The sequence below is a fragment of the Chenopodium album genome, chromosome 5, assembly GCF_948465745.1.
Source record: "Chenopodium album chromosome 5, dcCheAlbu1.1, whole genome shotgun sequence".
NCBI classification, from domain to species: domain Eukaryota; kingdom Viridiplantae; phylum Streptophyta; class Magnoliopsida; order Caryophyllales; family Amaranthaceae; genus Chenopodium; species Chenopodium album.
Genome location: NC_137838.1, coordinates 33,306,282 through 33,368,578, shown reverse-complemented (window position 1 = coordinate 33,368,578; position 62,297 = coordinate 33,306,282). Strand labels below are relative to the sequence as shown.

General features: G+C 34.9%; 1 protein-coding gene and 2 long non-coding RNA genes across 8 annotated transcripts; all 3 read right to left on the bottom strand.

Annotated features, from left to right (window-relative positions):
* Window positions 1-7,615: 7,615 nt before the first annotated feature.
* LOC145632060 (uncharacterized) lies at window positions 7,616-27,500 on the bottom strand. 6 transcript variants are annotated; one of them, XR_014112463.1, is made up of 6 exons: window positions 26,998-27,500; window positions 26,733-26,911; window positions 24,774-25,978; window positions 24,595-24,681; window positions 24,330-24,392; window positions 23,322-24,150 (listed from the first exon to the last, which is right to left on the bottom strand). It is a non-coding gene; the product is annotated as an uncharacterized LOC145632060 (long non-coding RNA). The 6 variants fall into 6 exon arrangements; XR_014112462.1 differs by having other exon boundaries at window positions 24,330-24,681; XR_014112461.1 differs by lacking the exons at window positions 23,322-24,150; window positions 24,330-24,392; window positions 24,595-24,681; window positions 24,774-25,978 and adding exons at window positions 7,616-8,188; window positions 9,262-9,398.
* Window positions 27,501-28,649: 1,149 nt separating this feature from the next.
* LOC145630660 (uncharacterized) lies at window positions 28,650-30,788 on the bottom strand. Its single transcript, XR_014112160.1, has 2 exons — window positions 30,468-30,788; window positions 28,650-29,871 (listed from the first exon to the last, which is right to left on the bottom strand). It is a non-coding gene; the product is annotated as an uncharacterized LOC145630660 (long non-coding RNA).
* A 5,297-nt stretch (window positions 30,789-36,085) lies between these two features.
* Window positions 36,086-42,978, bottom strand: LOC145630659 (proteasome subunit beta type-2-A). The gene is made up of 3 exons (XM_081682870.1): window positions 42,688-42,978; window positions 42,456-42,579; window positions 36,086-36,578 (listed from the first exon to the last, which is right to left on the bottom strand). The coding sequence occupies exons 1-3, from the start codon at window positions 42,843-42,845 to the stop codon at window positions 36,219-36,221; spliced, it is 642 nt and encodes a 213-aa protein (XP_081538996.1). The 5' UTR covers window positions 42,846-42,978; the 3' UTR covers window positions 36,086-36,218.
* Window positions 42,979-62,297: the final 19,319 nt, after the last annotated feature.

Sequence of the window (62,297 nt, the reverse complement as noted above, 5' to 3'; positions counted from 1 at the left end):
TAAGGCTTTGGGCTATTAAGCTAGCCCAAAGATCAATTGTCATATCTAGCACCAAACATTGAAGACCCTATAGAATGAACTTATTATCTCCATAATAGTGATCCTTGATATATCTAGTAATTGCACTTATCGAAGACATAACTCCTTCAATCTCCCACTTGTCTGAGACAAGTGTGCAATATTCAAATTCCTTAAGTCAATGTGTGTCGATTTGATAATATGATTGCATCTCATGTCGTGATCATATTAGTCTACAAATCTTTTCTTGAAAACTGAGTGAGAATTACAAAACAAATGGTTACTATGTAATCCATTTGAGCACGGCCATGCATTGTCTGAATTCTCCCTCTTCAAGGGGCCAAGACACATTCCTAATTAAATAGGTAGACTCAATCCAATCTTGTGGCAACCAAAGCTCCCACTCAACTTCTGAAATAACCGGGAAACACCCTTTATAATCTCCAGTTACGGGTAGACGTTTGAGTGTACCACAGCCATAACATCCATTGAATGAAATCAATGTTCCACTCATGTCAAAGGAATCCACTAATATATCCGGAAGTTCTATACTTGAACTTCAAAGTAGGTCAATAGTTCGATCATGCATCATTCATGCATATCCATGTGATTGACCGAGCATCATCACTATGCTCCTATAGCCCATGAAACTGCACTATCCAATCAATCTTACATGCTAGTCCATTAATTGAAATCATTTATGTCCACTTTAATGATTTCGAACTAGGAACTTAAATAATGTATGAATTTAGTTCACCTGTGGGGTTTCATTCACCAGGTCATCAACCTGATGAGCCCATCAATTCATAATTATTTTGGACATTTTATTTAATCTTGAAATCACGATTAAATAAGATTGAAACTTTGTTTCAATTGATAAACATAATTCTGCAAATGAATGTATTACACATGTAACTTGTTTTTCCCCAAAAACAAATACAACTTCTAATTACATCATTTGCCACAATCCAGTTTCATTAGCATGTTTCTCATGCTTTGGAAATGGAAGGGGTTTAGTAAGTAGAGTTCATGAGACATTCTCATAAACATGAATTTTGCAATTTCTAAATCTTATAATCATTTTCATCTCCATACACTAAGAATTTTCCTTCGTCCTTTCACAAGGAACTTAGAAATTTCTAATTTGTATTCCAATGTAACATTGGATTTCAATTGAAATCTATCATCACTTGTTCTTAAAACATGTGAATCAAATAGACGAGTATAGTCCATGACATGCATGATGCATCCTTTGCAAACTGCATAAGGATCATCACTCAAGACCTTAATTTCATCAACCTTTCTCAAAGTATTGAATCATAAGCAATGTGCCATGTTACATGGGATTGAAACTCCTTTCAATATAACGTTGAACTTTATAAGAATCTTATCAATATAAGTTTCTTAACCAAGCTCAAACATCCATCAAAACCTATCTCTATAGATTTTGAATCCCAAATGTACTCATCATTCTTCTTCAAGATTTTCATACAAAATGCATTAGTCATCACTTGACCCTTCAAGAAATGAACAATTGCTCTCTATACTAGACCAAGAAGACTTCATAGCTCCCACTAAACATCTTGTACACACAGGACCTTTTCTTCATTTTACGAGAACATCAAACGATTTGATTTACTCACAAAATTAAGAACACTAACTCCATGATGCTATGCATCCCTAGGATTATTGGATCTTCAAACTTTTGATTGTATCATATACAAATCTTCTTTCATGAACAATTTCAAGAAAGTGTTTTGAAATCCATCTACCAAATCTTATAAGGTAGAAATCACTGAAACATCTATAATAGATCTTTGCAACGTGACTAATGTAAAGGTTTCATCGTAATCATAGTCATACTATGAATTAGTTGAATCCTTTAACAAGTCTTTGCTTACTTAGAAAACATTTTTCTTTCTTGTCTGTTTTGCTTATAATGGGTCTCACCCAATTAGGAAAATTATTCAAGTGTCATACACTTGCTTTCAGACTAGAATCTATTTCAGATTTCCTGGTTTTTAAACCACTTGGAGTCATAACTTGTCAAATCATATTTATTACTTGCATAATCATCATGTTCCAAAATGAATATTTTAGAACTCTTAATCAATATGAAATCATATTTCTTTGACTAAGTTTTACATATGCTAGTCATCCTTGTGGGTTTTTATGCAACAATTGAAACTCATACAACAACTTTGTTTAGTTTCAATGAGAAACGACAATTGAGGACGTGCACTTGGAATGTACTACCTTCGACACATGGTTATTATTCCTATTACACTTAATGAGACCATGCGTTGTCACTTGTAACATGAGGTGAATCATGCTCATATTGTTGCTTTGATTCGATTACTTCTCAAATTTCTTCAAGATTTTCGAAATCACTTTTCTTGAACTCTTTCAAGGCTCTCGAACTTTTCGAGATTCTTATACTCCCACTTGCTTTTTGAGGAGGCACATTTAGCATAGGGTGAACCAACCATGGTTTGAGCCATGTTTGTTTGTTGCTTTTCTCGAACTCTTTCGAGATTTATACTACTCCCACTTGACCTTTTGGAACAATTTCCATAAGGGCACCTACTTGAGCAACAAACATTTTGTGCTATGTATGATTTGTGTAGTAGTACCCCGTGCTCTGTATAGAAATTGATCGTGCATTAAACGATTTAATACAACTTTTATTCCTTGCTTTGTAGAAAGACTTAATAAGAACTTTTCTTATCCATATCACATATGAAGTCTTTGCTACAATTTGATTTGACTTATGTAGTTTGTTTAGTTTTGTAGCTTATCTTAAAAGTATATCCCTTGAACATTGGTTGGAAGATAGGTAATTTTCATCCATTATCAAAATATATCTCATATAGATTGATAGCTCCCTTCATAAACACTTCACAAGGTTTTCTTTCGAAGTTTGTCGTGAAACGATTTAACAAATCTTGGATGTTCATCAAGGTCTTGGCTTAAATTCTCATTATCACGATCATATCGCAATACTTTGAATGTGTTTCCAAGTATATGTCTTGACTTAAATTTTCACAATTACAATCATATTGTAATGCAATTATTATCTTGTCAAGTTGATACTGAACTTCATACTGAACATTTTGAACATTTTCAAAATTTTCGTACTTATGCTTCAACTAAGCACATGTGATCATATCACAAATGAAGTTTCATTGTCCGTCTCTAGCCTTTGAACCTTTGGTTTTCTTACATCGATATGTATTCGACCTTGAGTTCACATCATCATTTCTATTAATGGTGATTTTGTCAAAATTTCAAATTAGAATGATAATTACATATATCAATGGATTCATAATCTAATGATATTGAAAGTCCATCCCTTTGGATCTTTCGCATGCAATGTTCATTTTTGTTCGAATTATTTGACATTTTAGAGACAATTCATTTATAGAAATGGTTCAATTATTTCTATCATATAGAACTTTGAACCTATTTAGCAACTCAAAACACATTATGACTCAATGAAGCATAGAATAACATTTATTCCACGTTTTTTTTAGTCAGTACTAACATTAAATGGTGTTTTGATAATGGCAAGAGTGAATAACATTTATTTAATTCTAGCCAATAACAAGAGAAGGTGAAATATAGCTTTTACTTGTAAAGTTGCAACTTTTGCTTCTAGACTCGTAGATTCTACTTGTGAAGTAGCAACGTTTGCTTCTAAACTTGTAGATTAATTTCTCCTTTAGCCATAACTTCTTCCTTTAGTTCAACCACATTGTGCAATGAGTGATCTAAACAAGACATCATATGTCCAAGAAGTATCAATGTGCTAAATCAATTTCTATAATATACTTCTTAAATTGGAACATTTCCATTCTTTTACCTTCCAACTATATGAGGTAGTTTCTAATCAATTGGAATTGGTCCATTTAATTTGAAACACTTGTTGTTCATAACAACTTTTAGCATGTAAGTAGTTCTAGATTTGAGAAGTAGCAACTTGTTTGCATTTCTTGGCCTATAAATTCTTAATGCAATCCTCATATATTCCTAAACCTTCCCCATTTGAGCCACTTAGAACACTTCTCTCAGGTTCAAAATGATACTTTGCTTAACTACTTTAAGCACTTTTCATGATTTTGCTAAGTCTATTCAATCATCCTTCATATTAGAGTTTAATCAACTATTTAACTCTTACATAAAATGGATGAAGAATAGCGTCATTTGATCAACTTTTGATCATAGAAATTTCCAATCACTTTCTTATATTCAATCATATTGAAGATAAGAGATTTTATTGGACTTCTATACTTGTCTGTTAGAGGGTTTGTACCTCCCATCTCATTATATCCCTTGAAACACTTTTCAAAATGAAGATGTGTTAGCATTTTATTCAAACATTTTGAATAAAACCAACCTTAGACATGTGACATGGATTTCTAAAACTTGCCTTTTAGAACCATCTTAGCAAAATTGGAATATAGGTTTATGGATTATCTTTTAACCTTTTGAGAACGTTTCTCAACTTTATTTTCAATCGTGGAGATTATATTGAATAATAAAATTAGAACGACATGTTACTTGTAAGTAAACGCAAGATTCAATTATGTTTAATAAAAATTTAAAGTGCCATAAACGAATTATAAAACTGGTAACTTTAAAACATTCATTCAATTTAATTAATCCCTATTGAATAGAATGATTCCAAGATCCTTTATTTGTGCAATGATTGACCGGACTTTGGCCCTACCATCAACCATTACATTTTCAAGGTGAGTAAACTCTTTACTGATTACAACTCTTTGTAATTCTTGGTTGAATAATTAACCATCACATGTTTAATTATTACCCTTAGCTTCAAGGTTCTAAACTCTTTAGGTAACCTTGTTGAGTATAACCAATCAAAAGTGTAAAATTTGTTTTACCCCCACTCCCCTAAGATATAATATGACACCCTGCTTTGGCATGACCCATCATAAATATCAAAGGTTTCATCGGGTTTTTGATTGGAAAAGCTACCTCAATATTACTAGGACCTAGATTCATTATGTTGTGATTATTTAGTGAACTCTAGCGCATCATCAAACAACATAAATAAAATCTAACATGCATAATCTACTAATGCATAAATAAAACATGACATAGTATGGCCCCTTAATCCTAAGAAAACTAATAAAGCAAAAGCTCCCACTTGAACCTTCATGGATCTCATCCATCTTGCTCCTTTGGGCCTCCACTCCATGGATTCTTGGATTAACTGCAACCTGTAATACTATTCTATTCTATCTACTACTTAAATAAAATAAAATAAATTACAAAAATACTTAACGGTACGCAGACCGTATTTAGATTACAAAAATACGAAACGATGCGCAGATCGTATTTAGAATCTATTGGGCCATACTAGTCATTATATAGCAATAAATAACATCATATATTATAAAATTGCCACATAATAAATCACTCATCATGCTTTCCTAAACTACAACATCGAATGTTCATAATTAAGGAAACATGGCACCAAAATATCTCATATTTTAATTAATGTAATTAGATAATATCATATATTATTCATGACCATCAATAAAATATCATATATTCTAAATTAGTCATGAGATAGAATCAAATCTTATTTTAATCTTAAAAGATAAATCATATTTATCCTCAAAGATTATCCTAACAAAGTTAGGAAATTCTATCCTAATTACTAGCCAATCACAAAATTTTAAATCAATTATTATCCAAAATTAATTATGGGATAATCACATTATTTAAATCAATTATTATCCTTTTGGAATATGCTCAGAATATCCTAACAAATCTTATCCAAAATTAACCACTTTAATTATGGATAATTATCAATTTAACAACTTTAAATATGGATAATATCAAATATAACAACTTTTGAAAGATTTGATTTTATCCTAAAATAAAATATTTTATCCAAATAAAACCAATTTTATCTTTTAAAATAAAAGATCATATTTTCAAAATATTTTATCTTATCCAAAATAAAACTGAGCCGCAAGGCAGCAGCGGGCAGCTGCTCTGGCATCCGTGGCAGCAGCTGTTCAACACTTGCACGTTGCTGCCCACAGCCACCCCGACCTCCGCCCTCCCCTTCCCTCCCTCTTGGACCACCACCTGGTCGGCAGCCGCCGTGGCTGCGCCACCCAGCCGCGGTTGCCGACCAAAATAATAATTTTTTTTTGTTTTTAATTTAATTAAAATAACATTTATTAAAATTAAATTAAATCAGTCCATAAGATTAAAATTAAATCACATTCAACTTTAAAATTAGGGTTCATCATAAAATTAATCCCAATTTAATTCTAAATTTTAAAATTAAATTGATCATCATACATAAAACACTTTTATGCATAAATCAATCCGATTAAAATTATGAATCATGAAATAAATCGAATTAAATCAAAATCAAGCACAAAAATCATATTTTAGGGCTAGGATTTTCGAAAAAATTCGAAATTTAGGGTTAGGGGGTTCGAAATTTTCAAACATATTAGGGCTAAAAACGGTCATCTTCATGGCTATTTGAGCATAATTAAATCACATTTAATTGATTCCAAAAGTTTAATCACATTAAAATAATAATTGAACCATAATTAAATTAATCTCCCTCTTAATTGAATTAAAATTGTGGACTATCAAAGAATTATAGTCAATATGCGTAAATGCAATAGGCTAACTGATACCACTATAGGGAATTGTAGGTACTACGCAGCGGAAAACATGAATCATATTCATACAGTACCTAATCCCAAGATCTAATGCATAACACATAAAGAACATATAATCGTACCTTTGAAGCGTGATTCCACGTGCGATCGAGCAAGAACAATGGGAGATAAAGAACCCCAAGCGTGATTCCTCTACTTAGTCCACGAGCATGGATTAAACCTCCACTAATGCTAGTTAGTTGTGATTGAACACTTCAATCAACCTTCAACGGAGATTTGAGCCACGAACACACCACAACACCACCCACGCGCCACTACACACGCCACCCGGGGAGGAGGGCCGTACGGACAGGGAGGAGAGAGAGAGGGCCGAGTAGAGAGAGAGAGTTAGGGATTTTAGGAAAAACTGGTTGCTTGTGTGACAATTCACTGTGTGTCAATTGTTGTGTCATGCAACCCTAGGCATGGTTTATATTTATAGATCATATCTAGAAATAAAACCATGTCAAGTCCAAAACCCATCAGACTCTTCTAACTATCTAAGCCCAATTATCAATATGGTATGTCATGAACTCATGATGCCCAATAATGGGCCTCTAACTTGTTTAACCCAATACTCTTATGTGTGACCTTGTAGGATCCATTCTATAAGGATTTGGGCTATTAAGCTAGCCCAAAGATCAATTGTCAAATCTAGCACCAAACATTGACGACCCTATAGAATGAACTTATTATCTCCATAATAGTGATCCTTGATATATCTAGTAATTGCACTTATCGAAGACATAACTCCTTCAATATGTAGAATGGAGATGGTGAGGTGTTCACTCAACCTTCCACGATTCTCAATACGACAATTGAACCAGATCAACAACAGTGAGGTAAAATCTCAATACGACAACTCCAAAGTAAGGCATACAGTTTTAAACATAGTAAATCATCCTGTTATATCAACGCTACCACCTTCAGAAAGTAAAAATTTTTACTACTGCAACCAGATACCTTCAGGCAGAAGCAGAAACAGCAGCAGCATTAGCATCTGCAACGGCCTGATCTTCAATAAATCGCGCCAGGCAAGTTCACAAGCCTTTTCCATAATGCTTTCCTTCCTTTTATTTGGCTTATTTGAACAATCTTTTAACTAGTATTCTTTTGACATTCATCATTATTTATTTAATAATCTTCAAGGAAAGCCTGCAACAAAGAAAAAGGTTTGTGAAAATAACAAAAAGACTTGCTCCATTTGTGAAATTCAACTCAAAGTAACAGTAACAGCTAAAAGACTTGCTAAAAATTAGCTATAATACATCCATCTACACAAGTAAATTCACAACTTTTCTAAAAAAAAACTGTTGTGTTATATTGTCTGTCCTCTTCGTTTGACAGGATGTAATAGAATATCATACATCATCCAACCTAAAAACACCACCTCCAACATCAACAAAGTTTGTTGGATAACTATGGAAGAACGGCTGACAACAAGCAAACAACCCCTGCAGAGAAAAGGGGGAAAATTCATTGTTAGAAAGCAAAAATTGAGCGACCAGAACTTCAAGTGAAACAACATATATATGCAAATGATAACCTTTTTGTTTAGCAGCATGCTGCCTCCAGATTATATCCAGAACTCTCAGAACTTATATGCTGTTTTTTTTGGCCCCGTATAACAATGGCTTGCCAAAAGGCATTTAAAATCACATACAATCATAATTCAAATCAAAGTAAAACTAACAAGACTCGGAAGAATCTAAAGATAGATGTACAATGTTCTTACAATATAAATTAACCAAATCAAGAAAAATTCTAACACCCCTCACTCTTAGTTTGCTCAATCTTGCAAACTTATATAAGAGCTAATTTTAGCAATTTAGGTTAAAATACGCAAATAGAAATCTAATTGTAAAGCCTGAACAATTCTGGGATAAGTAATCTGATACCACAATTTGACCCAGCCACCAAGCTCCCTTTCTCCCTATAAAAGGTCAAATAAATTACCCCAGCAACTCTTTCCCCCAAAAAAAAAAAAAAAATAAATAAATAAATTTACCCCTGCAACAGTCACAAATAATGCCTTTGTTATACCTTCTTCCTCACTACCATCTCAATCCTCACCCCAACTAATCCCCAATTATTCCAAGCAATTATTCCAAATTATGACTGTTCATAATATAACTGAATTTATTAGCACACAGATCTAAAATAGACATCATCATTTCCCTAATACTTTTTTTTTAAAAAAAAGAAAAGAAAAGAAAATTGAAGAATGGGCGGGAAGGGAAAGGAATAGGAACAATAATCCCATGTTTCGATAAAGGATTTGGTAAAGGATGGGCAGGAAGAGGAAGATATCAAATTTCGCTCCAAAATCGGAGAGATTTAGAAGGAAAATGCAGCTTCAGTTCCTCTTCTCTTTCCTTTTTCCGTCCTTACCCTCCTCTTTATCTTCCCTTCTTTTTCCTTTTACCTTTTCCCAAAATTCAGAATTTTAAAACTTGGCTAAAATGCCAGTAAGTCCTATAGCATCAAATCTTTTGTTCTTTCCAAGATATTGCAAATTAAAGAGTACCTTCTTCAATGATCTAAGACACCTTGTGAGAACATATTCATCTCCGCAAGCGAAAAGTATGAGATCATCTTCACAGAGATCATGACATACAAAGCCGCTCTTGTAGCTTCTGCAGCGGTTACAACTAGAAGGTTGAGCTGAAAAGTCCAAGCTTCAGGATCAGCTATGCTAAAGATGAAAATAGTTGTTGGTTACTGAATATAATTAATCAAAAAGACGGGAATAATATTCTGAGGCATATCAAAGCTTCCTACAGAAAAACTCATACTTTCAATAAAAGATTACATCCCAAATGTTCTTCCATACAACAGTTTTAATTGAAATATAAGCTTAAAACAAAGCTAGTCTCATTAAGTTGAGATGAATTTTTAATATGAATACTATTATTCTAGAACTTCCTGCTGCGATGCTATTTAATTTCCAAGAACATGGCAATAGAATCTACTTCACCTATTATGGCACACAAGATAAAATCAAGAGTGGCTCCTGAGTTAATCAAACACACAGTTTCAAACAATGATCATACCCTTAAATTTGATTAAATTCAGGACAATTGTTTCCAATAAAAAAAGGAATTGTTGGCTTGTTACAATTATGCTTATACCACTAAATCTATCTCCTATTACACTCACATTCCATTGCATTGATAAAGTCCCCAACTTTGATGACCTAAAAGATAACACTCCTTCAAATACAGGTGTTCACCACTTCATGTGAAATCAAAGAAGCATACATCCAACAAATTCTCCACCAAAATCTACAAAAAAAAATCACACAACTCTGACGAAAAACCCTAACATAGCCAACTTCTTTTGTACTCAAATCGCAAACTTCATTGCATCCGTAACAGTTTATAACAAACAAAAAGCACAAGAAATCACAATACCTTCTAGTTTGCTTGAGCATATCAAAGACCTTAGTCTGAAAAACATGGTCAACAACTTCAAACACTAACACCAGTCCCACTTTGCAGCATAGAGAAAACATCAACCATGACAGCGTACTCATCCACAAACTCCCCAGACATCAACCCCATCACCTTCATTGGAACTCTTTCTTTTCCTGCAAATTTCCCCCAAAAAATATATAATACGTGTTACCAAATTGCATCAATAAAAAACATGAACTCACAAATGAGGGGAAATTGGAATTACCATGTTTAAACATCTTGAGAAGAGCAAGAGAAGAGATGTAGACTTGCTTGGAAGTGCCAAGAGTTGGTGAATCGGGTACTTTGTGAGGCCAAAAAAGTAGGATTTATGGGGAAGCACACGATTCAAATATAAACTAACTTCCCATCCTTGTTTTTTTATATTGCATGGATGTGATCAGCCCATTTCATTCATAAGTTGTCTTGCTTTTAGGCAATATTATAGATATGCTTACCACTTGCAGCAATGTTCGAAAGGTAGATGTCATGAATGCCTAAATCTCCCTGTTTCTTACTTGTATAACCATGTCCCAAGCAACTGGAGATGACCTAAAACAAACTGTGTTTCCAAACCATGGAAAATTCCTACATATATAAAATAAAAAGCAGGACAAAATTTACCGGTTGAGTTCGAAAGTTGCAATCTCTCCATCTATCACCCTTTTAGGAAGAATAGTAAACCAATATATAGAAGCCCAATTTATATGCATAAAGAGCAGGACAAAATTTACCAGTTGAGTTCTTCGTATGTATGAATGACTTGTAAATGTAATTAATATTATGATCTAAGCAGAAATGACAACCCCACGGGAAATACACCAAGGGAAAAAAACATATACTTCGTACTAAAATCAAAGTGACTTTATTCACTAGAGACCTAACCTAGACAACTCAACTAATCCACGTCCAATGTTATATAATTAACTAGATAATCCAGTTGGATTCAGTGCAATGCAATATTGAAGGAAAATTAATATCTTCTTTTAGGGATTCCGGCTGTTTGAAGTGGGACTTGGGTATGCAACCAGGAAAGATCATCCCTTTGGCTTGTGTATGTAACAAAATGCAAGAATTTGAGGATCCAACTGTTCTTTGAATTACAAGGCATCATGAGTTAAGGGAGAAACAAGATATGAAGAACACTTTTAATATGTCTAAAGGCTCATCATTTGTAAAAAAAGAAAGGATTGTCTCTATATTATTTTCCTGAACCCTAGGAGAATGTTTGACTTTCCCTTTTAGTGCAGATAGAGAAAAAGTTGTACAATAGACTAAAGACTGCAGCAATATTGCAATTCTAGAAACTATGGAAAAGCGATGCACATAAAAATTTCATTCAACTATCGTTCTATAACACTTTAAATCACCATCCATACCAAGGGCTAATTTCTATACTACGTGGACATACCAGTTTATGCACAAGAGACCGACACAAAATTCTAAGAACAAGTATATGACATCATATACAGCTGATATAGTATAAGTGTGTAACAGCCATATGACATCATAAGTAAAAGAAGGGGAAGATGAGTAGCCAATCAAACAGAGGCCTCAAACAAACAAATTCCATCTAGTGTTCTTTAATTCATAAGTGATGCCCCATATATATATATATATATATATATATATATATATATATATATATATATATATATATATATATATATATATATATATATATATATATATATATATATATATATATATATATATATATATATATATATATATATATATATGTATGTATGTATGTATGTATATCACTCTCAATATTTCATAAACACCAATACCATATCAAGTTTAATTCATCATAAAAATGATACTAGATCTTCCCAATTCAATTATTTGAAAATAAAAAAAAGAATACAATAGTAAGGTACAAAGTGAGTTAAGGAAAGTTGGGAACAAAATGAGAAGGTGTGCAACAGTTGTGAGCTAGGGATAATCTATTATGAAATCTCAATATTTAAGAAAGCAAATAGCAAAATTATTAAAAAAATCCTCATAACCATATAAGAGAAACGCACTACCAAATTGAAGAGCTTAGTTCCTAATAAAAAAATACATGTGATCAATAATTACATAGCATATAGCACAAAATTATGATGAGCAAGATTACTGACTCTTTTGTGATGAATAGTTATAAATTATGTGGAAGTTGAGGAATTACAGTCGGCCAAGCAGTCATCAGAAAAGAGTCAGCTGAAAAAGAGAGATGAGGCAATGTGGGGTGTTCAGGTATGTCAAAATCACCAACAACTGACTGACTCTTCATATTATAGAGCACAAACTTTCTTCTTCTACCGCAGCTGAACCATTTCATAAAAATGATCTCTCCGTTGGTTTGGCTGGAGAAGCTAGCAAGCATATTTAAAATGGGTTTTTTGACAAGAAACTTCAAATCCCACTTGCCAATGTCATAGTCTGTAAGTTCATAAACTGAATATGTCCCTCTTGGATTGCTCGAGTTCTTCAAACTATAGGAAACCATTCGGATATGCCCTTCACTTAGCTCAACACGACTACCATTATATGGTAATTCTTCAGGGGTGGGAATTGAACTACACTTGTAAGGTTCATTTAGTGGATCATATGCTATATGAACCACCATTCCAATGGAACATCCCTTTGTAGACTACAATTGTACCATAATCATATAAATAAGTATCATAATCAGTACCATACATCCCCGTCGATTCTCTCAATGGCCAACTTGGACCTGGCGGGCAAGCTACACAATATACGCTCCAACAGCCAGTCAATGAGGAAAAAACACGAGTGTAGAAAAACTCATCTTTTTTCCACCTTTTAATCTCAACCTCCAACACAACAAACTCAACCTTATGAGGAAGGCGAGTGTCCAAGGCATAGCAAGTGAACCCAACATAGCCAACTCTAAAACTCCTTCGATGATCCGACACAGGAATTCTCAACCATTGCTTTGTAAGCGGATTGCATACGTAGTATTCACTTTGAGGGTGGGATGACTGTGGAGATTATGTACGCGACTTGATCAATTCTCCCTTGCATAATAATAAGCCACGGGAATTCCTCGCTACTCCAAAGCTGGTGAAACGATCTTCCCAATTTAACGGAAAGAAACGGAAAGTGAAATCAAAGAATTTACCGGTTGGATCAGAAATTGGATATTGATCACTAATGTTGGGTGGATAAAATACGAGGGGCATTGGTAGATGACCATAATGATCTGATATACATTCATGCTCAAGATAAACCTGATATATTATAAGATTATCACGTAAAGGCAAGTTTTGGCGTCGTCCAGTCATCGCTTGGAGATGCACTTACAACGGAAGACGCATTCTAATGGAAGTCTAACCAAAATCTCAACAATTTCATCATCTTTCAGATCCTCAATTGTTGTACTACTAGTAATTGTTGTTGTTGCTGATGCAATTCTCTGTTTTTTATATGGTATTATGCCTGTAGAATCCATAGCTAGCTCCTCCTTTTCCGTCTACAGATTGATGGAAAGTTTTATTATGAGGCCAATTATTTATATATTACCTTGACGTAACAGACCATTACGATTGAGAAGGGTTTGAATTATGCGGATTAGAAGTCAATAAGAAATAAAATAACAAATAATTATGCGGATTGAGAAGTGTTTGAATTTGCAATAATAATTATTAAAAAAAATAATAATAAAAATACAAAAGTAATGTAGCAAAGAAAATAAAAATAAAAATCCAACCTAGAGATTTAGAATATCCAAATCAGACCAAATGTAGTTGTTAGTTGATTGATCATCAGATACAATTTTTAATTTAATTTCATATGTATAGTATCTGGGGTTTACAAAAATTAAAAATAAAAATAAAAGTGAGATCAAATTTACCTGTTTCTTTCAAAGTATGGCTGATGTGGGAGATCGAACGGAGTTGTCACTCGTTGGCACTGTAGCTGAGCTCCGTTTATAGGTGTTCAGTTCCCTTTCCTTTGCTGCTCTTTGTTATGTTTCCGAAGTGTTTTGGTTACCAGCGCTCAACTTTTCTAGGGTGTTGTTTGGTTGATGTGGGAATTTATTTCCCATAGGAATTTATACTTCATGGGAAGTTAATTCCTTAATGAAATTCTTAGGAATTTCTTAAATGTGTTTGGTTGGCAATAAGGGAAATTAGAATTCCCAAGAATTTTGGTTTACCTGGGGGGGCTAGGTAATTTAGTTCCCATGTTTTGTGGGAAGTTGAAATTCCCATGAATTCCCACTTCCCCCATTTTTGCTTTCTTTATGTCAACCAAACAACTCCTCATTTTCTCAATTCCCATAAATTTTCAATTCCCCCATTTTAGAATGTCAACCAAACAACTCCTAGGTGTTTAATCCCCTTTTCGTGCTTACCTCTTCTGGTTTAGTTTTCTCTTTTTGATGCTCTTGTTTTAATCTCTGCTATTACGTATGACCTACTTCTTCTGTTCTTTATTACTTGACCCGCTTTGACTTTTACACTATTCACCACCCCTTCTTTGACCGTCTTTTGTGAATAATATGTAAGGAAAAATATATTAATATATGATATTTTTGGATTCATCTCAATAAGTACTATCATAATATATAACTTTTATAATTTTTACTTATGGAGAATTTAAGTTGTTGATCGTTAAAGTTTTGCATTGGCAAGCGTGATAAAAGAAACAGGTCAAGTAAAAAAGAACAGATGAAGTATTATTTATAGGTAGACCTGTCGAATGGGTAGGGTTCGAGTTGGGTTACCTCGGGTCATGGATTATTTTTAGTCGAGTTACAAATCGAGGAATGCAATTGGTATTAGTGTATTACATGCACCAAATAGGTGCACCAGGCCCAATCTGCTGCCAGCCCAAAAGTATTTGCGCCCAACAGAAGCCCGCGCCCAATAGAAAGAAGCCCAACCTTTTTTATTTTTTTTTTCACCATTAAATTTTGATATTCTCTTTATTATTTGAAAATCTAAATTAAAACTTTAAACAACCATTTTCGATTTTAATCTCTCCTTTTTTTTTTTTGGATATTATTTTTTGTTTTCCTCATTAACAATTTTGATTCTCTTTTTTTTTTTTTTTTTTTTTTTTACCTCTAAATTACTAGAAGCTCTAAAATTTTCAACAAAAAATGGGAAAAACTCTACTTTCTCTATCCACTTTAATATAAAGCATCCTGTATTTTGTTAAAAAATGAAAATTTGCTTTTTTTTCTTTTTTTTTTAGCTTTTTAACCAATTTTGGTGGATTGTGCAATAAAATTAGCAAATCTGATGTTAATTGTTCCATATCCCTCATATTTTCATTCATATATTTCCTGTTTGATGTTCATATAAGTTGTCTTTTATGTCCATATATATGTGATGTATGAAGCAATAATTTGTGTTCATATATATTATTTGGTATGAATAATGATTTATTTATAGACGAACTACTGAACACCTTAAAGAAACTTTTGAATATCCCCTAAAAGCCCCAATAAATTTATGATAAGCTCCCAGTTTTCTGATAAGCCACTAGAAAACACTGAACCAACCTAAAAAACCTCTGAACCCCCTAGAAAAATTTCTGAACCCCAATTACAAACCACAGAACACCCTTCAAAAACATTTTAACCACCTTCAAAAACCTTTGAACTCTAACCACAAACCACTGAACACCTTACCAAAACCTATGAACCCCCTACAAAAACTTCTGAACCTCAACCACAAACAACTGAACAACCTACAAAAACTTTTGAACTCCAACCACAAACCACTAAACACCCTACAAAAACCTCTAAACCCCCTACAAAAATTTTTGAGCCCCAACCACAAACCACTGAATACCCTACAACTTCTGAACCCTAACCACAAACCACTGAACACCCTACAAAAAATTATGAACTACAACTACAAACCACTGAACACCCTATAAAAACTTTTCAACCCCAACCACAAACCACTAAACACCCTATAAAAACCTCTGAACCCTCTACAAAAACTTCTGAATCCCAATCACAAACCACTGAACACCCTACAAAAACCTCTGAACCCCGTATAAAAACTTCTGAACCCCAACCACAAGCCATTGAATACCCTACAAAAATCTCTGAACCCCCTACAAAAATTTCTGAACCCCAACCACAAACTACTGAACATCCTTCAAAAACTTCTACACGTCAAAATACTGCTCAGAATGTTGCTCGGCCTTTGGACTTTCCTTACAAACAACTTCATATGTTATAACTGCAATAAACAAACACAATTCATAATAACCATTACTGGAGTTCAAAAATAAAACAACAAAGCTCAAATACAGGAAAAAAATGTTCATAATTACGTTTACAATTATTTTCTAAAAAGCATATATACATACTCAGAGATTTATGTAAAACGGAAAGGTTCATTAAAGTAACCTAAATGTTCATAAAAATAGAAACAATGTTCATAATATGATACTGCTAATAACAATTTTGATAATATATACAATAAAAAGTGCGTTACTCGAATTATATGAACAAAATGTACAAAAACATGATATAAACAAATTATATTCGATCATAAAATACAAATTAAAACATCAATTCACCAATTAAATAATAAATGAAACTGAAAATCATTCAAAAAAAAAAAAAAAAAAAAAAAAGCAATTACAATCAAGAATCAAATTCAATACACACTTTCAGTAGCTTAATTAACATTAAATATCAAATTAATCAATTGAATAATATATATGAATATCTTTGAAATTGATCACATAAATTCTACACTAAGTAATCATATGAACCGAATGTTTAGAATCATATTAAACGAATTCTGCAGTTGTAATCAAAATCTCATCACTAATTTCAGCAACTTAATTAAAATTAATCAAACATTTGATCAATTCATCAATTAATCAATTGAATAATATGAAATTAAAACTAATTAAACCTAAAAATTATACGATCAATTCAAATCATCACTCAAAAATCAATAACAAATTGAAAAATCAATAACTAGCATCAACAACAAAAAACCTAATTAGTGATAATTATCAAATAAAATAAGAAATCTAACTTACAGTGTCGAGGTTGGCGATGAACAGCAGTGATGAACAAATTCAATAAGGAAACAGAGGAATCAACAATGGAGAAAAATTAAGGAGAGGGAAAATCAAGGAGAGAGAAATTATGGATGATGATTAAAAAAAGAAGAAGAAGAGAATTGAAGAGAGGGAATTGAGAAATTAGGAAATAATTGAAAGAGGGAAGATCAGTGAAATTAAATAGCAGAAGAAGAACATTGAGAATTTGAAAGAAGAAAACTACAACTAGCAAACACGTGGCGTTAATCTAACGGTAGACCACATAGAGTAAGGTGGACTATGGTCCAACTTATAATTTGCGCGAGGAATGCTCAACTCTAACCCAAAGTTTTGGGTTCGGGTCAACCCAACGAGTTTCGACAACTTTTTATTTAATTTTTCTTTTTGACTTATTTTAAAAATTTTCTGATTTTTCAAGCTTAATTTGCTTTTTTTTTTCCAATTTTTTTATCGAACATTTTCACCACATTTTTTAAGCCAATATATACTACATAATTTAAATTGTCAACATTTCATCGAAGCACATCAAATTCTAACTAATAAAAAATGATAATAAACTTTAAAATAAAACTTTTATACATCCCAATATTTAAGGAAGAAACCAACATAATTATATATGTGGACTATAATATCTCTTGACATAATGACATAATATCAGTGGACCTGTGAATCGATCGATGGTATGATTGTGATGTGAGTTATATGGATGCAATTAGTGTGGGTCGATAATTGGTGTAGGAGGTGATTGGTGTGGATTTGAGCAAGAGTTGAATGATATAGATAAATGAGAGCAAAAGTGATGAAATAATGAATGTCGGATGGTAGAAAAACAATCAAACTTAATCAATAAACTAATATTAATTTTCAAATAAATGTATTTATTAACAAAAAAAAAACCCCATAAATTCGGATCAATGGGTCGAGTTCGGGTCGGGTTTGACACGCAAGTTCATGGGTTAAACGGGTTTGGGTAAAATCGTGTTACGGGTCAAAAAACTTTGTTCAAGACCCACAAAAATAGGTCGGGTCAAAAATTGGCAGGTCTATCTATAGTCCTTTGGTTTAGGTTGTGTATGTTCTTGGTTTTCCTTATCTGTTAGGAAATTTGTGAATGGCAACCATTTAAAGTTTGTATTTTGCAAATTGCAGCTATTTAAAAAGAAAAAAAAATTGCAAATTGTAGTCATTTAAAAAAATAATTGCAATTTGCAGCCCAAAAGTAAAACATCTTGCCACACAAATCAATTTTTTAGCTCTTAGGGATCCGAATTGAACTAAAAATTGGCAAAAATATTATGTAACTTACTCATTTTAAGTATAAAAAAATGTATTAATTTGTGTGCAACTATTTTTTGTCATGACATAGTAACCTTGTGGTATTCTCTTTTTCAAGCTGTGCCCCTCCCTTTTCAAACTTCCACATTGTAACCTCAAGGTATATTAAGTGATTACGTTGTAACCTTGCTGGCAATCTGGCATTATCCTACCGTTAACGGTCACCGTTAGGGGGTCCCAATTTGCACTTTTTCATATTTTTTTCTCAATTTTACGTGCTAAAAAATATCCCGTTAAAGGTTTTAGGGGTCATTTTGATCCTCAAGTGTCCAATTGTGCTCGGATTTGACAAAAAAAAAACGTAAAAGACACGTTTTGTAAATTCTAATTTTAACTGCGGAAATTCAGATTCACAAAATAGGATTTCTACGTAATTTTTTTTCCGAATCTGAGCTCAATTTGGAGTCTTGAGGGTTAAAATGACCCCTAAAATCTCTAACGAAACATTTTTGTAGTACACAAATCAAGACAAAAAAATTTAATATGAGTAAAGTGGGCCCCACTAACAGCAATATCTAACAGAAGGTTAACGCCAAGGTTACAACGTACCCACTTAGGGTCTGTTCACTTAAGCTTAATTTCAGTTCAGTTCAGTTCAGTCCAACTCCAATTAGTTCAGTTCAGTTCAGTTCAGTTCCTAATTTCCTTCTCTCATAAAGTTCAGTTCAGTTCAATTCAGCTCCAATCAGTCCAGTTCAGTTCAGTTCAATTCATCTTAGTTCAGTAAATATGAACATGCCCTTAATGTACTTTAAGATTACAACATGGAAGTTTGAAAAAAGGACACAGCTTGGAAAAGTAAATACCACAGGCTAACTATGTAGAAAACCCCTTTTTTTTTTTTTTTTTTTTTTTTTTGAGTAGTGGTCATAGATTCAATTAACCATTGTTTTACCTATTGTTTTGGATTAAGAGGTGTTTTAACTCACTCCATTTCCTACGAGTAACCATTTAACTTTCAACTAGCCATCTGACCCGTGCAATGCACGGCTTGTTAATAGAAAATTGCATTGAGAGATGAATGAGGAAATACCAATAAATAATTGTGGGTATAATATGTAAATGAAAACATAATTAAAGAAATAAAAATTTTGGGACTTTAATTTGAAATGAGACTTAATAGAAAAAAGTTGGAGGGACTAAAATCAACGAGAGAAAATAAAAAGGTTGAATTAAAGAGGGGAGATGAAGATGAAGTGTTTAATTAAAGAGTTAAGAAAAATTGTATAATTAAAAATAAAAAATGTAAAACGACATGTGGCACATTGAGTTGAAGAAGAAGATAGGGAAGTATAATTAGAATTATGACATATGTCTCTTTTGGTTTTCTTTTTTTAAATACTAAGGTGTTGTTTGGTTGATGTGGGAATTTAATTCCCATAGGAATTTATACTTCATGGGAAGTTAATTCCTTAAATGTGTTTGGTTGGCAATAAGGGAAATTAGAATTCCCATGAATTTTGGTTTACCTAGGGGGGCTAGGTAATTTACTTCCCATGTTTTGTGGAAAGTTGAAATTCCCATGAATTCCCACTTCCCCCATTTTTGCTTTCTTATGTCAACCAAACAACTCCTCATTTTCTCAATTCCCATGAATTTTCAATTCTCATGAATTTTCAATTCCCCCATTTTAGAATGTCAACCAAATAAGGCCTAAGTATAGATTGTTACCTCCCCTAGCCTCCAAGTGCATATCAACCAACAAATAATGGCAACACTTTATATTACCCTTTCTCTTTATTTGTTTACATTCCATTTCCTTAACGTTAATCATACCAACATGCACTTTGTAGTCGTATAATGCGAGGCTCAGAATTCCAACTAAGTAGAGTAGTAATAGGGATCTGTAGAATGGAGATGGTGAGATGTTCACTCAACCTTCCACGATTCTCAGACAAATTAAGATTATCATGGTGATAATTGAACCAGATCAATCAATTTGATAACCGTTTCAGCATTAATGATAACAGTGGGGTAAAATCTCAAGATGACAACTCCAAAGTAAGGGCATACAGTTTTAAACATGGTAAATCATCCTGTTACATTACAGCTACCACCTTCTGAAAGTATAAAAGACACATTTTTCACTATTGAACAACTAGATACCCTCAGGCAGAAGCAGAAATAGCAGCAGCATTTGTATTTGCATTTGCAACAACCTGATCCTTAATAGATTCGCGCCAGGCAAATTCACAAGCTCCATCCTTATCAACAATTTTGATCACAAAATTAGGTGGAGCTACAACCAGCCTAGTCCTGATCTCCACTATGCAATCATCAACTAGTTTGATGGCCTCATCAACGGACATATCACTACGGTAATGCCTGTCCATCATGGAGAGAGCAAAGTAGGAACCATAGTCGAATGCTGCCTTATCTACCTTGTGAAGAGTTGCTATGTAGTCAATAAAGTATAGTGATGGTCTAGTATCTTAGTCAAAACCAGCTAGAATTATGTTGACTTTGTATGGATTTTGCAAATAAACAACGATAAGTGTCAAGAGACTACAAGTGATCAGATTGTTCTTTGAATGGAATTCGCAAGTTCAAATAAGCCAAATAAAGTGAAGGAAGCATTATGGAGGATGGAGTTGGGAATAGAGGAAATCTGATCAGGGGAATGACAAAATAGAGACATGTGCTGTATGGAACTGGCATAAACAGTTTCAGGGGAATATATTAGAAAGTTCTCTTCTAAAAATAATGATTACACAAGAAATTATGAGACCATAACGGAAAAAAGCCTCAAAACACAGCCTAATTTAGAGAGAAAGGAAGAAAGCCAGACTAAATCCCCAATATAGCTGAAATCCTATTTTTAAGCTCACACTACTATTACTTCTACTACTACGACAAACAAACAAAAAAAAAATAAATATGAAGTGTTTACATCCTTAAATTGAGTTCTACTCTCTTCTATTCAGATTCCTATTTATGTTATTATGGTTGTTATCAAAATTACAAACAAAATCCTAATTTCAGTAGCAGAAAGCTTTTCAATTAAAAGCATTACATATATTATGCAATGTAGATGCTCAGAGAACCTGTGGTGCATCAGCACCAAACTTAAAACTAAATATGGAAACTATATATTGAAATAATCAAACAAAGTCAAAGCATAATATTGAATTTCATAAACTTAGCAAACTTGGTGGACAGTGAAATTTGAAAGGCATGAATAACAGAAACTTCTAACAATGGCTATAGCAAAGTATGCATAATCAAATAGAATATATGCACAACATTTTACCAATAGTAGTTGTAAGCATAAATGCGGCATCCTATCCACCTAGCATAATGACAAATGAGATATATGGAACATTTTAATCATCTGACATCCCAAGTCATTTCAAAATAACTACTCACATAAACACTCGTCGATAGAGGTTTAAGAGCGTGGATGGTTTAAGAGCGTGGATATGCATATTTGACACCTTGATAGAGGCTCACATCAATCAATTCCACATTTGAAAGCCTTGTCAAGGTAATGAAGAAAATTTGGGAAACATTCTACTCCTCCCTTATCAGCAAAACCACAATGGCCCAAATCTCATATACGTGATATAGAGTCTTAATAATCAGTTACCAGAGACTACACATGTTGACTGACTTGGACATCTCAGAAAACATTAGAACACAAATCCTCCATCCATCCAAAATTTATCTTAGTTTGGACAGCACTTCTAACAGAAAAGGTAGGGGTGGGCCAAATATGATCAAATGTCATAAAAAAAAGGATATGGAAGGATAGTAAAAGTAAGAAAGTGTAGGAAATGTGAGAAAAAGTTTATGTGATGAAAAAAGGTGGATCCCACTTTACATGAAAGCTGATTTTACCAAGTAGGTAACCAGAGGATATATATATATAGGTAGCATGGCTTAAATAGTTGATGATTCTTATAATTTCTATCGTTCTCCTTCCCTCCTCCCTTCTTTATTTGACATGGTAGTAACACTCTTGATCATTCATCACAATCAAAGTAACCTTTACACCATCAGTAAGGCAATAATCATCTCCATCAACTTTTACTAAAATCCCATCACATTCTTGTCCGTCCACTCAAATCCCATACTCCTCATCCGACCATCCCCAGTGCCCACCAGCGCGCAACTGATGCTGCTGGAAACATGATATAAGGAATATACTAAATTTACTAGAATAATCACAGTAGGAAATAGTCCTGTTAATCAAAGTTTGATTTTTGTTATAAAGCTTACTCAGCAGAGTCAGCACTGGATAATGGTAAGGGGGCAAAATGTTCTAGTTGCATCAGAAACCAATCTAGTCTGGCTCTATGTTCAGAAGAAAAAGTGGAATTGCCTTCTGACGGTAGTGACAAACAGCGTTTATGGAAGTTACAACATGACAATGCATGTCCGGATAAACAGGGAATAATTTTTAAAGGGGAAACTAATCTAGTCTGGTCCTATGTTCAGAAGAAAAAGTGGAATTGCCTTCTGACGGTAGTGACAAACAGCGTTTATGGAAGTTACAACATGACAATGCATGTCCAGATAAACAGGGAATAAGTTTTAAAGGGGAAACTAATCTAGTCTAGTCCTATGTTCAGAAGAAAAAGTGGAATTGCCTTCTGACGGTAGTGACAAACAGCGTTTATGGAAGTTACAACATGACAATGCATGTCCAGATAAACAGGGAATAAGTTTTAAAGGGGAAACTAATCTAGTCTGGTCCTATGTTCAGAAGAAAAAGTGGAATTGCCTTCTAACGATAGTGACAAACAGCGGTTGTGGAAGTTTCAACATGGCAATGCATGTACAGATGAAAAAGGAATAAGTTTAAAAAGGGCAAAGAAGAAATGGATGAATGAGAAACTTTGAGTGCTTAAGATAGATAATCAACGAGGATGAGTGGCTCCTTCTACATTAACACTTTATTTGAATTGAGGGAAATGAAGGGATGTATTATCCTTCATTTGTATAATAAATGAAGAAGGGAGGGGAATGGAGGAATTGAATTATAAGAAATTGATCACTTCAACAATTGAAAAGATATGACAATAAAATTCATCACTTTCCCTCCCCTTCTTTTCCTTCCTCTTTCTGTATCCAGACAATTTGTAATAGTGTGTTTTGGACACACAAATATTGGAAGGAAATTTAGGGAAGAAGAGGGAGAGGAAGAGGAGGTAAAGGAGGGGAGGGGAAAAAACTCTTTTGCTCCCATGATTGGATAACAGTAGAAGTGAGTGAAAGTGAGGGAGAAGACGTTCTAGGTCTTATACATTTTCCTTTCTAACTATTAAAAAAATAATTAAAAAAAAGAAGATATGTTTAAAGAAGAAAAGGGGGCAGCAATTGTAAATCTATGAATTGCAGAATTTCCAGCAAAATTTGCAACATAATTTAAACAGAAATCAAATGAAAAACCGAGGAAAAGAAGAATATGATTAAAACATAAAGCAGATATTGGAAACCTGGAAAATAACGGTGGCAGCATAGGCAATAACGGGGCTGCGATGTGATGGTGCTAATGACAGAGGTGGTCGGAGTTATAATCTGACATTTGGTCTTCAATGTCATTGATTATTATTACCAATATCCTTCCAAATCTGTCCAATTTTGAAAAGATTTGTTACATAAATCCCTCCTAATCCCTTCCTTTCATTTCCCTCACCTCCATATTTTTATCCGAACAAAAGAAATTGCATCCCTCGCTCTCCCTTCCCTCTTTTTCCTTGCATTTCCATTAATCCAAACACACTGTAAAATATTTTGGTAAAAATCTCACCAGCATAATGCAATTAAGAAGCTTGATCCACCATTATGTATGCTTTGAATCTTCAAGGAAAACCTGCAGCAAAGAAAGGTTTGTGAAAATAATAAAAAGACTGACTCCATTTGTGAAATTCAACTAAAAGTAACAGCTAAAAGACTGCTAAAAATTAGCTATAATACATCCATCTACACAAGTAAATTCACAACTTTCCTAAAAAACTGCTCTGTGTTATATTGTATGTCCTCTTCGTTTGACATGATGTAATAGGATATCATACATCATCAAACCTAAAAAGACCACCTCCAACATCAACAAAGCTTGTTGGATCACTATGGAAGAACGGCTGACAACAAGCAAACAACCCCTGCAGAGAAAAGGGGGAAAATTCATTGTTCGAAAGCGAAAATTGAGCGACCAGAACTTCAAGTGAAACAACATATATATGCAAATGATAACCTTTTTGTTTAGCAGCATGCTGCCTCAAGATTATATACGGAACTCTCAGAGCTTCTATGCTGTTTTTTTTGCCCTGTATAACAATGACTTGCCAAAAGGCATTTAAAACTACAAACAATCATAATTCAAATCAAAGTAAAACTAACATGACTCAGAAGAATCTAAAGATAGATGTACAATGTTCTTACAATATGCTTTTTTTTTTTTTTTTTTTTGAAACCTAACACCCCTCACTCTTAGTTTGCTCAATCTTGCAAACTTTATATACGAGCTAATTTCCATTTTAGGAATAATTGTAAGAGATTTTTCTATAAGAGAGAAGATGTAGCAATTTAGGTTACAATAAGCAAATAGAAATTTGATAGTAAAGCCTGAACAATTCTGGGATAAGTAATCTGATAGACTGATACCACGATTTAACCCAGCCGCCAAGCTCCCTTTCTTCCTTTTAAGGACAAATAAATTACCCCTGCAATTCTTTCACACACAAACAGACACACACACACACACACACACACACACAAAAAAAAAAAAAAAAAACAAAACAAAAAAAAAAAACAAACAAACAAACAAACAAAAACAAAACAAAACCCTACCCCTACAACTGTTACAAATAATGCCTTTGTTATACCTTCTTCCTCACTACCATCTCAATCCTCACCCCAACTAATCCCCAATTATTGCAAGCAATTATTCCAAATTATGATAGTTCATAATATAACTGAATTTATTATTAGCACACAGATCTAAAATAGACATCATCATTTCCCTAATACTTTGTTTTTAAGAAAAAGATGAAAATTAACGAATGGACAGGAAGGGAAAAGAACAGGAACAATAATCCCATGTTTGGATAAAGGATTTGGGAAAGGATGGGCAGGAAGAGGAAGATATCAAATTTCCCTCCAAAATCGGAGAGATTTGGAAGGAAATTGGAGCTTCAGTTCCCCTTCCCATTCCTTTTTCCGTCCTTTCCCTTCTTTTTCCTTTTACCTTGTTCCCAAAATTCAGAATTTTAAAACTTGGCTAAAATGCCAGTAAGTCCTATAGCATCACAACTTTTGTTCTTTCCAAGTTATTGCAAACAAAAGAGTAACTTCTTCAATGAGCTAAGAACCCTTGTGAGAACATATTTATCTCTGCAAGCCAAAAGTATGAGATCATCTTCACAGAGATCATGACATACAAAGCCGCTCTTGTAGCTTCTACAGCAGTTACGTTAGAAGGGTGAGCTGAAAAGTCCAAGCTTCAGGATCAGCTATGCTAAAGATGAAAATAGTTGTTGGTTACTGAACATAATTAATCAAAAAGACGGGAACTGTAACAATACTCTGAGGCATATCAAAGCTTCCTTCAGAAAAACTCATACTTTCAATAAAAGATTACATCCCAAATGTTCTTCCATACAACAGTTTAAATTGAAATATAAGCTTAAAACAAAGCTAGTCTCATTCAGTTGAGATGAAATTATAATATGAATACTGTTATTCTAGAACTTCCTGCTGCGATGCTATTTAATTTCCAAGAACATGGCAATACAATTTACTTCACCTATTATGGCACACAAGGTAAAATCAAGAGTGGCCCCTGAGTTAATCAAACACGCAATTTCAAACATTGATCATACCCCTAAATTCGATTAAATTTAGGACTACTGTTTCCAATAAAAAAGGAATTGTTGGCTTGTTGCAATTAAGATGGGATATATTTTGGAACCTTACAATATTTCCCCCTCATCAAAGTCCCCAACTTTGATGACCTAGAAGATACCAGTGTTCACCACTTCAAGTGAAATCAAAGAAGCATACATCCAACAGATTTCTCCACCAAAATCCACAAAAAATCACACAACTCTGACGAAAAACCCTAACATAGCCAACTTCTTTTGTACTCAAATCGCAAACTTCATTGCATCCGTAATAATTTATAACAAACAAAAAGCACAAGAAATCACAATACCTTCTAGTTTGCTTGAGCATATCAAAGATCTTAGTCTGAAAAACATGGTCAACAACTTCAAACACTAACACCAGTCCCACTTTGCAGCATAGAGAAAACATCAACAACCATGACAGCGTACTCATCCACAAACTCCCCCAACAGCAACCCCATCCCCTTCATTGGAACTCTTTCTCTTCCTGCAAATTCCCCCCACAAAAAATATAATATGGGTTACCAAATTGCATCAATCAAAACATTAAGTCACAAATGAGGGGAGATTTACCTTGTTTAAACATCTTGAGAAGAGCAAGAGAAGAGATGTAGACTTGCTTGGAAGTGCCGAGAGTTGGCAAATCAGGTAGTTTGTGAGGCCAAAAAAGGAGGATTTATGGGAAAGCACAAGATTCAAATAAAAACTAACTTCCCATCCTTGTTTTTTATATTGCATGGTTGTGATCAGCCCATTTCATTCATAAGTTGTCTTGCTTTTGGGCAATATTATAGATATGCTTACCACTTGCAGCAATGTTCGAAAGGTAGATACCATGAACGCCTAAATCTCCCTGTTTCTTACTTTTATAACCATGATACCTAAAACAAACTAAATTTCCAAACCAAAGAAAATTCCTACATATTGCAAAGTTGTAATTACTCCATCCATCACCCTTTAAGGAAGAATAAAAAAACCAATATATAGAAGCCCAATTTATATGCATAATGAGTAGGACAAAATTTACCGGTTGAGTTCTTCGTATGTATGAATGACTTGTAAATGTAATTAATATAATGATCTAAGCAGGAATGACAACCACCCTGTGGGAAATACACCAAGGGAAAAAAAACATACTTTGGACTTGCTTCAAAGTGTATTTATTCACTAGAGACCTAAACTAGACAAGTCAACTAATCCACGTCCAATGTTATATAATTAACTAGATAATATGGTTGGATTCAATGCAATACACATGGACCAATCCAATAAACAAGAAATACACTCTAGGCATTGAAGGAAAATTAATATCTTCTTTTAGGGGTTCCAATTGTTTGTAGTGGGACTTGGGTATGCAACTAGGAAAGATCATCCCTTTGGCTTGTGTATGTAACAAAATTCAAGAATTTGAGGATCCAACTGTTCTTTGAATTGCAGGGCATCATGAGTCAAGGGAGAAACAAGAAATGAAGAACACTTTTAATATGTCATATATTATTTCCCTGAACCCTAGAAGATTGTTTGACTTTCCCTTTTAGTGCAGATAGAGAAGAAGTTGTACAATAGACTAAAGACTGCAGCAATATTGCAATACTAGAAACTGTGGAAAAGCGATGTATATAAAAATTTCATTCAACAATTGTTCTATAACACTTTAAATCACCATCATACCAAGGGCTAATTTCTATGCTACGTGGACATATTAGTTTATGCACAAGAGACCGACACAAAATTCTAAGAACAAGTATATGACATCATATTGGACAGTTGATATAGTATAAGTGTGTAACAGCCATATGACATCATAAGTAAAAGAGGGGGAAGATGAGTAGCCAAGCAAACAGAGGCCTTCAAACAAACAAATTCCATCTGGTGTTCTACACTTCATAAGTGATGCCCCATGTATAAATCAGTCTCAATATAATATTTCATAAACACTAATACCATATCATGTTTCATTCATCATAAAAACGATACTAGATCTTCCCCATTCAATTATTTGGAAATAAAAAATAAATTTTTTTTATAAAAAGTAAATAAAAAATAAAAAATAAAATAAAAAATAAAATAAAAAAAAAAAAAAAAAAAAAAAAAAAAAATAATAATAATAATAATAATAATAATAATAATAATAATAATAATTAAAGAAGAATACAATAGTAAGGTATAAAGTGAGTTAAGGAAAGTTGGGAACAAAAATGAGAAGGTGTGCAATAGTTGTGAGCTAGGGATAATCTAATGAAACCTTTATATTTAAGAAAGCAAATAGCAAAATTATTGAAAATCCTCATAACCATACAAGAGAAACGCACTACCAAATTGAAGAGCTTAGTTCCTAATAAAAAAAATACATGTGATCAATAATTACATAGCATATAGCACAAATTTATGATGAGCAAGGTTACTGACTCTTTTGTGATGAATAGTTATAAATTATGTGGAAGTTGAGGAATTACAGTCGGCCATGCAGTCATCAGAAAAGAGTCAGCTGAAAAAGAGAGACGAGGCAATGTGGGGTGTTCAGGTATGTCAAAATCACCAACAACTGACTGACTCTTCATATTATAGAGCACAAACTTCCTTCTTCTACTGCTGCAGAACCATTTCATAAAAATGATCTCTCCGTTGGTTTGGCTGGAGAAGCTAACAAGCATATTTAAAATGGGTCCTTTTATAAGAAACTTCAAATCCCACTTGCCAATGTCATAGTCTGTAAGTTCATAAACTGAATATGTCCCTCTTGCAATGCCCGAGTTCTTCAAACTATAGGTAGCCATTCGGATACGCCCTTCACTTAGCTCAACACGACTACCATTATGTGCTAATTCTTCAGGGATGGGAATTGAACTACACTTGCAGGGTTCATTTAGTGGATCATATGCTATAAGGCATGAACCACCATTCCAATGGAACATCCCTTTGTAGACAGCAATTGTACCATAATCATATAAATCAGTATCATAATCAGTACCATACATCCCCGTCGATTCTCTCGATGGCCAACTTGGACCTGGCGAGCAAGCTACACAATATACGCTCCAACAGCCAGTCAATGAGGAAAAAACACGAGTGTAGAAAAACTCATCTTTTTTCCACCTTTTCTTCTCAACCTCCAACACAACAAACTCAACCTTATGAGGAAGGCGAGTGTCCAAGGCATAGCAAGTGAACCCAACATAGTCAACTTTAAAACTCATTCGACGATCCAACTTAGGAATTCTCAACCATTGTTTTGTAAGTGGATTACATACGTAGTATTCACTTTGACGGTGGGATGACTGTGGAGATGATGTACGCGACTTGATTAATTCTCCCTTGCATAATAATAAGCCACGGGAATTCCTCACTAATCCAAAGCTGGTGAAACGATCTTCCAAATTAAACGGAAAGAAACGGAAAGTGAAATCAAAGAATTTACCGGTTGGATCAGAAATTGGATATTGATCACTAATGTTGGGTGGATAAAATACGAGGGGCATTGGTAGATGACCATAATGATCTGATACACAATCATCCTCAAGATAAACCTGATAAATTATAAGATGATCACGTAAAGGCAAGTTTTGGCGTCGTCCAATGAAGGAAGTGATGAAGCAAGGGTGTGATATTAAAGTCAGCCATCGCTTGGAGATGCACTTACAACGAAAGACGCATTCTAATGGAAGTCTAATCAAAATCTCAACAATTTCATCATCTTTCAGATCCTCAATTGTTGTACTACTAGTACTTGTTGTTGTTGATGCAAGTCTCTGTTTTTTATATGGTATTATGCCTGTAGAATACATAGCTAGCTCCTCCTAAATAAAATAACAAATAATTACGCGGATTGAGAAGGGTTTTAATTTGCAAAATAATAATAAAAATAAAATAAAAATAACAATCCAACAAACATCCAATTGTAGTTGTTAGTTGATTGATCATCAGATAAAAACTTTAATATAATTTAATAAAATTGAGGGTTGAATTTTCAGAGGAAGATGAAAGGGGAGTCTTAATTTATTTGGAACATCAACTACGGAGTAATCAACAAGAAACAAATTTACCTGTTTTTTTGCCGAAGACAATAAACCCGACTTTCTCTTTCTAAGTGATGAGGATAACCATCACCGCTTTGCTTGCGTCACCGTTTGCTCGCCGGTTTCTTCTCCGAGTCGTCGCCGGCGAAGGCTGACGTGGAAACTCCAACAGAGAAGTCAGTCGTTCGCTCTGTAGCAGAGTTCCGCTTCTAAATGTTCTGTTCCCTTTCCTTTGCTGCTCTTTGTTATGTTTCCGAAGTGTTCTGGTTACCGGCGCTCACCTTTAATAGGCATTTAATCCCCTTTTCGTGCTTACCTCTTTTGGTTTAGTTTTCTATGCGGTTTTGAAAGGGGTGAGCAAAAATTTAGGTACCCTAACTTAAAATCGGAACCTATAAGGCTGAGTAATAAAATTTTAGACCTGAAATCTGTAAGGTACCCTGTAGTATAGGTTCCCTATAGGATACATAAAATCGAAACCTATCATTTAAGATCAAGTATAAAAGTCATATATCAAAATTGTATAAAAGTTGTTACCTACCTCTCTCCCTCTTATTTATTTTCATCTTACTATTAATGGATTAATTAATGTTACTTCAGTTTATGTCTAATGATATTGCTAATGATATAAAGTCAAATTTCATTCTTTTTAAGCTCTTTTATTACAATGACGACAACAACAACAACAACAACAACAACAACAACAACAACAACAACAACAACAACAACAACAACAACAACAACAACAACAACAACAACAACAACAACAACAACAACAACAACAACAACAACAACAACAACAACAACAATAATAATAATAATAATAATCTTAAATAATAATAATGAGAGTGGTATACTAGGGATGGCAATGGATCTGGACCCGACCCGGATCCGTGGATCCAGATCCGTTTTTCACGGATCTGGGTCTTCAAATTTTGGACCCGACGGATTCGGGTCGGATCCGGGTCCTGCTGACAAAAACGGATCTGGATTTAGGTCTGGGCCCTAGACCCGGATCCAGATCCGTGGACCCGTTTTTTTATTTTTCCTATTTAAAAAAACTAAAATTGTTTGTTTCTTTATTAAAAATGTTGATAATGTTAGTAATGATAAAGATTAACCCTTTTAATAAATGAATTTTGGATGCTCATATTATATACATCATCGTTGTTTTTTTACTAGTTCATATGTAACATCGTATTTTTTTTGTTGTTTATAATTTTAATTCAAAATATGAGTGTATAAGTTGGTTAGTTTGGGGTTGAACTTAATAAACAACAACAACGTAAGTTTAAAATAAATTTTTTGACCCGAACATTACATGTATTGCAAAAAATTAGGCAAAATATATTGGACCCGTTTTGGACCCGGATCTGTTGGATCCGACGGATCCGGATCCGGGTCTTCATTTTCTAGACCCGACGGATCCGGGTCGGATCTGGATCCTATATACAAAAACGGATCTGGATTCGGGTCCATCCGGACCCGGTCCAAATCCGACCCGTTGCCATCCCTATGGTATACAGTTGGGGGAGTTGGCTGTGTTTAATTTCGTTCCAGCTTCTACTTTTTTTTTTTTTTAATTGTGTTAATTTTTTACAAAGTGTTTTGTGTTCTTGTTTCAAAAAAAAAAAAGTGCTTTGTGTTCTTTTGTCATAATAATATTTTATTTTTTAATTAAATAGTATATGTTTTTAAAATGTTTTGGGGTTTCATGTTTTTAATATATTTTTCATATTTATTATAATTATATAGTATATTTTTCTTAAATATTTTAATATGTATATTTGTATATACACATATGTATAATAATAAATAATCAAATATCACTAATCCGTAGTTAAAAATCACTAATTAATAAGTTCAGTTCAGTTTATTTTCAATTCAGTTCAGCTCCCTCCGTTTTTATATACTTGCTCCACTTTCCTTTTCCGGCCGTTTTTAAATACTTGCTCCATTTCCTTATTTGGAAATTTTGTACAATATTTAATTAATTTCTCTCACATAGTTGACCCACCATTAATCATAGGAAAATTTGCCAAAAATAATACCACCTTTCAGCCGTCTTCCAATAATGAAACCACCTTTCGTTTATTTCAAAATAATACCACCTTTCACATGGTTCTTCTATAAATGGAACGTGACCTGTTGGTAACCTGTTAAATAGGTCACGAGTGACACGTGTCATAATTTTATTGGCTTCTTTATTTTTTTACAATTTTGATTTTATAAATGAATTTTTTTTTTAAAAAAAAATCTTGATTTTTTTTAATAAAATCGGTTCCCTTACCCAGCCACCTCCTTTCACCGGAAACCACCATCCCCTGTTTCCAGCCCTCGTTCGTCCTACTTTCTGGCTCCTCCTCCCCTTCCCTTCCCCAATTCCGGTTCCCCTTCCCGAAAGCAACCTCCCCGAAACCTTTATTTACCGGAAACTACAAAACCACCTCCCAAAATCCTACCTACCGGAAATTATGATTGCGTGAAGGGGAAGGGGACCGAAATCGGAAAGGGAAAGGGGATGAGGGGGTGAAATCGGAAAGGGAAAGTGAAGGGAGGCCTGAAATTAGAGAATGGAAGGGAGGGTGGCTGAAATCGGAAAAGGGGAAGGGGAATCGAAAACGAGGAAGGGAGGGGTCGAAAACGAAAAGGGAAAGGGGAAGGGGGGCCAAAATCGGAAAAACGGAAGAAGAGAGGTGGTCGGAAATGGAAAGGGGTAGAGGAGCGGGTGGTTTTCGGTGGGCAGTGGTTTGGTGGGGGAGGTGGTCCAGTGGATCGCCGACCAGTAGGGGTTGGGTAGGGAGGATTTTTTTTTAAAAAAAAATTCAGTTTTTTTTTTTTTTTTTAAAGTTTATAATCATTATTATTAAAGAAAAATATTTTTAAAAAATCTTGGCCAATCAAAAATATGACACGTGTCAATTGCAACTTGTAAAACAAGTCATCGGTTTTTTGTTCCATTTATAGCAGATTGGCATCAAAGGTGGTATTATTTTGAAATAAACGAAAGGTGGTTCCGTTATTGGAAGATGGCTGAAAGGTGGTATTATTCTTGGCAAATTTTCCTTAATCATATTTTATTAATTTCATGTTCTCTCTGCTCTAATTTTCTCCACTATAGCTACTTTTGCTTTTTACAATTTTTTATAATTCCACCTACCCTACTACCTCCATATTTTATTATTTTCTCCTATTTCTCCTAAAACTCCGCGCATGGAGAAATGGAACAAGTGTTTAAAAACGGAGAAAGTATTAATATAAGTATTTGTTATTACAATCAAGTAACTATTAAGCTTACTTTGAAAGACAGGGTACCCTGTTCCGGAACCGAAACCTATTTTTAGGAACCTGTTGCAACTGGTTCCGATCCCGGGTCTCGAGATTTTTACAGGGTACCCTGCTGTGCTCACCCCTAGTTTTGATACTCTTGTTTTAATATATGCTATTGCGTACTCAATCCGTCCCATTATTTTATGCATATTTCTCCAAAAACACAGTAATGAAGAAAAATGGTGAACGTAGGAAAAATATATTATTAGAAAGCTAAAAAATAGAGAACATTGTATGGGAATAACAAAAGGTTAACAATATTATAATAATGGTTTTTTTGGTATGTATATGTGTATTTTGAATGAGAAACATAAAAAGTAAGTAATAATTATGTGCTATTTTAAAAAACAAGCACAACATTTTGGGACACCCAAATAGGAATGAAGGCACGAAATAATGGGATGGAGGGAGTACTATTTATAGGTTGATCTGTTGAACGGGTCGGGTTCGAGTTGGGTCAACTTGAGTCACGGTTATTTTGGGTCGGGTCACTTTGGGTGACAAGTTGAGAAATGCTTAACTCTAACCCAAAGTGTTTAGAACAATTTCATTTTTTTTGCTTATTTTTATTTATTTATTTTTTATTTTAAGCTTAATTTGCTATTTTTTTATTTTTTTCTCAATTTTTTTAGTGATCATTATCACCATGTTTTTTAGCCATTATATACTACATAATTATGATTGTCGACATTTCACCAAAACACATCCAATTCTAAGATTTCTAACTAATATAAAATGATAACAAACTTCCCTACCTTATAAAAAGTATAAGAATACTCTTATTAATAGTGCATGGACATTTATATCCCTAAAAATGTTCTTTTACATAAATGCCCTCATTGAATTCAAAAGCCTTAAAGTTGTTTATATTCCTTTTTTTTTCTATTTGGAATATAAACACTATCTTATGGAGTACAAAAATTTTAAGTGTGTAATTGTATGATGACTTGTTAAATTTATTCAATTCATATCAATAAGTACTTAAAAATTACCATGCAAATAGATATAATGAAATATCATGAAATAAAGCATCGAGCATAAACGCCACCGGTGATAATTCTCCTCAAAGAGCTAGCCATTTGCGCGCATCAAGTGCGTTAAAATCCCTTGTTAAAATAAAACTTTTAAACATCCCAAAATTTAAGAAACAACATAATTATATAAGTGGACTATAATATCTCTTAACATAATATCAGTAGACCTATCAATCAATCGATGGTATGACTCTGATGTGGGTTATACGGATGATTGGTGTAGGAGGTGATTGGTGTGGATTTGAGCAAGAGTTAAATGAGATGGACAAATGAGAACGAAAGTGATGAAATAATGAATGTGCGATGGTAGACAAACAATTAAACTTAGTTAATAAATTAATAATAATTTTCAAATAAATGAACTTATTAATTTTTTTTTTTTAAAAAAAAAAAAAAAAAAAACCCCATAAATTCGAACTAACTGGTCGAGTTCGAGTCGGGTTTGACACGCAAATTTATTGGTTTAAAGGGTTTGGATTATATCGTGTTACGGGTCAAAAAAAACTTTGTTCAAGACCCACAAAAACGGGTCGGTTTGAAAATTGACAGATCTATGATAGGTTGTGTATGTTCTTGTTTTTCCTTCTCTATTGGGAAAATTTGTCAATTGCAACTATTTAAAAATTGTATTTTATAAATTGCAGCCATTTAAAAAAAAAATTGCAAATTGCAGCAATTTTTTTTTTTTTTTTTTTTTTTAATAAAAGAATTGCAAATTACAACCCAAAAGTAAAACAACTTGCCACTTAAATTAAATTTTTTTTTTTTTCTCAATTTGCATGCTGAAAAATATTTTGTAAAGGTTTTAAGGGTCATTTTAGCTCTTAAGGATCCGAATTGAGTTTGAAATTAGCAAAAACTTAATGCAAGTTATTCAATATTAGATCAAAAAATATAAGCTTAACAAACAAGTTTTGATCAAGCTTTGACCGAGCTTGTTCGCGAGCAGTTCACAAATGTATCGGCTCATTTACACCCCTACATATCAACCAACAAATAATGGCAACACTTTATAATACCTTTTCTCTTTATTTGTTTACATTCCATTTCCTTTTCGTTTTCGTTACTCATTCCAACACGCACTTTGTAGTCGTATGATGCTAGGCTCAGAGTTCCAACTAGTACAGTAGGAAGGCCAAGCAATAGGGATATGTAGAATGGAGATGGTGAGGTCTTCACTCAACCTTCCACGATTCTCAGGCAAATTAAGATTACCATGGTGATAATTGAATCAGATCAATCAATTTGATAATTGTTTCAGCATTAGTGATAACAGTGGGGTAAAATCTCAAGATGACAACTTTAAAGTAAGGGCATACAGTTTTAAACATAGAAAATCATCCTGTTACATCAACACTACCACCTTCAGAAAGTACAAAAGACCTATTTTTCACTACTGAACAACCAGATACCCTCAGGCAGAAGCAGAAACAGCAGCAGCATTTGCATCTGCAACAGCCTGATCCTTAATGGATTCACGCCAGGCGAATTCACGAGCTCCATCCTTATCAACGATTTTGATCACGAAATTAGGTGGAGCTACAACCAACCTAGTCCTGATCTCCACTATGCAATCATCAACTAGTTTGATGGCCTCATCAACTGACATATCACTACGGTAATGCCTGTCCATCATGGAGAGAGCAAAGTAGGAACCATAGCCGAATGCTGCCTTATCTACCTTGTGAAGAGTTGCTATGTAGTCAATAAAGTATAGTGATGGTCCAGTGTCTTGGTCAAAACCAGCTAGAATTATGTTGACTGAGTATGGATTCTGCAAATAAACAACAATAGGTGTCAAGAGACTACAAGTGATCAGATTGTTCTTGAATGGAATTCGCAAGTTCAAATAAGCCAAATAAAGTAAAGGAAGCATTATGGAGGATGTAGTTGGGAATAGAGGAAATCTGATCAGGGTAATGACAAAATAGAGACAAGAGCTGTATGGAAAAGGCATAAACAATTTCAGGGATATTAGAAAATTCTCTTCTAAAAATAATGATTACACCAGAAATTATGAGACCATTATGGAAAAAGGATCAAAACACAGCCTAATTTAGAGAGAAAGGAAGAAAGCCACGCTAAATCCCCAATACTAGGGCTGAAATCCTATTTTTAAGCTCACAGGGGCATCCTTACTACTACTATTACTTATACTACTAGGACAAACAAACAAAAATAAAATAAAAATGAAGTGTTTACAACCTAAATTGAGTTCTACTCTCTTCTATTCAGATTCCTCTGTATGTTATTATGATTCTTATCAAAATTACAAACAAAATTCCAATTTCAGTAATCGAAAGCTTTCCAATTTCAGTATAACCCAATGTAGATGCTCAAGGAACCTGTGGTGCATCAGCACTAAACTTAAACCTTAATATTGAAGCAATCAATCAAAGTCAAAGCACAATATAGAATTGCATAGAACTTAGCAAACTTCTCGTCAAAAAAAAAAAAAAGCAAACTTGGTGGACAGTGGAATTTGAATGGCAGGAATAACAGAAACTTCTAAAAAAAAGTAACTGGCTTAGCAAAGTATGCATAATCAAATATGAAGTAGCATATATGGACAATATTTTACCAATAGTAGTTGTAAGCATTCAATGTCGCATCCCATCCACCAAGCATAATGACAAATGAGCTATATGGAACATTATTATGAGTACCATCTCTAAACTTAACAGTACCATCTGACATCCCAAGTCATTTCAAGACAACTACTCACAGAAACTCCCAGCAAAAGAGGTTTAAGAGCGTGGATATGCATATTTGACACCTTGATAGAGGCTCACATCAATCAATCAACCAATTCCACATTTGCAAAGCCTTGTCATCAAGGTGATGAAGAAAATTTTGGGGAACATTCTGCTTCTCCCTTATCAGCAAAACCACAGTGGCCCAAATCTCATATACGAGTATTGAGTCTAACCAAATCTCATATACGAGTATTGAGTCTAAATAATCAGTTACCAGAGACCACGCGTGTTGACTGACTTGAACACCCAAGAAAACATTAGAACACAAATCCTCCTTCCATCCAAGATTAATCTTAGTTTGGACCGCACTTCTAATAGAAAAGTTAGGGATGGACCAAATATTATTACTGTCATAAAAAATGGCTATAGAAGGACAGTAGAAGTAAGAAAGGCAGGAAAGGCAGGAAATGTGAGAAAAAAGGTTATGTGATGAAGAAAAGGTGGATCCAACATTACATGAAGACCGTTTTTATCAAGTAGGTAACCAAAGGATATATATAGGTAGCATGGCTTAATAGCTGATGATTCTTATAATTTCTATTGTTCTCCTTCCCTCCATCCTTCTTTATTTGACATGGTAGTAACACTCTTGATCATTCAACATTCATCACAATCAAAGTAACCTTGACACCATCAGTAAGGCAATAATCATCTTCATCAACTTTTACTAAACCTCCATCACATTCCTGTCCCTCCACTCAAACATACCACCCCCCCCCCCCCCCCCCAAAATCCGACTATCCCCAATGAAACATAATTTAAGGAATAAACAAAATTTACTAGAACAATCACAATAGGAAAATATGCCTGTTCATCAAAGTTTGATTTTTGATATAAAGCTTACTCAGCAGAGTCAGCACTGGATAATGGTAAGGGGGCAAAAGGTCAACATATGTTCTAATTGCATCAGAAACAAATCTAGTCTGGCTTTATGTTAAGAAGAAAAAGTGGAATTGCCTTCTGACAGTAGTGACAAACAGCGGTTATGGAAGTCACAACATGGCAATGCATGTACAGATAAACAAGGAATAAGTTTTGAAAGGGAAACAAATCTAGTCTGGTCCTATGTTCAGAAGGAAAAGTGGAATTGCCTTCTGACGGTAGTGACAAATAGTGGTTTTGGAAGTTTTAACACAGCAATGCATGTACAGATTTAAAAGAAATTAAGTTTAAAAAGGGCAAAGAAGAAATGGATGAAAGAGAAACTTTGAGTGCTTCAGATAGATAAACAAAGAGGATAAATGGGTGTTCAATAGCATTTAACCTTCAGATGCTTTCAAGATATTTACCTCAAATAAAAGAATATACTACAAGCAGCAGGTGTCAGATTTAACAGCTCAGATGCCAATTCTCTGGTCGCCTTTAGTTGATTATATTGTAATCTATCAACATAATACTCTATTCAGAAGATCAGAACCATGACTGTAAGTGGCAGAATCAGAAACCCATTTCTCAGTGATGAGTTAAGGGTGACAACGGAGCCCCACCTGTTTGTGAACTATTAGAGCTTGATTCAGTCAAAACTTAGTTCGATGAGGCTAGACTCGAGTTCGAGTTCGGCTGTGGGAAACTTAACGAGCAAGGACGAGCAAACCCAAGCTTGGCTCAAAAAGCTCGTGAATGAGCTCATTTAAAATATACTTCTTATATCTAAACAAATTTATAAATTAATTGAATCATATGTCATTAACAAAAAAGAATAATTAAGTAATATCCTTAAGATAAAATAATAAAAATAAACCTCCAATCTCTCTCTCCCTGGTTCCATTTGTCCCTCTTTGTTTTCTCCACCTCCCACTACTTCATCTCTTCTCTTGTTGTTGTACTCTTGTATTCTACACCTCTGCAATTGATCCTATGTCTTCTATCCTCATTGTTTCATATTCTATTACCGTAATTGTATGGCTATACTTCCTGACCTCTCTCACTTTTTTAATCATTTTAAATTTTGTTTGGGACAAGAAACGTGCATAGGGACACAACTCCATCACACAAGGAAACTCAAGGGTTTAAACTTTCAAAACGTAGCACTACAGTCACCATCGTCAACTCTCAAAAGTCAAAACCAAGTTTGAAATTGAGCACAAACCAAGCTTGAATTCGAAGTTTCTAACCCAAGTCGAGTATATTAAAAGACCAACAAAATCACAAAATTGAGCCCATGTTTTTGAAGCTCGAGCTGAACATTTGTCTAGACTCACGAGCTCGAGCCGAGCCCATGCTTTTGAAGCTCATCGAGCTTCGAGTGCTTTGAGGTAAACGAGCTCAAAACAAGCCTATCACTATTCGGGCTTGGCTCCAAGGTTTACCCCTAGTGATATCATAGAACTTAACAAGGGAATAAACAAAGGAGCACTTTTTATCAACTAAATTTATTTTAACCAGACAAGCATTAATTCAACAATGAGCTAACTAAATACATGATTACATGAATGTCCTTTTCTTTTTCTTCAATAGTGGAGCAGTTTCTATAAACACAATTGCCTAGAAATTATATGGCAAATTTTACTCTTGAAGTAATCTTGATAAAAGATAAGATGTCAAGACAATACATTGTCGCAGCTTTGGCTCTTTTGAGTTGATATATTCACATGTTGAAATTGTAATATTATAATGGTTTTAAATAAGATCAAAGCTGCAACATCAAACTCAGTTGCCCTCAAGATTAGCAACCCAAAAGGAAAAGTAAAGAAGATAGAAGTGCATGGCAAGTTAGCTAAGTATGTACACTATGTTACATGGACTCGGGTACGTGTGTCGGACACGGATCCGTGTCCGAGTGTCCGATAAGTCATTTTCCAAAATTTTAGGACACGGGGACTTTGTCCTACATTTGGACACGGGTGCAGGGACACGGCACTTTCATATTTTGCAAAAAAAATATACATTACAAATTATTTCAATATATCATTAATTTTCTCTGTCTAATACCTAGGAAATTAAAATATAATATTATTTTAAAATAATTTAAAATGGACTAATTTAAATAATACAATAGCATGACAAACAATATAGATTAAAAAATACTCGTAGTAAAAGTAAGTATGTAGTAATAAGTGTATTGTAGTATGTGTAGTACAACTTTTCTTATAAATTAAAAAAAAAAAAATTAAAAAAAAAAAAAAAAAAAAAAAAAAAAAAAAAAACAAGAGTTGTAAAAGATATGTACTGGTATAAAAGAGAGAGGATGAGTGGTCAAAAGTCAAAGGACAAATAAAGTAACTAAATTCAAAAGCTACCACACAGCTCCCACTTTTCCACCCTTATTAATTAAGGTTTGTCCCACTTTTCCATCTTTACCTCACTGATATCAGAGTAAATACCAAAAATTCATTTTCTCTTGCTAATATCGATCAACTCATGTCGGAAACAATGGAGTCTGCGAAAAATTTATACCAACTCATGATTTCAAGCCGACAGCCTCTCTCTCTCTCTGAAGTATCCGAGTGCACACTGCCAAATCTAACATTCGTGTCCGTGTCCGTGTCCGCGTCGTGTCGGGTCGACACGGACACTACGGGATTTTGGCCGAGTCCGGTGAACATAGTATGTACGTGTTAGTAGCTTCCAGACTGCAGTGGCTGTTGTAGTTTTATGCTTATTTTCGTGAAATTTTCCTTTCAACCAAACAAATATGTTACATATGAAACTAAGCATCCTATGGAAAAAGTCACATGTCATGACAACCTTATTTCCCAACCCTTATAATTGTTATTAGAAGCTATTCTACATCCACCCTCTAGATGGCATGCAGAAAAACAAAAGATGTATTCTGGAAACAATACAAACCCAACACTTTTGCTACTCATAATTGCACACGTAAAAAAGAAGATAACAGGTTTTCTTTAAGTCTATTTGCTACGATCATGAAGTGAAGCTAGTTAAAAATATCTTTACTTTCAAAACAACTTCTCTATATATAGAAACAGAATAGGTAGGAGGATTTCAAAATAATTAATTATGATGCATTTTTCACTTTTCAAAAATATCCTCATCTATTTAACCCATTATTTTATTCAGCTAAGAGAGGTAAATAAAAATGCAAGGTGAATTCAGGCTTACATTGCATGAATAAAAGAGCAAGAAGATGGAACTTTTATGTCAAGTATATTCAAAGATACGTCTAGGTATTGAAGCATGACGAGCAATGAGCCCCAAAAGTAGAGAAAAATTAAGAATAGACATATCAGCCTAATATATCCATACAATCCAATCATTATTTACACCATTTTGTAAAACCCTATGGCAAAACTCTGAGCAATTGAATAGAAAAGCAACCTAAAACATAGCCTATAAGCAAAGTATTGATCAATAGTGTGATTTATAGCTGCATAAAATGCACAAGAAATGAAAATAAGTTCAACCAAGCATAAAACTAATGCAATTTATCAATGTTTTGGCGTCAAGTGAAAAAAATGAGGGAAAACTAACAGGTTACTTGACTAACAAAATCTTAGCTTTGACTTAGATTGCTTTAGGTTATGACCCTTAATTGTGGAAGTATGTCAATCTTTCTTTGCATAATAGTCTACATCAACTCACTGCATACAATTGTACCAGCCAAATATAGCTTAATGAACCAAGATAGGTTCTTAATCACCCTTATGCAGACCTATAATTTTTTGGGTAAACCTTTGGACAGCGATTTAATGTAATCCACAATATATTCAACCCCTCCACCAAACCGCCTTCTCCGACTAATACCCACATAGGCCACATTCACTAACTAAGTCACCAATACTATAACAAATTCAGGATCACTAAACAACACTAACCCTCAATAGCATCTCCTCAAATTCTAAAATTCACACGCAATCATCTTACAAACATTCAAATCAAATTGAAAAAACCTCGAATTTACGAAAACCCAGACAATGTTAAAAATGCCCTTATACCTTTCTTAAGGCAGTAGCAAGTTCACCCCGTGTGAAATTAGCAGCAGCAGCAGTAGTCAAAGGGATGCCATTTCTGAACTGATACAAAGAAACATTCTTCTGAACAAACTCCGTGAATTGAACTCTGAAAACCAATCAAACAAAAACCCAACAAAAAATTTCAAATTAACCTCAAAAAATCACAAATCAACTGATTGATTTGCGAAAATGGGGGAAAATTAAGAGATTGAACCTATCGCCGGCTTCGCCACTGGCGCCCAAAAGCTTGTGAGAATCGAGCTTCATGATCTTGTCTTCGTTGGTTTTGTGCACCAAAATGCTGTTGACTGCCGATGTATCTGCTGCAACAATTGCGAATCCATTGCCTACTAATCCGAAAACACACTCCATTTTTGCTCGATTTTAGAATCTTAGGAAGTTTGATCTGGGGAAAAAGAGGAGGAGTTGGGGAATTTGGTTCTTGTAGTGTGATTTAAGTGAGAAGAAAAGAGAGAAAATAAAGGCACGCTTTTGTAATTGTTATTTAATTTGGGTGAAAAAGCTTCTTGAGGAACAAGTTTGCTCAAAGTTGGGGACTTGGCTGTTGGGCAGGTGAGGGCCTGAGGCGAGAGGATGCTATGTCTATACGAGTAGTGCCGTGTGCCAAAGGTGTGATCGATGCGAACCATTATCGTTGTATCATGCCAGGCGTCTTATGGCTTGGCTCATGTACCGGCCTGTTTATGGTGTTTTGAGAGCAATAAAGGCGAAACCCTAACCACTAAAGTTATCCGTCACTCTTTCACATACCGGCTTGTGAGCAATACTTCTACCTATCTACCTAATAGTTACCACAGAACTACTCATCTCACCATTATTTATTTTTCTTTATTTTTTTTTGGGAAATTCCCATTGGTACCACTAAGGAATTGACTTTTCTCAGTGGCACCACTAATTTTTTTTGACTTCTTTGTGGTACACCTCAGTTTATTACTTGTTAACTCACGTGATTAGTCCGTTAATCAATCGTTAATAACTTAGTAATTCTAGGTTAAAAGCTGAGATTAGGTTAATAAAGTAGGAAAAGACAAAAATGCCCCCTTTTAATCCTTCCCTCCATCACCCATAATTAAACCCCTTCCCCTTCCATTTATGTCGATTTGACATAAAACAATTCACATATTACCTATGAATCAGAACATCCATGGCTCAAAGAAGACAATGATGGTTCTGAGAAACCTATTGACAGCACGATTCTTATGAGGATGAAGCAGTTCAGAGCTATGAACAAACTTAAGAAGTTCGCTCTCATGGTAATATACCAAATACCTATATATTGTTAGAACATCTATTATATATTGTATAATCGACAAATGTGTGTGTTAAATCCGAAATTTGTTAAGTTCATGCTATAACCTGTCTTGGGCTGGGCATCTTCCAAGAATTCGTAACTCTTTTGTCTCTCTCTCACTTTGTTGATCTTGTTCTTAGTTCGTCATTTAATTTGTTGCAATTTGATTTTATTTTTGAAAAGTATGGATTTGGGTTTAGGGATCTTACAAAATGTGGGTCAAATTTGAATCTAGGAATTGATTGTATTAGTTTTGGTTTGATTAGAAATTGAATTTGAATGTTGAAATTTGCTATTATTTTGGTTGGTTGAGGCACTTGAGCTTGTGTTGTTCAATGTCATTTGGGAAGGGAATCATGGGGTTTGCAAGAAATGGCTGTAAGATTCATGGATTATAGAGAATAAGTTTCGTGATGTATAGAGAGTGTACATGTTGCTGGAGTTAATTTGGATTAGTTTTTGTTTGGCAGGTGGAATAGAAAATCTAGAAACTCTTTTAAGACTACTCCTCGTGGCTATATATATGTCAGACTTCACAAAATCTCCAACAAGTATGTTTTCTCTTTTGTGGGATCTGTTTTTATAGCTTTTACCCAATCAATTTACATCATCTTAAGAATTCTATACACGGTAATGTCAATAAACAAAGTTATTAACGTCTGATTAACAGACTTAATCACGTCAATTATAAAGTCAAAAACTCAAGTGTATCAGCAGGAAGTCAAAAAAAAAAGGTGGTACCGCTGAGAAAAGTCATTACCTGGAGTGTATCAATGTTATATAGAGTATACATAACCTAATTGTTATTTTTATTTTACTTTACTTATATTAATAAAATAATGCAATTTATTAGGTGACCTAAGTTAATTGCGAACGATTTCTCTTACTCCGTTCTTTTTTTTTTTTTTTTTTTTTAAAGAAGTCCTAAATGACACTAAATTTCATTAATTAAAGTCATGCGGCTCTACAATTTGACAAATAATGATAATGAAAACGAATTTAACAAAATCAAACAAGAATTAGTCGGGGAAGAGCTAAGAATCCAAATACATAAATATAATAATTTGGCACATTCTCGATTTGTTGTCTCATACAACTTTTTGAGTGGATTCGTCGTCACTTCGCAATTTTGTGAGATTGTAAATTCTTGTGCTGATTCCGTAACCCAAATTCGAACCATAATCAATCGTAGCCCCGCACAACCGGAGACCAAATTAAACACAAATAAAACAAACCTTGTCTTTCTAATCAGTCCGAAGGAGTCCGAAAAACCTTGTCTTTCGAAGGACATCGAAAAAACCTTGTCTTTTGAAGGAAATAAACTCTTTCTTTCGAGGGAGACATTATTATAACCTAAGTAAAAAAAGCTTAAAAGAAAATTAGGATTGCTTACTCCGTAATATTATTGAAGCGAAAAATTAACTCCTCTAGTGCAATAAATTTAAAACAAATTCCCTAACGTAAGATTTTTTTTTTAGAGGTTTTTATTTATTTTATTTTGGTTCCACATAGATTGCTAACGACGTTAGCGACTTTGTATTAAAATCTCTAATAACTTTAGCGGTTATAATATTAGCATGAGGATCAGTGAATATAATATTAGGGCATGTTCTCTTCAGCTTATTTCAGTTCAGTTCATCTCCAATAAATCCAGTTAAATTTAGTTCTTATCTTAATTTCCTTCCCTCATAAAATATTTAGTTTAGTTCAGTTCAGTTCAGCTTAGTTAATCAAAACAGGCCCTTAGGGTTTTTTTTTTTTTTTTTTTTTTTTTTTTTTTTGGTAAAGAAAAGAGTCCTATCAAACAGGTTTCTTTGAATTCATCATCTACAATTACGCTAATTATGGCAAGCACTTACCCTACTTTATTGGAGGGTAAAGATACATGTGAAGTAAAAAAAAATCTCAAAATCATTCAGTGAGAAGGGAAATAGACTTGTCATTACTGAACTCAAGTCTCTTTGACTGTTATCAGCCTGAACCGATAATTGTAATTTTACCAACAACCAATTTTAACTGTTGGTAGTTTTAGAATTACCAATGGTTTTAAAAGCCATCGAAAAATTAATGATGGCCTTAAACTTTACCGACGACAACTTGATCGTTAGTGATCAGTTTTAACGATCTGCGGCATGAGACACCTAAATGTGTTTCTCCAACAAAAACCCAATGATGAATAATTCATTCATCGTCATTTGATCCGAATTGGGTATTAGATTGAAGAAGTGCTCGAGTTTTAGTTAGAAACCCTTAACTTATTTTACTATCCCTAGCCCATTTCTTATTCTATTCTAAGCCCAACCTTTTGTTTTTTAAAACCCTTCCTAATAGTAATGGTTAAAACTGTCAAAACGGTTTGACAGTTCGGGTTCGGTTCGGTATTAAATCGGGTCGGTTTGAAATCGGTTTAAGTGTCTCGCGGGTCGGTTTCAGTTCGGTTTAAATAGTTATCGATTCGGTTTCGGTTAATTCTTGAGCGATTTTAATTCGGTTCGGGTTGTAAACAGTCTGGGTAGTAAACGGTTCGGTGCAGACGGGTCGCGGTTTGTTAACGGTTCGGTGTAAACGGTTTTTATCCCGGCTCAAGCAGTTTTGGGTAGGAAACGGTTTCAAGTTAGAAATATTTCAGTTCTTTTTCGGTTCAGTTTATAACTAGTTCGGTTATTTTTTGGTTCAGTTTATAACTGGTTTGCTTCTTTTTCGGTTCAGTTTATAACTGGTTCGGTTCTTCTACGGTTTAACGTTATTCGGATCGGATCCATTTCGAGTTTACTAAATTACGATTCGAGTCGGTTTTTGGTTTCAAAAAATCGATTGTTTATCGAGTCGTTTGAATTCGGGCAGTAAAATGGTTTGGGTTTGAAAATAGGTTAGCACTTGCTAACCTTTTGTTGGTTAACAAGTTTTCTATTAAGTCGAGACTTCATCATTTCATAAATAGGCATCACATTATATACAAATTCTCATTGATTTTATAAATACATATCATATTCTGTTTCAAGTTTGGCCATACTAATCTTACTAGTTTGTAGCCGATTCATTTATAAGCGGTCCGGTTCATAAAACGATTCGGTTTGCAAGCGGTTCAGTTCATGAACGATTTGGTTTATATATAGTTCGGTGCAAACGGGTTGCGGGTTGTTAACAATTCAGTGTAAACGGTTCTTATCCCGGTTTAAACGGTTTCGGGTTGAGAGTGGTTTCGGGTTGGAAACAGTTCGGTTCTTTTTCGATTCGGTTTGATTTCAGTTTAGAAGTGGTTCGGTTCATTCACGGGTTCGGTTCATTCACGGGTTCGGTTCTTATACAGTGTAACTTATTCGGAATCGGTTCGGTTTCGGGTTCATTCACATACGATTCAGGTCGGTTTTCGGTTTCAAAAAAACGGTTTTTAATTGGTTCGGTTCTCATTTGGGTCGGTTTGTTTCGGGCAGTTAAACGGTTTCGGTTTGAAATTTGACAATACTAGTAATGGTGATTATATGTGTTATTTTAAGACTGAACATTATTTACACCACAAAGGCAATCTTGGCATTTTAATGTTCATAAGCTATAGTAACATGACTCACATGGGGATTAAAAATTACTGAAAGACTTCCTCCTTACAATTACGGGGCGTTTGGAATGTGGGAATGGGAGTTTGGGGATTAAAATGTGGGAATGGGATTGGGAATTGATTGTTGGGGATATACGTAGTATAAAAATATGACAATACTTTGTTTGGATGGTGGATGGGAGGAATAGATGAGGAATAAATAACAAAAATACAAAACTATACCCTTACTAATCTTTCTTCTCCATTCTTTACATTAATGGCAAAATTGTCATTTTCCACTTATTCCCATTCCCACCCATTTAATTTGTTACCTACCCTTCCTAGGTAATAAATTGGGGGGAATTCACCCCATTTATTCCCAATCCCATTCCCTTCTTTATTCTCAATCCCATTTAACAAACAAAAGATTTTTTTTTTTAAATTTGGGAATAAAAATCCCATTCCCACCCTCAATTCCCATTTACCAAACACCCTGTTATATGTGTGCCTCGAATGCTCCATGTTGATATATGCTTTAGTATTATGGTGTTTGGAGCATTAAGCAAAGAAGAATGGCAAGGGCTGACTTCAAATGAGCATATCTCAAGATCTAGAAGTGATATTGAGATGATTCAAGTTGGAGGTGATATCTCGTTTCAAGAGCTTTCGAACGACTGGTCATAAGCTCGATTTGGTTAAGAATCAAGGGAGTTATGACTGTTTTAAGAAGTGTTGTCCACGCAGGGCGAATTCGTACGAACCATTCAGAGGTTCGGTCGAACCTTGTTGGCAGAACTGATGCTCTTTTGATTTCTAGAGCAGGTTCGGTCGAACCTAAGAAGAGGTTTGACCGAACCACCCCATGTTCGACCGAACTTTGGGTAGGTTTGGTCGAACCATCGAGCCCCTGTTCCAGCGCTTCGATTTCTTTTGCCCGGGATGTAATCTCAACCGTTGATCATCTTACTATATATACTCTTGTTTTTCACTGTAGAGAGTAAGAGAGAGAAACACAAGTGAGACATAGATCTAAACTTAGCTCAGCAAGAACACTATCTTTCTCCATTGTAATTCTTCCTCCAAGAAAGAGTAATACAAGTTCCAATCTCCCCGAAAGTGGATGTAGCTCATTTTGAGTGAACCACTATAAATCTCCCAGGAAAACTTTCCAGGAGTTCACCCATCCCAAGACTACTCCCAACCAAGCACGCTTAACTATGGAGTATTCTTAGCGTATGAGTTTCCTAAAAGGAAGATGCATATTGTTGATATGATATCAAACTCCTTTTAAAGCAATCATGAGGGTTATTACATACACCCCCACTTGAGAACGGCAACGCCCCTAGACAGCTAGGGACTCCAGTATTACGCCTAATGGCAACTGGGTAGCCAAAGTGTTACATCCAGTCTGGCTATGGCCATATGGCCCCATAATTCTCCCCCGCTAGGCGACTGACATAGGATTAATTGTCCACGGTCAGCACGCAGTCGTAGGGTTGCTCTGATACCATTTGTAACACCCCGACCCCAAACAAACTAGGGAGGGGCCTATTGTCACGAAATGTGCATCGAGGGCCAACAACTGTCCCCACAAACCAACACGAGTCCTTCCGGCGCATTTAGTCCTCACTCATGCGCACCCCAGGAAAACTTCCCAGGAGGTCACCCATCCCAAGACTACTCCCAGCCAAGCACGCTTAACTATGGAGTATTCTTAGCGCATGAGCTTCCTAAAAGGAAAATGCATATTGTTGATATGATATCAAACTCCTTTTAAAGCAATCATGAGGGTTATTACATACACCCCCACTTGAGAACGGCAACACCCTCGTTGCGCCTAGAAAGCTAGGGACTCCAGTATTACGCCTAATGGCAACTGGGTAGCCAAAGTGTTACATCCAGTCTGGCTATGGCCATATGGCCCCATAATTCTCCCCCGCTAGGCGACTGACATAGGATTAATTATCCACGGTCAGCACGCGGTCGTAGGGTTGCTCTGATACCATTTGTAACACCCCGACCCAAACAAACTAGGGAGGGGCCTATTGTCACGAAATGCGCATCGAGGGCAAACAACCGTCCCCACAAACCAACACGAGTCCTTCCGGCGCATTTAGTCCTCACTCATGCGCACCTTAAGAAAACTTCCCAGGAGGTCACCCATCCCAAGACTACTCCCAACCAAGCATGCTTAACTACGGAGTATTCTTAGCGTATGAGTTTCCTAAAAGGAAGATGCATATTGTTGATATGATATCAAACTCCTTTTAAAGCAATCATGAGGGGTATTACATACACCCCCACTTGAGAATGGCAATGCCCTCGTTGCGCCTAGAAAGCTAGGGACTCCAGTATTGCGCCTAATGGCAACTGGGTAGCCAAAGTGTTACATCAAGTCTGGCTATGGCCATATGGCCCCATAATTCTCCCCCGCTAGGCGACTGACATAGGATTAATTATCCACGGTCAGCACGAGGTCGTAGGGTTGCTCTGATACCATTTGTAACACCCCGACCCCAAACAAACTAGGGAGGGACCTATTGTCACGAAATGCATATCGAGGGCCAACAACTGTGTAATACCCCGTATTTTTATACGTATTTTATTTAAAGTATGTATTTTATAAAGTATTTAAATAGTTGTAATTATTTTAATTAAAGTATTTTAATTAATATTATTATAAAAGGAAAGTTTATTTAATTATTTTATTTAAAAGTTGGGGTTTTATTTTAGGAAAGTTTAATTTTAACAAGTATTATTAGGGAAGGAATTAGGAAAATCTAAAAGAGGAAAGTTTAGGGAAGAGGGTTAGTAGAGAAGGGGTGTAAATATCCCACTTATGAGGCAAATCAACTTTGCCCAGAGTGGAGAAACCCCAAGGTAAACTTCTCTCTCTCTCCTCCTTATTTTTCTTTCTTTTTCTTTTTCCCCTTCCCCTTATTTTTTTTTTCGGCTGCTCTTTCCCCCCCACCGCTGCCAGCCACCGGCAGCTGGTGGCCGCCGCTGCCAGCAGCCGGCAGCCGGTGGTGGCTGCCGTTTCCTCCTCCCCTTTTTGTTCCCCTTTTTCGAACCACATATAAAAAAAAAAAACTTAGCTTTCTTATTTTAATTTAATCTATGCTTAGATCTAATTATAATTTATGAGTTTTGGGATTTAATTTTGATGTTTGATTGTTGTAATCATGCTAATTAATTTTCAGCTTTGGTTTTAATTTAAAAAGCCCCAATTTTTGAAACCCTAGGTTCTTGATATATGAGATTATGAAAGAATATGAGGTATTAATGTTTAGATCTTCAATTAAAGTGTTTTAAGACTAAATTACAGCAAGTTTTAATTAGAAATAAAGTGCTGGAATTTTATGTAGAACACTTAATATTATGTTTTTGAAGGAAATTTAAATTACCCATTAAGTGGGACTTAATTATGGTGTTTTAAATATAATTTCAGCTTATTCTAATTATTTTATGAGGGGTTTTAAAATAGTATATATTGCTGGAAATTTGTTTAGAGTGGATTTTAATGCTCTATTATAATTTTAATGTGTAGGAGACTTCGAAGTGAGCAATTTTTACTAGTCGTGGCGATTTTAAGATCGTATTCAAGGTACGTTCGTGTACTTAGCATAGTTATGCTGATGTAGTAGCATGCTAAATGTGTTTGATTAATTAAAAATAGTATCATGCTAGGTTTGGAATGGAAATTTGTGATTTGAATGTTATTAGTGATTGAATTGAGAAGCATGATTTACTTGTGATGAGTTATTGAATGGAAATTTATAGTTTGAAATATTATTTATGAACCACATGTTTATTTATGGCTTGATAGAGAGCATGTTTAATCAAACTAATTGTTTAATTTTGTTTGGAATATTGAAAAGGAATTTTATTATGGTTCATATAATTTTTATTGATGCTTTAAGTATGAGGAAGGAGCTATATAGGTGTCTATGTACACAAGGAATAAATAGTATGTTGGTGCCTTTGTGTACTTAAGGTGTTTTTTAACACCGAGGGATAGGATTTTTGGCGCTTTATGCGTTTAAGGTGTCTTTGACACTGATGTAGAATTAAAAAGGGTTCAACATTAAATATTATGTGGTCACTAAATATTCAAGAATTAAATTGGTATGTTTGATTGATTGAATTATTATTGATGATTGAATTGTTATGCTTTGAGAGTCATCACCAAATCTAATAATATGTAAATAACGTAAAGTGAAAGAGATTACGCATCAAAACTCTTGGAACTTATATACCTTGAGTATGAACATATGGGGGGAGTTATGTGACTTTGTATTTGATCATAACTTCTAACGGAGTACAGGACGCTGTACATTCCTTTTTATTATTATTATGCGCTGGAATTCCACCACCTATGTGTGGTTTGTCGCTGGCACGGTTAGCTCCCGTGTCAGTTAACCTCAATTTATTTGGGGGAGGTATAGTTGGAAACCCGTTCGATGCGTAATCATCGCTAAATGGATTATTTAGTGTCCAGTTAAAGTGTCTTGTTGATTGTTGTGTGTGCTTGTAAACAGGTGCAATGAGGTAAGTGTGTGATGATAGAGAAAGCATGTTAGTGTGTTTAATTACGTTTATGTACTCAGCTTTGCTGATTGTGTGTGTTGTGTGTGTTTGGCCATGTCTTTATCTTGGCCCTACGATGATCCATTTTAATGGAGAGTAGTGGGGGCAAGTAGAGATACACTTTTCAGGTATTGAAGCATGTTCATGACGGGGCATGAGTGAAGAGAGAATCATGCTAGCTTTCATTAGGATATGGCGTGTTTATGCTTTGACTCTTTGATGATATTTATTTTATGGACTAACGCAAAAGTTTGGTTGATTCGGTTTTGAATAAGGGCCTTAAATGGTTCCAAGTTGTAGTGGATTTTATTTGACTTTGGTTTTGTTGGTTTTCAACTTTACTTTCGTTGGTTTGGCTTTTGAATTGATTTATTTACATAGTTTTGATTTTTAAGTCTTCCGCTGTGTATCTTTGATAGTTGCCTTAGCCGTTTTCACGGTGGCGGTAATGTCATAGATATTCCTAAAATTTAAAGAAAAGGAATTTCTAGGGTGTTACAAACTGTCCCGACAAACCAACATGAGTCCTTCCGGCACATTTAGTCCTCATCATGCGCACCCCTAGAAAACTTCCCAGGAGGTCACCCATCCCAAAACTACTCCCAGCCAAGCACGCTTAACTATGGAGTATTCTTAGCGCATGAGCTTCCTAAAAGGAAGATGCATCTTGTTGATATGAGTAGTATATCAAACTCCTTTTAAAGCAATCATGAGGAATATTACATTGTCGGCTATACAACTTTGCCTCTCGAACGAAGTATTGAGGGAAATTGCCAATGAAACTACTGCGGAGGATCTATGGACAAAGCTGGAGTCTCTTTACATGGAAAAGAGTGTCACCAACCGTCTACTACTCAAGAGTAGACTCTACGATCTCCGCCTTGAGGAAGGTAATTCGCTTAAGTCTCATTTAGATGAATTTTCCTCGATTGTCATGGATCTTCAAAATATTGATGTGACATTGGATCATGAAGATCTTGCAATCTACTTGTTATGTTCATTACCACCTTCTTACAAGCATTTTCGTGAAACTATCTTGTATGGTAGAGATGACTTGAGTATAGATGATGTTAGAGATGCTTTGACCCAAAGGGACTTAATTGATAATCAATTAATTTCTAAATCATCTAATAACTCCAATGATGGTTTGTTTGTGAGAGGTAGAAACTTTGAGAAGGGTTCTACTAGTAATGGTAATGGGGGGAAGAACAAGGGTCGGTTTAAGTCAAAGAAATCGAATCCTAACCGTAACAAGACTTGCAATTATTGTCGCATTAAGGGCCACATTAAAACGAAATGTTGGAAGTGGCAAAAGAAACAATTGGGAAATGGTGATGCTAAGAACACAAAGGGAAAAGACTCTCACACTACGTCGAGGCTAGTTATGTTGACACCGATAGTGATAGTGGTGCATTGGTTGCCACTCATGGGAAATTCAAGGGAAAGGATGAATGGTTTTTAGATTCCGGTTGCTCTTTTCATATGACCCCCAACAAGGATCTCTTTAGCTCTTATGAGGAGTATAATGGAGGTAATGTCACAATGTGAAACAATGCTATTTGCAAAGTGATTGGAATTAGGACGGTTGCCATCAAAATGTTTGACGGTGTTGTGAGAACCTTAACTAAAGTTCGTCATGTTCCGGAGCTCAAGAAGAATTTGATATCTCTTGGCACCCTTGACACTAATGGGTGCAAGTACATAGCGAAAGGTGGAGTTTTGAAGATTGTGAAAGGTGCTCTTGTGTTAATGAAAGGTTCAAAAGTGGGTAGCTTGTATACATTACAAGGATCCACCATAGTTGGCTCGGCAAATGTTTCCACTGGTACTATGAGGGATAGTGAGACCAAGTTATGGCATTCGAGACTTGGCCATATGGGGGAACATGGTATGTCGGAGCTTTGTATGCAAGGTCGTTTTGGAAGCTTGAAGCTTGGGAACCTTGGCTTTTGTGAGCATTGTGTGTATGGTAAACATAAGCGGGTTAGCTTCAAACTCGCAATTCACAACACCAAAGGGATTCTTGACTACATCCATTCGGATTGGTGGGGTTCTTCTAAAGTCCCTTCTATTGGTGGTTGTAATTATTTGCTCACTATGGTTGATGATTTTTCTAGGAAAGTTTGGTCATTCTTCATCAAGCATAAAGATGATGTCTTTGATGTTTTTCTTGATTGGAAGACCATGATTGAGAAGAAGAGCGAGAAAAGAATCAAGACCTTGAGGACCGATAATGGTCTAGAGTTTGTTGAAAAGAAGTTCACAAAGTATTGTTCCAAGAATGGCATTGTGCGGCATCGAACTTGTGTGGGTAGACCTCAACAAAATGGGGTTGCGGAGAGAATGAATAGAACTCTCCTAGAGAGAGAAAGGTGTATGCTCTCACAAGCAAATATAGGGAAATCTTTTTGGGCGGAAGCCGTATCAACGGTTTGTTACTTGGTGAATCGCTCTCCTCACTCGGCCCTTAACTTCATGTCACCACAAGAGGTATGGTACGGAAAACCCGTTGATTATTCTACTTTGAAAGTATTTGATTGTCCGGCTTATATTCATGTAAATGATGGTAAACTTGAACCTAGAGCTAAAAAATGTATTTTTGTAGGCTATGGTTTAGGTGTTAAGGGTTATAGAGTATGGTGTACCGAATCTAGAAGAGTTATAACTTCTAGAGATGTAGTCTTTGATGAAACATGTATGTTTGCTCCCGAAAAGGAGATTTCTATATGTAATGATGATGTAGGTACACACCATGATACCGAGGAGGAGGTGGAGCTCGATGATGAGCATCCACATCATGAAGATGGTCCCTCTCTAAGGAGACCTCGTGAAGCAACACCACAAACCCAAAAGAAATCCATTGCCGAAGAGAGAGCAAAAAGACAAATCAAGCCTCCAAGTATATACATTGAAAAGTGTGATTATGTCCAATATGCTCTCACCGTTGCAAGTCAAGTTGAGACTAACAATGATGATCCATGCTCCTTTAAAGAAGCAATGTCTCAATCCGATGCCAGCAAGTGGTTAATAGCCATGAAGCAAGAGACGGAATCTTTGAGTAAGAACAATACTTGGGAGCTATGTTGTGCACCAAAAGGCAAGAGAATTGTTGGGTGCAAGTGGGTGTAGGAGAAGAAAGAAGGTACACCGGAATCGGGCGGTTCTATCTACAAAGGCAAGAGTTATTGCAAAGGGTTTCACGCAAATTGAAGGCATTGACTTTCATGAAGTTTTCTCACCGGTTGTGAAACACTCATCCATAAGGGTGTTGCATGCCTTGGTAGCTATTGAAGACTTGGAGCTACACCAACTTGATGTGAAGACCGTGAATTGGAGGAAGAGATCTACATGAGACAACCGGAAGGGTTTGAGTTAGTTAGAAAGGAAGATCATGTATGCTGTCTTGTGAAGTCCTTGTATGGTTTAAAGCAATCTCCAAGGCAATGGTACAAATGCTTTGATTCGTTCATGTTGGCACATGAGTTCACAAGGAGTTCGTTTGATAGTTGTGTTTACTTCAAAGAACTTGAAGGTGGTTTCTTATCTACTTACTCTTATATGTAGATGATATGTTGGTGGCTTGCAAGAATATGATTGAGGTTAACAACTTGAAAAGGTTGTTGAGTAGTGAGTTTGATATGAAAGATCTTGGTGAAGCCAAGAAGATTCTTGGTATGGAGATCATCCGTGATAGGAGTGCGGGTGTGTTGTATCTTAGTCAAAGAAGATACATAGAGAAGGTGCTTGAGCGTTTCTCCATGATGCATGCAAAATCCGTGTCCACTCCATTGGGTTCTCATTTTAAACTCTCAAAAGAGCTTTGTCCTCAATCTAAAGAAGAAGAGAAAGATATGGCTCACATTCCTTACACAAGTGCAAATGGAATTGTGATGTATGCCATGGTATGTTCAAGACCGGATATAGCTCATGCGGTGAGCATGGTAAGCCGGTATATGTCAAGACTAGGAAAGGTCCATTGTGAAGCCGTGAAGTGGTTGTTGAGGTACTTGAAAGGAACAACAAATGTTTGCCTTGAGTTTGGAAGAGATGCAAATGAACTTGTTGGCTATTGTGATTCGGATTATGTAGGAGACTTGGATGATCGGAAATCTACATCCAGTTATGTTTTTACTTTGGGTTTGCATCGTTCCGTAATCAAATTCAAAGTCCCAAAAGGTCCTATTTCATAACACACCCCCTTAACCTTTGGCGACAAGGTGGATTACACCAATCCTAAAGACGTTTATAGAGTAAGTGATCCACCAATGGTACAGCCGATAAAGATTATGGGTTTCTAACACTTAGCTTCCATCTGCAAACTACACTGCAAACAACACACTAGATAAGATTCTGAGGGTGCACGACATCAAAGTCCAAGATAATAAAATTTTCAAACAAAATGCAATTAGAATATTAGATTAATTTTGCCATCTCTTTATCATTGTCATCCTCTCCAAGTATAGTTGCATTACCAGGATAAAGGCTATGTATCATTTTATCATGAGTCATCCACTTCTTAATGTAGATGGTGTTTGGAACAGCTATTTATCTCTCACAACCATGGATGAGACCAGGCAGGCAAGAAGGGATTAAGACAGCAATGGACGAAGGATGGATTTAAGCTGTAAAGCAAAAATGTTGACAATAGCTCCTATGAGTGTTTTCCTAATAGGCTGTGCATTGATAATGACTAACCAGTACAGGGTCAATTTTCTCTTGATGCTTCCGGACTTCTGGTAATTTCAAGCTTTTTTTAGGCTGCAGCAGAGTACGGTCAAGACTCAAGAGCCATCCTCAGAAAATAACACATTTACGTCTGTCAAATATGAAGATGAATAGTCTGATGTCTGGAAGAGATAATCTGTATCAAACATCCTCATAATATTTTGGCCAGCTATTATTGCTGAAATGATTTGGTTTTGATGCTATAATCGACATATTGGGTGCATCTGATACGAATAGCATTCAGAGAAGACAACAAATTGCTTGTGTTATTAGTATTAAGAGCAATATATAAATGCTGCAGTAAAAGTTGCTCTAAAAGGTCAATAGAGCAGCTACCTCACAAGAATATGGCTTGACATCTTTACAAATAGTTCCTGTGCTGTTTTTTGTAAGAAATAGTGCTATACACAGCTAATACACTGAATTCTGTACGTATAGCTGAGGTGAAGATATCTGAATGAGTTAAAAACAGGGTTAACAAACTTCAGCAGCTCCAAATCTGTAGCTTTCACAGAATCACACTAACCCCATCTGGCCGTGTACAGCATTATATGTAAACTGCAAAGTTATGCAAACCCGTAGTAAACAGATTGCAGAAGAGAATAATCAACAAATATGGTCTCATATCGTAGTGAATAAAAGAAAATACCTGGAGAGAATTACAGTTAAAGGAGTACTCAAGCTGACCCTTGTTGCTGGTGAAGCTTTAGAGGAGATCGTATGCAATCCTGGTGGTGGTGGTGAGGTATCAGCTGATGTCGGTGTCAAGTCCATTTCTGGAGTTGGAGAAAGAAGAGTTGGAGAACCTACAATAAATTACTAAGATTATTTTAGTACCCAATCTCATGAATAGAGATTACATCATGCTCCAGTTGACATATCGAAAGATAAATACCTGAGAACTGCTCAGAAGTAGTATTTATTCCAGACTCTGGACCTGCTGTCATGAATTGCATTACAATTATATCAATTATGGATCTGTTTGGTTGATTACTTTGAAAGCTCAATTAGCGAGTTAATCCAACACTAAATTTAGTACCTGCGCTTTGGAGAGGGGGTGATGCCTCAGAATCTGGACAACGGAAAAGTAAGAAAGACAAAATTATTAGTCCAGAGAGAAATAGACAAAACTATTATAAGTGAGATTGTAGTAACATGTATGTGGATGATTTCCTAGTTAATACTCAATTGTAATGGGGAATATTATATAATACTTCGTATTAACTAAGTAGCATTACTTCATTTGATAGTTGTAGTATTGTATTCTGCTACACATCCTAACTAAGGGTTTTACCTAATTACAGATTTATAGCTGCTTACTTACCAAAATATTGTTTCATCACCTCTACTTTGTGTTAAACAAAGTTAAAGCTCAATACATTGGAGATTTTCGTAAAATGAAGTTAACAATATTAGTACAAGTTAACTATATCCGTAAATTATTTACATCTAGAAGGGCTAACCACATTTGAGTTCAATATCATCATACATTGTTCATAATAACTGATATTGCAGTTTATACCAAGACTCACTCAAATCATTCAACTCTTAAACCAGAATTTCAATGTATACTAGACATATCTAGGGACATGGTAACCAAAACCCGGCTAGGATTGAGCCTTGCCTACGCCACAACTCTTTTTGACTAACTCGATCAGCTAAAAGGTGAACACCAATAGAGTAAGAAGATGCACCTCATCACATAACACCAAAGTAACCAATAATAAAGCTAACACTCTTCATTTACCATGTCTATGTACGAAAACAAGCCCTTCTAACCACCATCATAGAGAGATGATAATCATACATTCCGTGAGTATATTACATTTACAGCCTAACACTCATAGCAAATTCCGCGTAAACCTAGCTCTATATACACCCGGGTGCAAGATGGACTTCGGACAACCAAACAATTGCCACTTCCAAATCACGAAAACCTCAACACTTTTCAATCAAATTAAAAATAATCCAAACGCTAACAAATCGACCACATTGAAATTACAAGCACCTTAAAATTTAGTATTATATCAGATAATTTCATAATTTCAAACAGTATATTTTTGGTTTCCTCTTTTAATTTACTGGATCATTCCAGGTTACGAAAATAAATTGAAAAGTCGTCAAAATCCCTCAAATTAGGGTTGAGCAAAATGAAATCAAATAAGAGCCAAATTGAGCAACAAATCAAAGCAACAACACAAATTAAAGATTATCATAAAATCAAAGAATTCAAAATGAAGAGAAAAATTAAATGAATTAAACCTGAGCATAAATACTTGAGAGAGAAATCAGTTAAGGAACCGAAGTTACTCTGGTGAGGAGGAGGACAAATGGAAGAGAGAGAATGAATCTTATCGGAATCGAGCGGAGCGCTGAAAATGGGAGGTTGAAGAAGAAGATAGCACAAGCAAAATCCACGCCCAGAAATGAGAATGTCGTTGTAGTTGAGACAACAATCGTCGGAAACAGAGGAGGAGAAGTTACTTGGTGGAGATGCAGTGTATGGAAGACATGGTGAGAAGGAGACTAGTTCTTTGCTGCAGTGTTCTGACGCCATTGTTGAGGTTGAAGTTAAGGAGGAAGGAAGGAGGTTGGTGGAGAGGAAAAGAGTTAGGAGAGACAAAATTGCAGTGTTGATGACCGCCATTGTTGAGTTGCTCTAAGCTCAGAGAGAGAAATAGAGGGGAATGTGTCAATGTCACACCTTATATTGTTTAAGGCGGGAAAGAATTGCTTATATTGACGTCGTCAGTTCGTTTCGGTTAAAGGCGTCAATTTGGGTGTTTGGATCGGATTTGGGTGTCTTGATCGGTCCGTAGGATCATCGAATTGGATCTATTTAAAATCGAGTCACTATATTATCGTCTCCATACAAATCAAAATCTGATTTTGGTTTTTTTTTTTTTTTTTTTTTTTTTTTTTTGGGGGGGAGGTGGGTCTGTTTCGAATTAGGTCGGTCGAGTCAGCTTTTGACACCTCCAATTGCCCCTTTATTGTTGACTACTTGGAATAATTTGATATCATATGATATTATACTTTCTTATTAATATATAAAAATCAAATGTTATTGTGTATGAGTAAAATGTTGATAAAATAATCTCAATTTATATTTTCAATTTCTTGAAACTTTAATGTGTATATTATGATCTTATGGCTAGACTTAAGACCCGTGCAACGAAAATCACGCAAATGGTAATGAGAAGAATTTTATGGTATGGAATAAAACTATGATTGGCATCGTTTTTTGTTTTCAGTTTCAGTTTTTTTTTTTTTTTTTTTTTAAACAAAAAACCAAAAACTAATTGGAAATTAAACAAGAAAAAGATGTTTCCACTTTTCTGTTGTCAGTTTTCAAAATTATCATGATTTTAATTAGTTTGACTAATTTTTGTTTCATTATATGACTCACTGGGTTAATTCCCGTACCTTGCACGGTAATTTTCAATAATCATTTTTAAATTATCATTTTAATTTATAATTAATTTTTATAAATAAAATAAAATCTAAAAATATAGTTGACAAATTTTGATCAAAATAAAGGATTACATGTATAAAATGATGTAATAAGTTATCAAACTTATGTTAAGAAATTTTTTTTATAGCTATATAAATATTTTACGTTAAAGATTTGTTAAATCTTTTTGGAAAAATTGATGAGATTAATCCCAACTTTGCCTCAATCGTTCAAAATAAGCCTGATTATAGATTATTTTTTAATAATCCGAACTTCAATATTAATTTGCTTTCAATGGTCCCAAGTGACCAGATGAATATGTAAATTTTTTTTAACAAAAAGTTAAATATACATGTATAACTACATGATTGGTCAAAATAAGTTTAATTTTTTATTTAACTGCTAATCAAATATTAACTAATATTTTAACTACCTATTTTAAAAAAAATAAAAACCTATTTTAAAAAATCAGCACCACCACCATCCAGCGCCAGCACTCACCTCCCCGGCCCCCATCCACCGCCCAGCAGCCCAGGCGACCCCACGGCCTCACCGCGTCCAGACCCACTCCCCTGCCCCGCCCCCGCCGTCGTCCTTCCCCCTAAACCACCATAAGCCCACCACGAAACCCCTATCCTCCCCCCAAAATCCTTAAAACATAATCCTTCCCCGATGCTTAAATTGCCTGACGCCCCTCCCCCAACCCTCGAAACCCCTATTAGTTAGGGTTATGAGGATGAGCGAGGTAGAAATCGGGGATTTTTTGCAGCGGGAGAGGTTTTTCTCAGGGATTTCGGGGGAGATGGGGGTAGTTTTGGGGTGGCGGACGACGACTAGGGGTAGTAAGGGGAAGAGCTACGCTGTTGGTCGGCATGGGGAAGGTGGGTCTGGGGTCGGGGCCTTGGTTGCGGCAGAAGTGTGGTGCCGGAGGTAGCTGGAGTTGCCGGGAGGTGGTGGTCTTTAGTTTATTAATTGAATTTTATTTAATTTAAAATTATTTTTTAAAATTTGTTTTTTTTTTACCAATTACGCCCTGACACGTGTCAAATAACTTGTTATAACAAGTTGGATGACCCGGTTGGGACCGTTGGAAGCGTATTAATGTCAAAGTTCAGATTATTCAAAAATATTCGAAAGTTGAGATTATTTTGAGCGTATAAGGCAAAGTTGGGATTATTTTCGTCAATTCTTCCAATTTTTTTTTTTTTTTAATTATAAGTAATTATATTGTATAAATTTAGAGAAATATTTTTGTATAAGATTTGTTTCTTAAAAAAAAAAAAAATATTAAGGACACACCAGGAGATGACGCATGTCATTGCTGGTGTGTCTTTTAGTATATAGTTATTGATTGATTGATATTATATGAGTTTGAAAACCAAAAAATAGAAAAACCATAGGATATTATATGAGTTTGAAAACCAAAAAATAGAAAAACCATAACAATGCCAAACGAACCCTATATTTCAGTTTTGATTTCATTTTGTTTTCAATTCAATTTAGATTAGTGATTTAATTTGGGTAATGTTATATGTAGCACTTAGGGCTATGAACAAGCATTTAATAACTTTCCTTACTTAGTATTAATTTAGGAATGTATGACAAAATCACTCGCAAATCAGTGTAATTAATATTATATTTTTTTATTTGTTTTTTTTTTTTCCATTGTTTGCTTCTTATATGTAGTCCTAAAGGCTATATTTAACATTTTTATTATCAGTCTAAAAAGCCATGACCTCAAGTTTAAACTCTAACGTGTTAGCCATTAAACTATTACTCGTCATATTACATGTCATTCAGTAAAAATTAAATATTACATAGTAATAAAGATTCTTATCATAGAAATAATGCAAGAACTCCAGGCCAAATTAAACATATACTTCCAATGTAACTCTTGCCGCAAGGTATATTAGCTAGCTAGAAGCTCTTTCCCCAAGGTATGGGATGTTGCTTGCTCGAAATTTGGGATATGAGAATTGAGAAGTTCGAACTTGAATGCGATGCCTTGACTGTCTGCAATGCTATCAACCAGAGACGAAATGGTCGTTCTGTTTTTGATCTGGTGGTAGATGATATTATAGGTGCAGGGGATCAATGTCTTGATTTGGCTATTAATCACATAAGACGAAATGACTATGTTGTAGCCCATTTGTTTGCTAGATTAGTACCTGTTAATGGTGTTGAACAATATTTTGTAAGTTCCTTCCCCCA

Excerpts from the sequence above, each read along its gene's own strand:
- LOC145630659 (XM_081682870.1), bottom strand. The coding sequence starts at position 42,845 with ATGGAGTGTGTTTTCGGATTAGTAGGCAATGGATTCGCAATTGTTGCA. Across the intron at positions 42,580-42,687 it reads AGTGGCGAAGCCGGCGATAG|AGTTCAATTCACGGAGTTTG; the intron begins GTTCAATCTCTT and ends ATTGGTTTTCAG. Across the intron at positions 36,579-42,455 it reads TTGCTACTGCCTTAAGAAAG|AATCCATACTCAGTCAACAT; the intron begins GTATAAGGGCAT and ends GTTTATTTGCAG.